Here is a 72,089-nt window from a genome sequence, read left to right on the forward strand (position 1 = left end):
GCCAATATGCTCATGAACATCTTACTGGAACATCGAATTAGTGACGTTTGACAATCATATAATTATTTTTATAATATATTAATACAAATTAAGGCTGAAGGAACAGATATTATATAAAAAAGACTTGGTTTGCCCAAGCCTTAAAAACAAAACGATAAGAGTTTTTCCAGTTGTCTGAAGCGCAGATATTATTTTTTTCTATTGAATTTTAAAGACAATCCGTATTTTACTACTCTTTAGAATTTAATTCAATCGCCTGATTTTACTGCAAATGGATTAGTTTCCTATAAATTAATTGAAATAAAAAATTACTTATCTCAGATTTTTCAACAACAACTCCATTTTCCTGAAACATTTTATCATGCATTTATTATGTTGAGGGATATTGTGTAAATTTAATCAAATTAACACTTTCTTTTTTAATTTCGGAGAATTTTCATTTCAAAAAGTTTTAAACACATCAAGTTTTCATGATGTTGTCAACTAAACAGCAACTCAACCAACACTTCTAAAATCTTCCCCACAAGTACTGATATACACAGTTCAATAATTGTGACTGTGCCTAAAGAAGAAACGAACCCCTTTGTCAAATATAAGAAAGGTGATAACAGCCCCCTTTGTATTCGAAAAGACCGCATATAATACATTATTAATGAGAGTATTTTTTGAAAATTAAAGTACGTTCTCCCTTGCAAAGAAAAAAAATCACGATAAAATGTTTCACGAAAATGGAATCGTTCTTGAAAAATCTGAGATAAGTAATTTTTTATTTCAATTAATTTATAGGAAACTAATCCATTTGCAGTAAAATCAGGCGATTGAATTAAATTCTAAAGAGTAGTAAAATACGGATTGTCTTTAAAATTCAATAGAAAAAAATAATATCTGCGCTTCAGACAACTGGAAAAACTCTTAGCGTTTTGTTTTAAGGCTTGGGCAAACCAAGTCTTTTTTATATAATATTTATTTTGGACTCTAATTACGCTCGAAATAAAGATAAAACATGCCATACGAGAATTAAGCAAAAATTCCGACTGACAGCTTAGATTCCCTGTAAATGTAAACATAACGATTTTAATTACTCTTATTTTACTTTTAATCTATTTTATCCTTTACATAAACACCTCACGGATTATTGAAGGCAAAAAAATATAATAAAAAAATAGGTAAATGTTACATTCCATTTCAGCGCTTGCCTAGCCTTAGCTACGGGACAAGCCTTCGTGAAACGTTTTTAATTTTTTTAACCATCAAGTTAATGTCTATCTAGGAAAACTTTAGCTAAACAATTTGGGTAAAAATATTTTGAGATAATTATATGTAAAGCATAATTGCAATATATCTGGCCCTTTGAAATTAATGTCTTGAATTCCAAACGAATTTCGTTGGAAGATAAACCCTAGATCTTCTCTGGAAAACCAACCCTAGAGCTTCATTGGACATTTATCTCAATAATGCTAACGAATTTATTTTGGAAATAAACCATGGACCTTCTTTGGAAATTGATCTCAAGAATTCTAAAGAATTTCGTTGGAAAATATTCCCTAGACATTCTTTGGAAATTTATCTCAAGCATTTCTAAAGAACTTCTTTGGAAAACAACCCCTAGACCTACTTTGGAAATTTATCCCTAGAATTCCTAAATAATTTCGTTAGAAAATAATACCAAGAAACTATTTGAAAATTTATCTCTAGACTTCCAAAAGAATTTCTTTAGAAAGTAATCCCAAGACATTCTTTGGAAATTTATCTCTAGAATTCCTAAAGAATTTCTTTCGAAAATAATCCCAAGACCCTCTTAGGAAATTTATCTCGAGAATTCCTAAAGAATTTCTTTAGAAAATAGTCCCTAGACCTTCTTAGGAAATTTATCTTTAGAATTCCTAACGAATTTCTTGAGAAAATAATCCCAAAACATTCTTTGGAAATTTATCTCTAGAATACCTAAAGAATTTCTTTAGAAAATAATCCCTAGAACTTCTTAGGAAATTTATCTTTAGAAAACCTAAAGAATTTCTTTAGAAAATAATCCCTAGAACTTCTTAGGAAATTTATCTTTAGAATTCCTAAAGAATTTCTTTAGAAAATAGTCCCTAGACCTTCTTAGGAAATTCATCTTTAGAATTCCTAAAGAATTTCTTTAGAAAATAATCCCTGGAACTTCTTAGGAAATTTATCTTTAGAATTCCTAAAGAATGTCTTTAGAAAATAATCCCAAGCCATTCTTTGGAAATTTATCTCAAGAATTCTTTAGGAAATTCCATGGAAGTCTTTGGAAATAGTTTCTTTGGAAAATGATCCCAAGGGCTCCGTAGGGTTCCAAAGAAATTCCTTTAGAACTCTTAAGAAGATTTTTGTAAGGGTTGTGATTTAAGATCAGAAACTATTTGAAAATTAACTTTAGTATTTCGATGTTCGTCTCTCGATTGTTGTACTTTGAATGAGATTGGGAGGCTTCCTTGACCCCGCCCAGAAGGAACGACCACCTGCAAATCGAAAAAGATTAAAATGGCTGCAATTATTATGATGCAAAACCATAATTCAAGAAAGAACTCTCGAATTTGATGAAGTTACCTCGAAAGACTTGGTTTCTTTATGGGAGATTCGAGGGGTGTTTCACTCCTCGGTTCCGTGGAGCGGACCAACGACTCTAAGCTGCTCTTCGACGCTCCCGAATGACGACTGCCACTCTCTCATCAACCAGCTTACAAATCCTGCAAATTTCCAATTTAACCACTTTAGTCAAAGAATCGGCACCAATGGTGGTGGTCCATTTTGAAGCAACACCGCCCCTATGGCGGTCGCTCAAATCTAGCGCTATTTTTGGAGGTGCAATGCTGCCAGACTTTTGGCCTAAGATTTTTTTGGATTTTCGTCGGCTACAATTCATTCTGTTTTTAGACACAGGACATCCATAAAGGTTAATTTTTATTTATGGGAACTTTAATTGAATTAATTTAAATTACTATTTAACTAAATTGGAGACCTCAATTTGTAAACGTAAATGAAAGTATTGGAAATATTTAAAGAATTTTAAAATTGTTTCTGAGTCTAATTCTCTAAATTATGAAGCGGTCGATAATCAGTTACCAGAACCACGGCACACCCTCTCATGAACGTGATCGAGTTAGCCATGTAAAGAAAATCCCTCACTCCATAAATGGCGGCCAATTTATATTTTTCCGCGGAGTTCATGAAATCTCTGCAGCACTCAAATGGACCAATATTATTCAATACTCGAATATAGTTGTTAAAACTCCATTTGAACAATAAATTTAAGCTTATTCTTTCAATTATTATAATTTTAATTATGTAAATTTTTGTTTAATTTTGAAAATTTGTATAATATCAGGGATAGATTTTTTTTAACACGGAATGGGTAACAGAGTTATTCGGGTGCGCGTCCAAGTCCACGACCCCCTTACCCGTGACATAATAATAATAATAATGTTTATTTTTCAGTAAAAAAATAAATTCCACTGAAGGCAACCAGATTAAGGACAAGTCCCATTATCGCACTGGTTGCCAAGACAAGACATACAAAAATTAAATTAGAATAAATTAAATTAAAACAAAAAGAACAATTTTTAAACATGGTATCGCTTTTGTTTGAGATAACAATCAAGGTCATTTTTAAAAGTATAAATTGTCATAGAACATCTAATGTTAAAAGGAAGCGCATTCCATTGTCTAATAACACGATTGAAAAATGAGTGTAAAAAAGCATCACATCTACATTTAGAAATATAAAAAGTTAAGCATTCATGCCTCTCGTTAATACTAATATAGTCTAAAAGGGGAAAATAATAGCATCCGTTAATGATTCTAAACAAAAAAATTAAACCAGCTTTTTGACTTAACAAATACATTGGCAAAAAATTCAATTGTTTCAAACGAGTACTATAATCCAATCTTACACGATTGCGATTCATGGGAAAATTTATATAAGGTTGACCAAGGTAAAAGGATGTAAAATAACGCAAAACCCTCTCGATAGAATCCATATCTTTCTTTAAATAAGGTGACCAGACCTCTACACCATATTGTAGCAATGGAATAACCAGAGCATTAAAAGATATAAGCGACGCTTTCGAACGTCCAAACGTTCTACGAATCAAACCAGCTATGCGACGGGCCTTAGCGGTTATATAAATAACATGGTTAGACCACTTAAGGTCACTTGAGAATATTATACCAAGCAATTTACACTTGAAAACACGAGGCAAAGAAAAATCAATAATCTTATAATCATAATTTAGTACATTGCGACGCCTCGTAAAAATTATGAAAGAACACTTTTTAATATTTAAATTAAGCAAATTAAGCAAACCCCATTCAAAGATTGCGTCAATGTCACTCTGAAGAGTTACGGAATCCTGCAGTGTCCTAATAGCACGAGATAAAAAGGAATCCTCTGCATAATGCCAGAGAGTGGTTTGTGCAGATATGCTCATCGGATGATCATGAGCGTATAAGTTGAAAAGTAGTGGTCCCAAAATAGAGCCCTGAGGTACCCCAGAAGTAACAGGAAGAAAACTCGAGGATTGACCCTGATAGACAACCCTCTGCATTCTATCCCTCAAAAAATCCGAGACCCAGAGCAAGGAATTACCACCGATACCTAGAGCCTGTAACTTAGAGACGAGACGATCATGGGGTACAGAGTCCAAGGCTTTCTTCCAATCAAAAATTACTACGTGAACGTCAGGAGGATTAATGGTGTCAAGGGTGAGAGCCCAAGAGTGGAAAGCTTGTACAAGCTGAGTTGTACAGCTAAATCCTTTACGGAAACCAAACTGACGCTCGGGAAGAACATTATTTTTTGAGCAAAACACGAGGAGATTCTCACAAATAATAGATTCCATTACTTTACAAAAGACGGAAGAAAGTGATATTGGTCGATAAGATTCCAGCTCTGAACGACTCAAAGAACCACCTTTATAGAGGGGTACTACATTGACCTTCTTCCAGGCATCAGGTAGTTTACCTAATCTATAAGAGTAGTTAAAAAATTCTGACAAGGGTTTAGATATGCTCGAAGCGCACAGTTTAATCATTTTAGTAGAAACCCCATCTGGCCCAGACGAAGAACTGGACTTTAAGCGTGCTATAGCAGCAGCAACGGAACCGGGAGTAAAAACGAGATCTAGGTCCCTAGTCGGATTAGGCAATGAAGCAACATTAAGAGGGATTGAGTCAGACTTATTGAAGCAAGATTGAAAAAAAGAGTTAAACATTGTCGCAATCGAAGAAGCGTCAGTGACAGGGGTATTATCAATATTCATAAAGTTCGGTATAGGTATTCTAGTTTTGCGAGCGACAAACTTCCAAAACTTATCCGGTGTGTCCTTAATCTTAGAGGATAAGTCGTTCACGTAATCATTAAATTTAGAGCGAGTTATCAAATTACAGGACCGTCTGTATTTAGCTCTGTTAGCCTCAGTTGGCTTAGACTTAAAAAGTGTGTATAAAGTTCTTTTGACATTAGCAAGGTGAACAATATCACCAGAAATCCATGGCTGCCGAAATCTCTTTGAGTATACCGTCCTTGAAGGGACACTGTCCTTAAAACAAGACCAAAACAATTGTAACCAAAAGTCCCATGTTTGATTAATGTCCTCGCTAAACGCTAAATGCCACGGAGCATACTCTATCACGCCATTCAAGCCCTTCACATCAGCGCGACTCAACTGTAGAACTTCCGTGGATGAGCTTCTTGGCGTTGCACGTTCACAAGCGATTAGACCAGTCACCGCATCATGATCGCAACAAGGAAGATTATCGATTGTTTTAACTTCCTTAATGAAGCGACGTTCATTAATGTAAACCAAGTCAAGAGTATTGCCAAGTCTAGTGCTATCAGAGACAACTTGGGTTAGACCGAGATTGGATACGCATTCATAAAAGTCCAATGAAGGTAGACTATCTGGGACAGGTCTATTAACACCAAGGCATGCCATGTTGAAGTCACCGAACAAGACAAAGATATCATGACTGTTAATAATATTTGTTATCTAACTGAGTAAAGAACATAAACTCAATATGTAGTCTTGGGTAACCGGAGGGGGGACATAAACGCAACCAAAGAGAATTGATCTTGAGTCGCATTTAGCGGACGAAAAAACGACTTCAAGACGTTTGCCAGAGGCAGTCTTATATAGTTCATTATCAATGACAGTCTCGACAGGCGAGAGATTTTGGCTAATAGCCAAAAGAACTCCACCACCCCTAGTTTCACGATCATTACGAAACACTACATAGTCTTCAGAAAAGAACTCAGTACTAGAAATATCCGCACTAAGCCATGTCTCAGTAAGTCCAATAACATCGGGTAAGTTCCGTTCCACAAAAACTGATAAGTCGAGAAATTTATTTTTTAAACTTCTTACATTCGCCACATGAAAAGAGATCAGCGATCTTGATCTCTATGTACTTCCCTTACAAAATGTTTCTTTGGAACTTCATAGAAATTCCTAAAGAGTTTTATGGAGGCCTTGGGGGAGTATTCTAAGGAAAATTTATCCAAGGATAATCTTAAGAACATCCTTTGGATAATATTCTTGAGACATAATTCCATAAGGATCTTAAGAAACTCATTAGAAATTATTGTATACAATTTTCTTAAGAAATAATTCCTTAAGGGTCTTGAGAAAATCACTAGAATATATTGTATGCAATTGTCTTAAGAAAAAAGACCTTAAGGTTCTTAAGAATATCATTAGAATTTAATGTATATAATTGACTTCGGAAATTCCCTTCAATTCCCTCGGATATTCCCTTCAATTCCTGCGGGTATTCCTTTTAGCTCCCTCGGATATTACCTTCAACTCCCTCGGATATTACCTTCAACTGCCTCGGATATTCCCTTCAACTCCCTCGGATATTCCCTTCAATTCCCTCGGATATTCCCTTCAATTCCCTCGGATATTCCCTTCAATTCCCTCGGATATTCCCTTCAATTCCCTCGGATATTCCCTTCAACTCCCTCGGATATTCCCTTCAACTCCCTCGGATATTCCCTTCAACTCCCTCGGATATTCCCTTCAACCCCCTCGGATATTCCCTTCAACCCCCTCGGATATTCCCTTCAACCCCCTCGGATATTCCCTTCAACTCCCTCGGATATTCCCTTCAACTCCCTCGGATATTCCCTTCAACTCCCTCGGATATTCCCTTCAACTCCTTCGGATATTCCATTCAACTTGCTCGGATATTCCATTCAACCCCCTCGGATATTCCCTTCAACCCCCTCGGATATTCCCTTCAACCCCCTCGGATATTCCCTTCAACCCCCTCGGATATTCCCTTCAACTCCCTCGGATATTTCCTTCAACTCCCTCGGATATTTCCTTCAACTCCCTCGGATATTCCGTTCAACCCCCTCGGATATTCCGTTCAACCCCCTCGGATATTCAAATAAACTACCTCGGATATTACCTTCAACTACCTCGGATATTACCTTCAACTACCTCGGATATTACCTTCAACTACCTCGGATATTCCCCCCAACTCCCTCGGATATTCCCTTCAACTCCCTCGGATATTCCCTTCAACTCCCTCGGATATTCCCTTCAACTACCTCGGATGTTACCTTCAACTACCTCGGATGTTACCTTCAACTACCTCGGATATTACCTTCAACTACCTCGGATATTACCTTCAACTAACTCGGATATTACCTTCAACTACCTCGGATATTACCCTCAACTACCTCGGATATTACCCTCAACTACCTCGGATATTACCCTCAACTACCTCGGATATTACCCTCAACTACCTCGGATATTACCCTCAACTACCTCGGATATTACCCCCAACTACCTCGGATATTCCAATCAACTAATTAACCCGCTCGGAATTTTCCTTTAACCCCAGTATTTTGAATACCATATTCATTTAAATAACCACTTCAACTTCCAAAACTCCCAACAGGAACAACGTACTACAGAATTAAGTACAATTCTATTCAGTAAACTATCTAAACGAATTAACGATAAATTAAACTAGTGGTATTATGAAGTAAATGCCTTCTCAATTTTTTATTAACTACTTTTCATTAGTTGCCCTCTAACACTGGTTTAACAACCAACAAAATGGCTTTTTCTTCAAAATAAATACATTTTCTCATTTTACAATTTAGTGGGATTAAGGAAATATTGGAGGTGTCTTTGACTACATAAAAATTTTCTAACTTCACATTTGAATTATTTCGCGAAAATTGAATTGCCGGCTTGATAATATTTATAATTTGAGCCGAAACGAATTTTTCGTCATTTTTTTTGTTTGCAATAATCAATCGAATTTTATAAAATTTGTCAATTTGCTTATCTTCTATACAAAAAAAGCTATCATCAGATTTCTTACTTCTTGTTTTGCAAGCGAAAGTGGCCCCGTTTATAGTAACCTTTCGGTGAAACGTCAGATCTGATATATTAATGTTTTTTCTATTAAATATTTCCAAGTCTTCTTTCAATGGAAAGATAGAGGAAGTTGCCATTCCAAGGCTTATTTGGTTTTTTGAAAGGTTGTTGGTGTTAGGATTTTCACTATCCCAAATCTTAATGACATAAACGACTAGTATAACAGATTAATACTTTAATGGTAATCAATTCTTAGAGTTACATTGGTTAATAGTTCAGCATGAACTGCTCGTTATCGAGGCGCGAGAGAGAGTAAAGCGTGCTTGCTTTAGGAGCAAGTATTAGGTTTTGCGTATGGTGGCGCCCTCACTTATTGACGGCGCGCTCTGGAACTAACAATGCAAACAATACTAACAATACCTTCCCCGTAAAAAAAAAGTGCGCTTGTGGGAGACAGTTTATAAGTTCAGTTTGATAACTTGTTTTGTTGCACGTGTGGATCTTCTGAGTGACGTAACGGGCGGTGGAGAAGTACGTGCTGGAATTGTCGGAACTACTGCCGGTTGAGGTTGCGGTGATGCGGTAGCAACCCTGGGTGCAAGGTGAAGGTTTTGAGCGAGTTGTTTTGGGCGTGACCGGCGATTTATGAAGATTGGCGTTTCTTCGGCGCTGCTGGCGAGTTTCTCGCGATTCTGTGGTCGTCGCTCGTCTGGATCGTTCCCTTTTAGCAGTCGGATTTGGTCCTTGTGGCGTATAAGGTGAAAACCGTCGTCTGTGATGATTTCGAACATTATGCTGCCGCGTAGTTTCATGATTGTTCCAATCTTCCATTTAACTCCGACACCGAAGTTAAGGGCGAGAACCCTCTTGCCCGGAACCAACTTTCTGGTTTCCTCGTACGATCCACTTGCGGGATATTTGCGGGTCTCGGCCTCCTTGGGATGGAAGAGATCCATTTTGGTCAGTATGGAACGACCTAGGAAAAGATCCGATGGGGACTTGCCGTCTCGAATGGGTGTGCGACGATAGTTTACAAGAAATCGAGCGAGGCGTGCGTCGAGCGTACCTTCTGTGTAAAGGTCGAGGCCAGCTGCGATGATGTCTACTTCCAGATTGGTATCGCCATTCAGTTTCTTGAGTGTCGTTTTCACAGTGCGAACTGTCCGCTCGGCTTGCCCATTGGACTGGGGATGGTATGGGGCGGTAGTCAGGTGCTCTATACCATTGTTGACCACGAATTCTCGGAATTCTTTGCTTGTGAAGCATGGTCCATTATCGGACACAAGTAGTGGGATGACGCCAAAGCGTGCCATGTGCTGTCTCAGGCACTGAATGACAGTGGTGGATGACGTGGACCTAGTCACGTCGACTTCTATCCACTTGGAAAAAGCGTCGACCGTCACGAGTAAGTAACGGTTATCCAGCGGGCCAGCAAAATCGGTGTGAACTCTTCTCCAGGGTGCGGACTCGGCAGGCCAAGGAGAGTAACTTGTGGATGGCTTTGGGGCGTTCTGGCGACAGACTTCACAAGATTGCGCCATACTTTCGATGCTTGCGTCGATACCCGGCCACCAAACTTTGGACCTAGCGAGCTCCTTCATTTGCCGTACACCTTGGTGTGAGCTATGGAGTTCGGCTAGTATCTTCGACTGAAGTTTCGCTGGGACGATTACTTTGTTGCCCAAGAGTAAGATGCCGTTGGCTATCGTTATCTCATTCGAGCGGCGGTGGTATATTTTGAAGTTTTCCTTCGTTACTTTGTTATTTGGCCATCCATTCCTTGTGAGCCTGATTATTTCTTTCAGCAGCGGGTCTTCCGCTGTAGCTTGTGCCATTTCTTGCGCATTAATGGGGCCACGCGGACCTCCATTAATCAGTAAGACAACTTCCGCCGGTAAAGGGGGTTCCCAATCAGGTGTAGGTAATGGCAATCGACTCAGGCCGTCCGCGTTGCCATGGAGTTCGCCCTTCTTGTGGATTATTCGATAATCATAGGCCGAAAGCATGAGTGCCCACCTCTGGATCCTGGCAGCAGCCATTGCCGGCACCGGCTTATCTTCAGCGAAGAGGAAAACCAAAGGCTTGTGGTCTGTGACCAGGGTAAACTTCTTTCCGAGCAAATAATCGCGGAATCGCGTGATCCCGAAGATCAACGATAAGGCCTCTCGTTCGATTTGCGGGTAATTCTGCTCTGCTTTTGATAAGGTGCGCGACGCGAACGCGATCGGTCGTTCTTGGTCTTCCACCATGTGAGAGATTACCGCTCCCACCCCGACTGGAGAAGCGTCGCAAGCTAATATCACGTCCTTCTTCGGGTCAAACAGTACCAGCAGGTCCGTTGATTGGATGGCGCGTTTAGCAGCTTCGAAGGTAGCTTGGTGAGTTTCGTTCCAAGCCCAGTCGTTGTCTTTGTGTAACAGGCTGTACAGCGGCGCGAGTAATGTCGATGCTGTAGGGATGAATCGTGAGTAATAATTGACTAACCCAAGGAACGATCGGAGTTCCGGAACGTTTTGCGGTGCTGGTGCGTCGTTAATCGCTTCCAATTTTTGCATTTGAGGGTGGAGGCCTTTTGCGTCGAGCCTGTAGCCCAAAAAGTCCATAGCCGGAAGCAAAAATTGACATTTAGCGCGGTTTAACTTCAAACCGTTGTCAAGGAAGGTTTGAAAAACTTGTTTCAAACTCCGGATGAGATCGTTAGTGGATTTGCCGCCCAGTCCAATGTCATCTTGGAAGGGTAGAGTACACGGGTGTCCGAAGAGTAATGTTTCCATATAACGCTGGAAAATTGCAGCCGACGATGACAATCCCACCGGCAGGCGGTTCATCGTGAATAGGCCCTTGATTGTATTTATTACAACATACTTCTTCGATTCTTCATCCAACTCAAGCTGGTTATATGCGTTTCGCATGTCCAATCTCGCAAAAATTACACACCCTGCCAGTTTTGCGAACACGTCCTCAACCTTCGGAAGAGGATATTGTTCAGTGTCTACTATTTTGTTTGTAGTCACCTTATAGTCCCCGCAGAGTCTAATCGAACCATCCTTCTTCATGACTGGTACAACCGGCGTGGCGAACGCTGCCACGGATACTGGCGAGATGATGCCTTCATCTTCCAGACGTCTAAGCTCATTTTCCACCCGTTCTCGTAAGTGGTATGGAACCGGCCTGGCCTTAAAAAATTTTGGTTGTGGAGCGTCAGGTTTAAATGGAAAAAGACTGTAGTATTTAGTTAGATTGTCGAAATAACGTTCGATGAGGTGATTATCCTTAAACGCGTTCCCATTCATGACTAATTGAGGAATATTTTGTAACAGAAGGTATTTTTGAGCAATTTGCAAATGAACGTTTTGAGTACCATTAAAGAGTTTAAGAAGTCGACCGTTGTTCGTCTCAAAGGGAAATGCTGAAAAATTCCACAAGGGACCCCAATTTCCAACACATTCGACTAAGTGAGAAACCTGGTGTATGTTGAAGGTCATATTTTGTTTTCCGTAAAGGTTTTCATACCCAAAAAGAAAATCTTTTACGTCGCTTTGTACTAAATACAACATATCAATAGCAATGTTTTCTGCTAGTAAGGCTTGAAAAACCTTTACTAACATGACCCAATTATGGTAATACTTTGCTGGTAAAAAGTCTTTTAAAATAACCGGCGAATAAAAAAGTGCCCAGCTCTGCCACTCGGAAGCTTTCCAATAAGCTCGCTTAGTAAGTGACCGAGGTTTCCTCGAAAACTCTTTAGGCACTTTAATTTTTACTAGTTGCTGATCAATAGCAATCAGTTTTGTGCCTAAGTAAAAATCCTGGTTGCTGTTTTTCGAATCAAACCAAAGATTTGTAGTGGCTCTACTCACACCCAAATCCAGGCAGTGCATGTAGTCCACTACTACATCTTCGTGAACATCAAAATAGTTTAGTTCAAATAACACGGTTGGACCCTTTATACCTCGTGAAATGTATCCTTCTTGCATGGAAATCTTAGCGTCTTCAAGAATACTTGCGTGGTTTCTTCTCTCAAACCCAGTATCATCTAACCGAGTATCATAAACTCGGCTGTGGCCACCACCTCTTCTAATAACTTCACCTGGGTGTAGACACCAAGGGCATCCGTGTTCACCGTTAAATTGTGTCATGTTTAGCAACATGCATCTTGCAACAGAATCAACGGTACATGGTCCAGGATAAACTCTAGTATTTATCAGTTCCATATTTTTATTTTCCCAATTTATACCCTCGTCGGACAATTCATTCATAATTTCGATAAATGGCTTTAAAAAGGTATTGATATTGGGTTTTTTTTCTCCAAACCATAGGCTCGCCATCATGGTGTTTCTACTTCTCATATTGCGCGGCAATTCATTGATTGTAAATTGAAGAGGCCAAATATTAAAGGTGGATGAGTTGAAAACTGGAACTCCATCTGTGTTCCACGAAATAGTGATGTCGTTTTTTGCTCTTTTCTTGTTTTGATAACAACGGGACTGCGTTATGTCGGAAACTTCCAATGAAATGTTAGTATATTCCAATTTTGGATCTAACATTTCTAACAAAGTTTTAATTTGTTCCTTAAAATCGAATACCAAAAAGTAGTTTCCACGTTTTGTCATTTCATCTATGGTCCATGTTGATTCGCAAGAAGCACACCTAAAGCTGCCTATTCCGTTTTTGGGAACTCCTAAATAGTTGCAGCAACCGTTATTTTGACAATAAAAATGTTGGGTGACTAAATGTTTTGTTTCAGAAAATTGTTTGAAAAACTTGTATTTTGATATTGGAAATGGCGTATTTTTTGGCAAATGCCAAAAAAGCAATTCTAATAGGCTTGCCGTAGCTTCATTCGATGAGTGAAACCTTAAAACATGGCTCATTACTAAAAGTAAACTTTCCTTGATGGTAAGATTAGATCCTTCGTACAAAGAATTTTCCTAAAATAGTGTAAAACAAATATCAGTATTTGAAAGAAAATTTAATATGACTCCGTCCTTAGCTTCGACACTGTCAGAGCACGCGAACCGGGGGATATGATACCGAGGTAAGAGGTAGAAAGGGGTGACGTTGCAATAAGTAAAAATTTTGCAGCACGGTTGACCATTGTTAATTATCAAACTAACAATGGCCGACCGTGCTGAGAAGTTCTTCAGTTTCACTAGAACCCTTTTCGCCGTTACTCAGCCTTTAAATCGGTATAAATCCAGGAAAGGGATAACTACTTCATACCATTTCGTCTGTTATTTGTTCCCGAGAATTTGCATTTAAATCGGACTCCATTGATTCGTTGGCTGAAGAAATCGAGGATTCAGACGACGAGGAACTGTCACTTAATTGACTAACATTGTCGCTAAGATTGTCGTCATTTTCTTCTAGCCTAATGGAGTTAGAAGCTGCACTGTAATGTTCATTAAATTTAAGTATAGAAAATTATTTTTACCCTTTTTCTTTATCCGAATAAATTAATTCGTGAATATCAGTCTGACCCATTTCCACCTCATTTTCCGATTCAGAAGTCGATGAATTGGCGGGGGCTGCTAGATGCAGTTGTGTTTTTTTAGTATCTCTTTGTTTTTTTCTGAACCTTGTTAATGTTCTTTTAGGGATTTTGGCACTTCTGGACCATAAGTAAGACTTATAATTCGACATAATTGTCTAAGGTTAGCTCAACTTTAAATATGTATTGAATCCGTTTGAAGTTTATTTTGTAAAAAATGTAAAGACCTTAAACTTGAACATATATATACAAAAGAGATTCTTTTACTAGTGAAGCAACTTTGTCTCCGTTGGTGGACAAACAGGGGGATTTTTTTTTTCTAAGAAAACGAACTCAAAACTGGCTTAAAGGGACTGTAAAGAGGTCGGCGTACCCTTGAATTTTTTTAAAATAAACTCCCCCGACCCATCCTCCCCTCTCTTGTGATTGGTTGAGTGCCGCCCTGCTTCGGCGTTTCCCAAGTTCTGACCCGCGAGAGTCGGAGACCCCCGCTGCGTTTGCTAGAAGGAAAGACTCGTTTTGCTCACCCCCGGGGATTGTGACGTCAATAACGAAGTTTTCAAAAAAAAAAATTCCAACGCTCCACCGACTTCTTTAGAGACCCTTTAAGGCCCTTCAAGGCGACCCCCCTTTTACAATGCATTCCATTCCATTCTTGAATCTCTAAAGCAGTAAAGGGAGGATGAAAAGGAAAATCAAATGATTTTTATCGATTTTCTACGATTTTAACGAGGAGTGAATCACTCTTTCGGAAAGTGTCCCCGGAATACGTAATACGCGATATTATACTTGGTAATACAATGCTATTTACTCGCAAAAATTTCCATATTACATCATAATACAGAGTAAAGTGTACACCGGAATACATGAGTGACTCGCCCCTCCGATTATAAAAATCATAATAGATTGAGATTTCACCGGCAAACTATCTTTATGAAATTTTCATGGAAATACTTAGAAGTATTTAAAGCCTAATTATGATTAGAGCCCAGCTCTATATTATCTCATAGCAAGATAGATCTAGAGAAGGTACTCCACACTGATTCGAGGGGCGAGTCACTCGTGTATTCCGGTGTACACTTTACGATGTAATATGGAATTTTTTGCGAGTAAATAGATTTGTATTACTAAGTGTTATATCGCGTATTACTTATTCCGGGGACACTTTCCGAAAGAGTGATTCACCCCTCGCACTGAATGGATGTAAATGTGTTCTGGCCATCGTTTAAAATATTTCTAAGTTATCAAATTGTTTTATTTTCATTCATTGTCACGATTAAAGAGTTATATGTTTAAATCCCGTGAAAAATATAATAGAAATTGCGTAATCGACTAATGACTCGACTCTCCATACACTTCAATTTACCTTGCAATGGACAAATCTTGAAAAACAAACTTAATTTTGGGTGCATGATTATAAACAAATGTGATAATTAAATAAAATGCTACCTTTTTTATAGAGTTATTATAATGCAGATTGAAGTGTACAAAAAATCAAGCAATAAGTGGTGTTACAATTACACAATTACAAAGGTAGATTTTCACTAAAGGGGCTTGAGAAAGTTTTTACCCTCCGTCTTAGCTTTAACTTCACTGCAGTGTTGTCAGATCTTTTGGAAGTCAAATCTCTCAAGAACTGAATTAAACTGGAACTGCTAGCCTTTCCCTCTTGATTACAGTTGGTTTCCAGTTGGTCTGGCAACAGTGAAAACAATGCATACGAAATTTATAATGTTGTTAACTATAATAAGAACTGCTACTTCATGGAGTAAATTTTATATGTTTATTTAAAATTGAAAATTTTGGGAGCTTTCGGACCGCGGTCCTTCCTCAGCCAATTTTTAAAATGAACTAAATTAATTTAATTTTACAAGTAACCAATTTTAATTTTTTTACATAGATTGAAGGTGACATTGCCCCCTTTTTTATATATCGTTATTTATATCATTTTTTATTTAAGTTATAACCTCCCCACCCGCCTATGTTTACTGAACCTTGATCTAAGTTTAAATTTCCTCTATCTTTAATATATACTGATTCCTTAAAACATAGTTTGTACCAATTAGTTTCCTGACATAAAACCCGAGTTAAATCCCAATCAATTTTATGGTCGTTGTTCTGTTTTATATGGGTCGCCAGTCCGTTGGTTTCGTCGTATTTTTTTACAGCGTTTTTTCATTTCCGTTTGTCTTTTTTTAGCTGTCGTTTTGTTTGTCCTATGTATTTTTCATCACATTTACATCTAATTTCATATATTATACCCGTTTTTTCATTTCATCTATTCTCGGTTTATTTTTAATTAATTCTGATTTTAATGTGTTCGTTATTTTGCTAAGGTAATAGTGTGTTTTTTTAATTGTCTGTTTGTGGTTTATCTGATAAACATTCTATTCGTTTTTTAAATGTTTTTACAATGCCTATTTTTATTTTTTCATTATGGGATGATCTAAAATTTAAACAAAATGACCTTGTAAAGGTTTACTTTTTTCTTATTAAAACTAAGGCAAGGTCGTTTTGTCCAGATCTCTTAAACCGAAACGTTGTCGACGTAGGCGTCAGGGAGGGCCGAAAAGACCCCATCTTTCTTAAAGGGAGGGTGAATTGGAAAATGAAGTGATTTTTATCGATTCTTCTACCAATTTTAAGACCAGTCCGCACAGTGAAACATTCAGGAAATACCTCCGAACGATTTTAAAATTCAAATTAGGTTCAGATTTTAAGGATAGTTTTAAACAAGGACTGGCGACCAATCGCGTAACACCCTGCCTTTTTGTTAACAAAATTATCGTGGCACGTTCCGTGTTGAATGAAATTTATCACGAGATTTGATAAAATTAGGCGCGCAACGTGACAATCGTGGCACGGGACATGGAGCGTGTCACGAGAATTTTGTTAACAAAAAGGCAGGGTGTTACGCGATTGGTCACCAGTCCTTGTTTAAAATTATACTTAAAATCTTAACCTAATTTGAACTTTAATATCATTCGGTAGTATTTCCTGAATGTTTCACTGTGCAGACTGGTCTTAAAATTGGTACAAGAATCGATAAAAAAATCACTTGATTTTCTACTTCACCCTCCCTTTAAGAGCATCGGGAGTTCTTCAATAAAAAAGAGAAAAAAAGGGGGTGTCAGAGTGAAACGTTTCGAAAGTATTTCAAGAGGTTATTGGTCTAAAAGAGTTAATCCCTGGGTTGAATTTATTCTCCCCGTTTTTGGTGAGTAAAGGTGTTTTTTTGTTAGAATTTTATGGAAAGTTTCAACAGCCCCCAAATTGTAAAAGATTCCCTACTACCCGCCTTCAACTATTTACGAAAGTGGACAGAGGAAGGAAGGACGCTCCCATTTTTTTTCTCGAAAGTAATAAAAACTTAGTAACTTTTGTGTTTTGGAAAATGGCGCCACCGAAATCAGCCAATTCTCCAATCGGTCTATTCGTTTTAATTAAATGGCCTAATATTGAAAATTGTTGGGATAATTATCCAATTAAGTGCTTAAAAGATGTGGGTTTAGCCTGCAAGATTGCATCTGCTACAGATTATACTCAGTTTATGAATGTGGAAGTTGATGTCAATTGGAAGGAAGGGGAAAAAGCCTCGCCTGGCTTAATAATGGGTGTTGGTGAGTGTACAATTTTCATTAAAATGTTTAACATATAACCAATAGGGAAATTTCAAAAAGTGAAGGAAGCAAACATCAGGCATATCCTTTATCGAGGGGCCAGTCACTTGGCGTAATAAGTGTACACGCTTGTACCTTTGACTGTACTAAATTGATTACGCGTAATCTTTAAAGGTCCTGCCTTTGACTGTACTAAATTGATTACGCGTAATCTTTAAAGGTCCTGCCTTTGACAGTGCTAAAATTATTACGCGTAATCCGAAATCCGTGTACAGGGAATTTGAGAGTGATTAGCCCCTCGTCCTTCCTTGAATCCTTGTGGTCCTGTTGTAGAAATACTGCAGACTCCTAGTAATTAAGGAGCTGCTGCTTTACGCAGAGCTAGAGATAGGAATGTCTAACTGAAATTTCCCCACTAAATGTCAGTGATGATGGAAATGTAGAGAAATGCATAGAAGCTTGATTCAAAAATGTAGTTTTCGCTAAAGGGGCTAGAAGCATTACCTCCCCTCTGCCTCAGCATTGACTTCTTTACAGTGTTGTCAGATATCCAGTGAGGCAGTTCTCGGAAATACTGAACTGGTCTGGAACTACTAGGTTTCTCTCTTGATTGAAAGTTCTAGTGTTGTTAATTTTCCGGAAAAATAAAACGCGGTAAATTTCCCGGAAACGTTTCCACTATACGGAAAATTTTCCGAAAATCGGAAAAATAAAAAAGCCAGAGTTAGCTATGAATCATTGAATTTTCAAAAAAAAAATTATTAATAGAAAATAAAAATGAAAGTCAAAGACTTCTGACTCAATTCACTAGACCTACAATCCTTCCCCTCGCTTTTATTATGATTTTAAATGGACCTTAACCTATAAGAAATATACTAGCTGATGGAGTCCACCAAATCTAAAATATTTTCAGAAAATAAAACAGGGGTAAACTGAAATAGGCCTATCGGTAGCGGAAAAATACGGAAACTTTCGCGAAAAAATACGTCGGTCATTTTCCGGAAAATTTTTCGACTTACAGCCCTAATTGAAGTGCCTCACTGCTGGGCTGGCAACACTGGGGGAACGTCAAAACCCCGTTATATTGAGCTTTTCAGGTGCAGTGGTAGGCGCATATATGAATTTATATAGAAAGTTTTGATCTAGAAGGCAGTTGATTTTAGAAATTTTAACAAAGTATTGATTTCAACTTTGGAGTAATTAATATTTACAGTGTCCAGGGGATTATGGTGGAGAATAACAAGAGGGTCATTGAGTTTTACTAACGTATAATACAATAATTGGTTCAATAAAAAATTAATTATCCTACATAGTCGACTAACATTAAGGTTTCAATGGCATGCAATAAGTTTGGCAAGACTCAATCCGTTTACTTATAAAGGGAAGGTGGAACTATAGAGTAGTGTCAGTGCTACGTATAGCAACGTCACTCCCTTCTATCTCTAAGCTCAGTGTCATCTCCCGTAACACGCGCGAATAATATTCCCTCTTACAAAAGCGCGCTTAGAGGGAGGGATACACTGTCGTCTCCCCTCTCTACTGACATAAGAGGTATGGTGAAAGGCGGAACGCTCGCGAAATATGTCCACTTCAACAATGAGACAAACCCACCTAGAAAGAAAATCTTCACAGTCAGGGTGAAAAACCAGAGCAGAGGTTTTATCCTGCTATTTAAAGGGACACTGAAGTTATATTTAAAGGGGCAATGAAGCTATCTATAAGTTTAATAGACCAATACGAATATTACATGCAGGGAAACAAACTTCCAGGGGTACGTCTCTATAGTGGATAATTTCAATCATGTGAGGAGACACCGCTAGAGGCATGACCGAGTTGGCTAGCCTCTCAGATGCAGTTAGCTTGGGCTGCCTCTAGTGTTGTCTTGTGGCGACAGGGAAGTTATCCAGTATGTGGGCGTGCCCCTGGAAGTTTGTTTCTCTTTAGGTAATATTCGTATTGGTCTATTGAATTTTTTAGGTTCACAATTTTAGGCTAAATTAGCGTCTTCAAAATCCTTGATTCTTAAAATGAATTTAGCCGCACGTTCTGTCAGGCTCTGTGATTGGTTCAACTAATAGCCCCAAAATGTAACCAATTAACACCGCACATGAGTGAAAGTGCCGACGTAGTAAATCAATTTAACAATCAAGAAGAGGCTTTTTAGACCTTACATTTCCAGCTTCAAAAATTCATTAAAAATTAGGCACGATGTATTGGCATGTTTTCTTAATGTGCTCCGACTGCTCTGAGCATACTCTATGGAATACAAATAACTAGTTTGATCACTTCATGCTCCTCTTAACTCGTCTCTATAAGTACTAAATCACTAAGCCTTTTCGAAAATTCACTAAGCCAAACACTTCATGTCACTTCAAAACCTAATAACTACTACTAGTTATTTATATATATATATATATATATATATATATATATATATATATATATATATATATATAATATAATATATATTCTCGATTACCTAATATTATAGGGACAGCGGCCGAAATGGAAAGGAAAAGAAAAAGAGAAAGCTCCAAGAATAACAATCGTCCGACAAATAAAACGGAAGCCCACAAGAAAGTAAAAAAAAAGCTGGTTTTCATCATTATTGCCTCAAATATTTACTGAATGTTTTTGGTTTTACTTTTAAAGCAACATCTCGAGATTTTAACAAATCTTGAAGAATACAAAAATTCCAGGGAAGATAAATTAATTCAGAAAAATGAAAAATTGAAGAAAGAAAATAAATTATTAAAGGAAGAGATAGAAAAACTTCAAAATTTGAGTGGTAGGTGGAAAACTTAATTTGAATTCAAAAATAGTTTGCTAAACAATTATGTCATATGTTAAAGGGAGAATGAAATAACCATTTTTAAATCGATATAGACTCATAAAAGAACATCAAAATCATTTATATATGTGTATTTAATATAACATTTAACGTTTCAGAAATGGCTAGCTGGTTAAGAAGGCTGAAAAAATGTACGAGCAAACTTGAAAATATTGTTTCAAATGGCAGTGCCAACGGTCCTTCAGCCACAAGTGAAGGAAAGGAGTTTGAAATGGTATAATTTTCTATAGTTTATTATAATACATAGTAAAACAATATTTGTACTTTTAGGTCGACTTGGGAAATGGTGTGCAGATACGTAAAGCTGAAGTTATTAACCTAGAGCACTCTTGCAACGGGAACGGAACGTTCTTTGCCCGATCACTGCTGACAGGACTTTTCACACACGCAGAAATATGTGAAGGATCCATCAGTGGAAAAAAATCCAATGCTTTTAAAGATCGCGAAGCAAAAAACCAATTGGATCCAGTAAAAATAAATGCCATCATAGGTAAATATTTTCTAAAAGTTTTGTTTTGGTGTTCGTTTGCGTAGATCTAATATAATTACTATTACCTCTAGACTTTACTATGAATAAATTTCAAGTCACGAAAAAAGAATTGAAGCAAAGTATTCAAAGTAAAATAAAAGAAGTGCGCAGGAAAAGCGAAATTAAAAATTTGTCTATTAACAAGGAATTGGAAATCAATAAAATTAATTCCTCTGCTGCTGAAGCAAGCGGAGTCAATAACGAAGATGGAGGAAATGAACACGCACATGCCACTGATATGGATGTCGAAGTTAATAATGAAGAACAGTAAATTTATTTTACTTGCAATTTAAAAATTAATAAAAAATATTTTCAACATAAAAATTGGTTTTCGATGTGTGCACACACAAGTTATACAAGAAGCGGGAGTTAAAAGGAAATATCCGAGGTAGTTTATTAGAATATCCGAGGTAGTTTATTAGAATATCCGAGGTAGTTTATTAGAATATCCGAGGTAGTTTATTAGAATATCCGAGGTAGTTTATTAGAATATCCGAGGTAGTTTATTGGAATGTCCGAGGTAGTTTATTGGAATGTCCGAGGTAGTTTATTGGAATATCCGAGGTGGTTTATTAGAATATCCGAGGTGGTTTATTAGAATATCCGAGGTGGTTTATTGGAATATCCGAGGTAGTTGAATGGAATATCCGAGCAAGTTGAATGGAATATCCGAAGGAGTTGAAGGGAATGTCCGAGGGAGTTGAAGGGAATATCCGAGCGAGTTGAAGGGAATATCCGAGCGAGTTGAAGGGAATATCCGAGGGAGTTGAAGGGAATATCCGAGGGAGTTGAAGGGAATATCCGAGGGAGTTGAAGGGAATATCCGAGGGAGTTGGGGGGAATATCCGAGGGAGTTGAAGGGAATATCCGAGGGAGTTGAAGGGAATATCCGAGGGAGTTGAAGGGAATATCCGAGGGGGTTGAAGGGAATATCCGAGGGGGTTGAAGGGAATAACCGAGGGAGTTGAAGGGAATATCCGAGGGAGTTGAAGGGAATATCCGAGGGAGTTGAAGGGAATATCCGAGGGAGTTGAAGGGAATATCCGAGGGAGTTGAAGGGAATATCCGAGGGAGTTGAAGGGAATATCCGAGGGAGTTGAAGGGAATATCCGAGGGAGTTGAAGGGAATATCCGAGGGAGTTGAAGGGAATATCCGAGGGAGTTGAAGGGAATATCCGAGGGAGTTGAAGGCGATTTCCGAGGGAGTTGAAGGCGATTTCCGAGGGAGTTGAAGGCGATTTCCGAGGGAGTTGAAGGCGATTTCCGAGGGAGTTGAAGGCGATTTCCGAGGGAGTTGAAGGCGATTTCCGAGGGAGTTGAATGGAATATCCGAGGGAGTTGAATGGAATGTCCGAGGGAGTTGAATGGAATATCCGAGGGAGTTGAATGGAATATCCGAGGGAGTTGAATGGAATATCCGAGGGAGTTGAATGGAATATCCGAGGGAGTTGAAGAGAATATACGAGCGAGTTGAATGGAATAACCGAGGTGGTTGAAGAGAATATTCGAGGGAGTAAAAGGGAATATCCGAGGGAGTAAAAGGGAATATCCGAGGGAGTAAAAGGGAATATCCGAGGGAGTAAAAGGGAATATCCGAGGGAGTAAAAGGGAATATCCGAGGGAGTAAAAGGGAATATCCGAGGGAGTAAAAGGGAATATCCGAGGGAGTAAAAGGGAATATCCGAGGGAGTAAAAGGGAATATCCGAGGGAGTAAAAGGGAATATCCGAGGGAGTAAAAGGGAATATCCGAGGGAGTTCATGGGAATATCTGAGGGGGTTCATGGGAATATCCGAGGGGGTTCATGGGAATATCCGAGGGAATCGATAAAAGAATTGTTTTAAGAATTATTAAGAAAACTTTCTTAAGAGAATGTAAGTAATATTTTCCTAAGAAACACGAAGAATACTTCTTTGTAAAAAGAGGCCAAATATACAAAGGATTCTAAAGGAATATTCCAAGGAATATCTTAAGAATTTTACAAATACATTTTCTCAAGAAATCCAAAGAAACATTTTGTAAGGGTTCTGTCAGCGTTAGTATTGAGAGACCTCTTATCTTTATCGCCAGAGGTAAATTCAGTGAAAAAAGAGTCATTCAAACTAGGTAAACCACAATTCAAACACGCGAAGCCAGAGTCCTCAAGATGAAGAGATTTTTTTAAAACATTCGAAGGAGGGGTATGAAAGAAAAGGCGGGTCTTATTTTCGTTATGGCGTTGTATGTATATCCGGGTCAAATAAACGTCGTCTGCCCCTTCGTCTGCCAAGTTGAAATGGGCTCGGATTGTAATTTTTGAAAGAACATTGTTTATAAATGGAAGTTACACAAGACATAGGGCTTGCAACTGAAAAAAAAAGGGAAGACCCAAGAAAATTAAAAGTGAGTTAGAATTGAGTAAAAATCTTCATAGATAATACAACACGAACAGGTTTTAACCAAACACTAAGCTCACAAAACTCCTGGCCATTAACTAAGCCTTGGTTAACTTCATCATATTCGTTTACAAAATCATGAGGATAGTAGACATGATTGGCTTAAGAAAGAATTAGCGAACACTTTTCACCCTTACAGATGTACTCCAAATCCAAAACACCGGCACCAAATTCACTAACTACCTTCTTAATTGCTATAAAAAACAATTCCCGAATAATTTCCGGACCCTCGCTTTTAGACGGCGCCATTTTGAACCCCTGTGAAGACGCTTATCTGTGCAACCATAGCCCACTCGATCCGCGCTCCCGGACGTAGTGCTGCTTGCGCAAGAAGGGTCCTAGTCATAGCGACAGAGGTAAACAGGAATTACGTATTTTTGGCCCTCCTTGTCCGCAACGTCACCAATACGTAGTTTTAGTGAGCCAATAAGATAATTAAATTTTTTGGTTACGTTTCGAAGGAAGGGGCTCCATACTCGGCTATGAGTCGGACTGATGTGAAGGCCAAACGTTGAACATTCCGTCTTAAAAAATAAATCTAAGAGAATATAGATGCCAGTATACAGACAAGATTGTCCATATACGGTGGTACTTAGTGTAGCTGGGTGGAGGGGTTCATTTCTCACCCCTCCCCTTTTCTACCTATCTCTTGCCTCTAGTTGGTACCGTGCCATAGGGGGGGAATATGGTTGGGGGATTGAGGACGTCACGTATCACGTGATGTTGTTGGCGCGAAATTTGAATTTATAGAGAATTTTTGGTGTATCGGTATGACGTCACGTAATTTATTGGTGTTGAAGGCTTTCATATTCCATAGTGGTATTATTTAGGTGTATTTTGAGGATATTGTGTACATTTAGGGGATGATTTATTGGTAATCAGTAGGCCCTTTCTACACCATCCTGTAATGTTATTCTGTGTATGATTTTAAGGTATCTCCATGTATGCTTATGTTATACTAAAGAACTGGTTTTAATTAGAATATGATTTACGTAGTTTATTAAAAATTAAGCTACAACGCGGTTCTAGATGTACTCATGTTTTGTATTGTTATTATTTTGGTGTATCTTTAGGATACTGTGTACATTTAGGGTATGATTTATTGGTAATTCTATATGTTCAGTAGACCCTTTCTACACACACCCTTTACGTAATGTTGTTCTTTGTATGATTTTAAGGTCTTTCTTAAGTTTCTCTTATATTAAAGAACCAGTTTTAATTGAGATAAGGTTTACGTAGTTTATAGAAAAGGGTACAAATTAAGCTACGATGCGGTTCTATAGTGGGGTGTACTCATGTTTTGTATTGGTTAGTAAACGAGTTACAGGGTTAGAACAATAGTACATTTTAGTATTATAAAGGGAAATTACGGCAGTTTTTACACAATTTTGTCGCATATCAATAAGCTTTAATTATTTAAGATGAACAAATGTTACTAAAAAAACTCAGAACATAAGGATTACACAAGTTTTCATACGATTTGGTGAATAAATACAATAATAATTGACTAAAGTACAAAGGCTTATGCTATTGTAGATCCTGAAAAATATAGGTTTATGCTATTATAGGCTTATTCTATGGTAGATCATGGTAGGTTTATGCTATATTTGATCTTGAAAGATAGGTTTATGATATTGTAAGCTTATTATGTTAGATCCTGAATGATTGGTCTATGCTAGGTTATTCTATGATAGATCCTGAAAGACCGGCTTATGCTAGGTTATTCTAGCTGTATAGGCGGAAGAATCAGAGTCCCGTAGATCTAGGGGTATTATTTTTGTATATCTTTAGGATATTGTATACAATTAGGATATGATTTCTTGGTATTTCTGTAGGTTCAGTAGACCCTTTCTACACCATCCTGTAATGCTATTCTCTGTATGATTTTGAGGTCTCCAAGTATGCTTATGTCATATTAAAGAACAAGTTTTAATTGAGATATGGTTTACATTGCCAATTATAGTTACAAATTAAGCTACGGCGCTGTTCTAGGTGTACTCATGTTTTGTATTGTTATTATTAGGTGTATCTTTAAGATATTGTGTACATTTAGGATATGATTTATTGGTAATTCTATAGGTTCAGTAAACCCTTTCTACACACACCCTTCCCGTAATGTTATTCTTTGTACGATTTTAAGGTCTCCATGTATGTTTACGTCATACTAAAGAACTAGATTAGGTTTACGTAGTTTATTGAAAATGAAGCTACGACGCGGTTCCAGGTGTTCTCCTTTTTTGAATTGGTTATCAAGTTACTGGGTTAGAACAATAGTACATTTTAATATCTTAAAAGGGGAATTACGGCATTTTTTACACTATTTTGTAGCATATCAATTCGTTAAAATGATCAAGAAAAATCAGAACATAAGGATTACACTAGTTTTGATACGATTTAGTGAATAAATAATTAACAATAATTAAATACAAAGGCTTATGCTATTGTAGATCGTGAAAAATATAGGTTTAGGCTAGGTTATTCTATGATAGATCCTGGTAGGTTTATACTATATTAGAGCTTGAAAAATAGGTTTATGCTAGGTTATTCTATGGTAAATCGTGGTAGGTTTATGCTATATTAGAGATTGAAGGATAGGTTTATGCTGTTGTAGGCTTATTCCATGGTATTTCCTGGTAGGTTTATACTATACTAGTTCTTGAAAAATAGATTAGTGCTAGGTTTATTCTTTGGTAAATGCTGAAAAATATAGTCTTATGCTAGGTTATTCTATATTAGATCCTGAAAAGGATAGGCTTATGCTGGGTTATTCTATTTGTATAGGCGGAAGAATCAGAGTTTGTATTAGGTTTAGAACATTTAATGAGCACGAAAATCTGATTTTTTTCAAAGAAATATTACTACAGTTTTTTCATTCGAATACTACTAAAATACCCATGAATATTGATTAAAATACGAACATTTATATAATACTACCTAAAAAAACACCAATTTTACCCTGAACAAGTGGCTTATTAGAAACTAATACTGAATTTCATACGAATAATTCTAAATTACAAGTGATCTATATAAAATATATGCAAAAGTTATAGCTGACTACTACTAAAATACACATATAAATGCTAGTATTTTAATCAATAGTCATAACACAAGCTAAAAAATAACTGGCATTTATATAACACAACCTAAAAAACCCCATTTTTACCCTCTACAAGTGGCTTATTAGAAACTAATACTGAATTTCATACGAATAATACTAGATTACACGTGATTTATATAAAATACATGCAAAGGTTATAGCTGACTACTACTAGAGTACACATGAATATCGAGTAAAATACAAACATTGTTATGATGCAAAGTGAAACATACCCTTTTTTATGAAGCAAAAGTTGATTTGTATTAACTATGATGCTTCCAAAATTCTATTTCATCTCAAAAGTCACTGCCGTACCTGATTTAAATCTCTGGTGAATCATCTGTCCATTTGTAACACGGGCACAAGTCCTTAATCCGGTATTTAAACTCACCGCACAGTGTACAAAAGTTTCGCTCGTCAAGAAGATGTCTTCGCTCTTTATGGGTCGACATACGGATAAGGTTTTTGGATTGAACTAAAACGCATCGTCTGAAGTGCGCACAGTCACGTGATGTGCAGAAATAATTTAATTGGGCGCAGTCAGGCACGTCTTTTAAAGTCCCAGCACAATGAGGGCAGTGTAGATGACCCGTACGTGGCATGGGGGCATACCCTAGTTTTTTGAGGTTTTCATGAACATTTCCGGCCATACCGAAAGAGATGTGGTCAGATGAATGAAATATACCGGTATATAACTTATTATGCTAAAAAACTTACCGATCTTAACATTTCCGAGTAAAGTATACACGAATATGGCTAGACTGTCTCTTATGTTTTCTATTTAGCACACATTTTAAGGGAAATTTTTACCAAAACAAGAATTACATATTACGTAAGGTGCATCGGAAGAAACACCTGATTTCTTACTAGTCTAGATTTGTCACCAACCTTTCTCTCCAGAGTTCGGAAGTGAAATGACTCTATAGTTTACAAAATCCCCTTTTGGCCACCCAGGAGTGTGTTATATGACATTAAGGGGGGAGGGGGGTCGAACATGGTTCATAACAAAAAAATTTATCCCAATCTGTTTTTTTTACTTATAGTTAAACACGTTCAGACGTGTCGTAATGGCTTTTGGGGGCGTGGTCGAACCAGTTGTATTGTTATCAATGGAATTTATTTTGTCCTTTCTTTAATTGGACCACCCACCAGGTTTTATGACATTACAAGGGGGCGAGGGTAAACCTTTATCCCCATCTTTTTTTTATTTATAAGTAAACACGTTCAGACGTATCTTAAGGGCTTTGGGGTGGTGGTCGTACCATTTGTATTGCTCTGAATGGAATTTGTATTTAGAGTGATTTATTACTTTGTTAATTGGTGGCCCATCCTACCACCAAACATTTAATTGATTTCAGGTGGTTGCCCCGAGGGCATTATCCGGGCAAGTCTCAACAAGTTATGTTTTTGTAGCGTTAGCAGAGATACAACATATCATTAGACCGAAGCATTAACCTAATACGTAATATATTTATCAAAATTATCAACCTCGTAATCAAAAATTTGTGGAAAACGTAAAACAGTATTGAAAGAAGCGTCATTCACAACGCATTTCGTGTTAGAAGTAAAAAACAATCGAAACGTTTTTGATCATTTGGGTTACAATGGACCGACACGAAAACGATAATTTGAAATTCCTAAAACCCCATAGGAATACATGGGAAAATGAATACACCACCGAAACGAAATCAGTCGTTTAGCATACTTTCTACCGACACGAAACAGGTCATTTGAAAAAAATTTCAAATGTTAAAAACGTTGAGTTAAATTTTAGCTAAATTTTTCAAAATTACCCTATGTTTCACCAAAAAAACTTTTAATTTAGCACCGATTAAGAATTTAGGATACATTCCTTAACGGTATATACTCCAGACAAGGGGGGTGGGAGGGGGAAGGAGATCAACAAAGATCTTAAGGGCATAATAAAATGATTGTAAAAATAACTCACTCTGACACGCTGAAGAGTCCGTTACCATTAGGTGCGGGAGGTTGCTACGTTCTCCCCATCCCCATTGTATGTTGCGAGTTGTTATGGAGTCAAGTACACAAAGGTTGACGAGATTACGCCAGATCTTGGAGATAAACCCTCAAAAACTACTTATTGTACTATTTATTTTATTGATCTTGGGAATGCTGGAATTCCTTAATCTCTGGTTTCAGAGTTTGGACGAGATTGTTTAAAGAATGACGTCATCTTACAAACATGTTGAAACGCGCCCGTAAAGAATAACTTAATCCTTTGTTAAGAAATACTCTTTGTTATCTCTTTTGTATTTTTAAAAAATAAATGTGTCACCTTTTAATACTGTTTTCTTTTATTTCATATACTAAGTAATGGGGGGTAAAAGAGAGGGGTAGGAACTGTTGGTGATAAATAAATCGAATATTTCTATCATCATATTCATTCATCATCATGAACTCGGAGCTGCAGAGATATCATACTTTTTTCTCCTATCCACAAGATGGAAACTATAAAAAAGCTTTAAGCAGAGCGGGGTTTTATTCGTTACATACCGATGATCTAGTACAGTGCTTCGAATGCAACGGCATTTTATTAGCCTGGAAACCCACTGATAATCCTTACGAAGAACATTTGAAACATTTCCCTAAGTGCAACTTTATCAGAGGTAGGCACACAAAAAACCCAGCTCTGCTTAAAGCTTTTTTATACTTTCCATCTTCTGGCCAGGATTAAAAAGTATGATATCTCTGCAGCTCCGAGTTCATGACGATGAATGAATATGATGATAGAAATATTCGATTTATTTATCACCAATAGTTACTATCCCTCTCTTTTACCCCCCCCCCATTTCTTAATATATGAAATAAAAGAAAACAGTATTAAAAGGTGACACATTATTATATATATTATAAATTTAACTACTTAAATAAAATCTTAATAAAAAAATTAGACCTAATAAAAATTAAAGAATATGAACAAATAAGGTATTATAATATATCCGTTGAAAAATACCTCCTCATAAGCATAAACATTTCCCCACTCCTGATCCCCCAAAAATTTCTCCCCAACCTAAATCTCCTTTTACAAAAGAAACTCTGTTTACCTTAAAAAAATTACTTATAAAAAATGAGGCCAGACTTAATAAAAACCTCATAGAAATAAAATAATAAAAAATAATACTACTATAAAGATTTATAAACATTTCTATAATAGGTAATCAAAACCAAAAAAATAAAAAAACACCAATCAAAGTAAATATTTTTTCACCGGGAGACAAAACAACTAAAGCACTATAATTAAATAATAATCAACTCATCATACCACCAAAAATTACCCCTAGTTGAAAGAAAAAAAATAGAAAAATTTATCTCTTTTCTTTCAGAATAATTAAAAAAATGTACCCCTATATATCCATTTAATAACAAATTATAAATTAAACGTGAATTGTAAACAACAGTGGAAAAAACTCCTAAAAAAAATAAAAATATATAATAACCCACACCCCTCTGTTAAAAATAACTCAATAATTAAATCCTTTGAATAAAACCCACAACTAAAAGGGATACCCCCTAATCTTAAAAAACTTAATAATATCCCATAACCTAGCATAGGAGAAAAATTTAACAAACCCCTAATATCCGAATATCTTGTAATCCATTACCTCTATGAATCATCGAACCAGCGCATAAAAATAATAAAGCCTTAAAAATTGCATGAGTCAATATATGAAAATAAGCTCACTCCCAAAGACCCAAAGATAAACTGAACATTATTAAAGCTAACTGACTTAAAGTTGATAAAGCAATGACCCTTTTAAAATCTATTTCTATACATGCCCCCACCCCTGATAATAATAAAGTTAATAATGAAGTATATATTATAACTCTCCCATAAACTCTGAATAAAAAAAGATCATGAAAACGAATTAATAAAAATACTCCAGCTGTAACTAAAGTAGAAGAATGAACTTAAGAAGAGACAGGGGTGAGGGCAGCTATAGCTGCTGGAAGTCAAGAAGAATAAGGAATTTGCGCTCTTTTAGTTATGGCCGCTAATAAAAATACAACTAAATAACCAAACGGATAAAAGGTCCAAATTTAAACTATTAAAAAAAAATAAAATCCCAGCCCCCCCCCCCCCCCCAAATTTACTATCGCGAGAATACCCAAAAGAATCCCTACATCACCTTCCCGATTTCTCAAAACTGTTAATATACCTACATTAAAAGAACGAATATTTTGATAATAAATTACCAAGGCATAAGAAATTAAACCTAAACCATCCCAACCTAACAGTAAACTTATTAAATTGGGACTCAAGACTAATAAAGCTACTGAAAGAATGAATAATAAAACTAAAGAAAAAAACCGTACCTCTCTGCCATCACCCATCATATAAGAGTGGCTATAAACAAATACAAAAAAAGAAATTAAAAGAACAACGGATAAAAACACAACCCCCACTCAATCAAATTATAAAATAAAACCCCCACTCCCAGAAGCACTAAACAGTTCACACTCATACAAAAATACTTGCCCAGACCAGCTCAAATAAAAAAAATTGACATTTACTTAAAAGGAGCCCTATCTTTAATCCCACAAATTAAATTTTTTTATTAAACTACTAAAGTTAAATAATAAGACCGAAATTTAAAACTAATAATAACAAGGGATAAATATGCCCCCATAAAACCAAATTTTCCCTTAAACTTCTTGGGTAGAATCTTCTAAAAGTTCAAAATCGACCATGTTGGCTCAAAGAAAATAAATATAAAGAATAACATCCAGCCAAAAAAAAAAATATACACCCTAAAGGAAATATTAATCAACATCTAACTTGAACTACCCCAAATGAAAGAAACAATTCCCCCACTAAATTTAGAAAAGGAGGAGCAGCCATATTTCTCACACTTAAAATAAATCACAAAAATGAAAAACTAGGTAAAACTAAGATTAACCCACGAAGAAGGAGAAGTCTTCATGTATGTAAGCGCTCATAAATCATATTTACAATAGCAAACAACCCAGAAGAAGTAAATCCATGGGAAAGTATTATAATAACTGAGCCAAGATAACCATAAACTGATAGTCTAAAAACACCCCCAAGAAACATACTTATATGCCCTACCGAAGAATAAGCATCTAACCCCTTTATATCTCTTTGGGACAAACATAAAAATCTTATAATTACCCCTCCCCCTATAAAAAAGATAAAAGAATATCACCATACTCAACTAAAAACCCTAAATATAACGGGATTAACCGTAGCATACCATACCCCCCTATTTTTAGCATTACGCCAGCCAAAATCATTGAACCAAAAACAGGTGCTTCTACATGAGCCTTTGGTAGTCATAAATGCACTATATACCCATGTAACTTAATTAAGAAAGCTAAATAAATAAAAAAAATAGGAAGAACTTCTTAGACTACTCAGGCTATAGTAAAAAACATTTATAGTACCTAAATCCCACCCTATCCTAATAAGAGAGGTAAAGAACCAAATATAGTATAAAATAATATATAAACCCCAGCTTTTCTGGTTGAAAACCATACCCAACAATTAATAAAAGAGGTACTAAAGACGCTTCAAAAGAAAAATAAAAATATAATAAATCTATAGCTAGAAAAGTGAGCACTAAAGTTAATAATATAAATACACATAAAACTTTGTATCATAAAAAATTAAAATTTTCCCTTTTAATTCCGCCTCTGGCTAATAAACCTAAATATAAAATTCAAAGGGTTAGAAAAACTAAAGAATAGCTTAACAAATCACACGCAAAAACTATAGAAATTTGAGAAACCCCCTCTATAGGGTAAACTATTACTCAACCTAAACAAGATAGGCCTAATAAAGTTAACAAAACATAATAAGGTAATTTTATTCTAAGAACTATTAAAGAAAATCAAAAAAATAAAAGCTAACATTGAAGAAAATTTAAGAGCTACAAAGTTCTCCACCATATCCCTTTACTAATCTCACTAAAATTCCCAGACCAAAACTTCCTTCACATACTACCACAAAAAGATATAGCATTATTATAATACAATTATTTATCCCACCGGATAATGAAAATACCAACAACAAAAAAACAGCTAATATTAAAAATTCTAATCTCAAAACTACTACTAACAAATGATAACGTCTTAACACTACACATATTAATCCCCCAAAAAATAAACAAAAAACATGAAAATTTAATATAACCATTAAAGCTTTAATAGTTTATAATAAAACCTTGGTTTTGTAAACCAAAATAGAACTAATACTTAAAGCTTTAAGAGAACTACATAGTAATTTTAATTCCCAAAATTAATATTATAACTTATAACTATCTCTTAAAAATTTTACTTTTCATCTTAACCTTATTGATATTACTTAGTATATACACAATTCACCAACTAGTTATTATCTTAAGATTGATTAGATCCGTTATTATTATTTCAGTAATAACCTTTATAGCCACAAAAATTTCACTATTTGGGTATATAATTATTTTAATACTTTTGGGGGGATTAATTATTCTATTTATTTATATAGCTTCAATTGCCCCAAATGAGCCTATCTACACTAAGCATCTTAAACTACTAACTCTAGCTTCAATTTTAATCACAATAATAATAAAAAATTTTGAAGAATTTTACCCCTTGAGTTCTAACAAGCCAAATGAAATTATTATACTAATGAGAAACCCTACTCTAATTACATTAAGCGCCACATATTTATTTATTACCTTAATTGCCGTGGTACAAATCACAAAAATTAAAACAGGGCCTTTACGATCACAATTTTAATTAAATGACAATACCAATTCGAAAAACACACCCACTAATTAAAGTAATTAATTCTGCCCTAATTGATCTCCCAGCACCTTCTAATATTTCTTATTGATGAAATTTTGGGTCCCTTCTAATTTTATGCTTGATCCTCCAAATCATAACAGGAATTTTCTTAGCTATACACTATACCGCTGATGTAAACTTAGCTTTTAATTCATTATCCCATATTATACGGGATGGAAATATAGGTTGGATATTTCGGTTTGCACATGCAAATGGAGCTAGCTTATTCTTTATCTGCATCTATTTACACATTGGGCGAGGATTATATTATGGGTCTTATAAGTCTTCTACTGTTTGAATAACAGGAATTATCATCTTATTCATTTTAATGGCTACAGCATTCCTAGGTTATGTGTTACCTTGGGGACAAATATCTTTTTGGGGGGCCACCGTCATTACTAACCTATTCTCTGCCATTCCTTATATTGGAAGAAGCTTAGTTACATGATTATGAGGGGGTTTCTCAGTTGATAACCCCACTCTGACACGATTCTTTACTCAACATTTTATACTTCCTTTTATCCTAGCAGCAATAATCTTTATTCATATTGTTTTTCTTCACCAGAAAGGTTCTAATAATCCCTAAGGTTTAAAAAGAAATATTGACAAAATCCCTTTCCACCCTTACTTTACTATTAAAGATGTTTTAGGGTATTCAATCGTACTAACTTTATTCATTTCCCTAGTTTTAACTTCTCCTAACCTTCTAGGAGATCCTGAAAATTTCAACCCTGCAAATAGCTTAGTAACCCCTTTACATATCCAACCTGAATGATACTTCTTATTCGCCTACGCAATCTTGCGATCTATTCCTAATAAACTTGGGGGTGTCTTAGCCTTAGTATTATCTATTGCTATCCTAATGGTTATACCTTTAATAAAAAGAAATTTTCAAACACTACAGTTTTACCCTCTAAACCAAGTTCTATTTTGGTCATGAGCTAACATCCTAATTTTATTAACCTGAATTGGAGCTTCCCCTGTTGAAGATCCATACCTAATAATAGGGCAAGTTCTTACTGTATTATATTTTTCTTATTTTATTTCTAACCCTTTGCTTACTTTAATGCAAGATAACCTAATCAAAAAAATTTAATCGTTTAGCTAATTTTAAGCATTTGTTTTGAAAGCATCTTATAGGTTTACACCTAACGATTTTCAAAATTTGAAACTAGACTAATACTACCCCAAATACAAATAAGAAAAAACCTAAAACTAAAGGTAAAAATCTCTTTCATGCTAGCATCATCAACTTATCATAACGGAAACGAGGAAAAGAGCCACGCACTCATAAAAAAACAAATATTAAAACTAAGACTAATAAAGAAAAACTTAAATTTAAAACAAAAAATAAATAAAGAGTAAAAATACACATAAAAATAATATTAGAATACTCTGCAATAAAAATTAGAGCAAAACCCCCTGCACCATATTCAATATTAAAACCAGATACAAGCTCTGATTCCCCTTCAGCAAAATCAAAGGGACTACGGTTAGTCTCAGCTAAACAAGAAATTACTCAGATGAATAATAATAAAAAATATAATACAAACTTAGTGGTCCCAAAAGAATCAAAAGTAAAAAGATTATAATCCCCAGGTAAAATTACTAAAGACAATAAAATTAAAGCTAGTCTAACTTCATAGGAAACCGTCTGGGCTACAGCACGATAACAACCTAGCATCGCATAGGCTGAATTTCTTCTCCAACCACAACCTAATAAGGGATAAACCCCTAGACTAGAAATAACTAAAAATAGGACCACCCCTCAAACTAGATTAAAACCTTCCCAAATAAATAAAAATAAACTATAATAAATAAAAGCCAAAAATAAACCTAAAATAGGTCTTAAGTAGAATAAAACCTTTATTTCTTAAATAAGGTCATACCTGCTCCTTAACTATTAACTTTAAACCATCAGCAAAAGGCTGTAATAACCCTATAAACCCTACTTTATTTGGACCTTTTCGAATTTGAATATACCCTAAAACTTTTCGCTCTAGTAAAGTATAAAAAGCTACTCCAATTAACATACAAACTAATAAAAATATATAACTCAATAATACTATTATTAAAGAGAAAAATCTTCTATTAATGAAGCTTAAATTCATCGCACTTAATCTGCCACATTAATTAAGTATTCATTATTCAATTTCTACTAAGTCTAATAAATAAATTTATTTCTTTTACTTTCAAAAAATAATGTGCTAAACACCAAAACTTAGGGCCAGGCCCTAACAGCCCCTATATCTCTTAAATTTTATTTTAATAACTTTGATATCTATTATATATTACTCCTTATTTTTTACAATAATAATTTTTACAAATTAATAAACACACGTTATTAATACACTTTAATATAAAAGATAAATAGATAGTTTAAAAATAAAAGAAGTTTTTACACCCTTAATTTTTTTTAAAAAACCCTTAAAAATTAAGGGTGTAAAAGACATAAATAATATTTTAATGTCATAACGTAAACTTTTAAATTAGTATTAAATATGACAATGTATTTATTTATAATAAGGAGAGCCTCAGGACAATTTTTAGAAATGTCAGAATGTCTGCTTTTAATTTTTGGGTTAATTTGTATTTTATCTAAGGAACTTATTTAATTGTCATGTGAACATGGTATAATTAAAAAACATTAAAGTTTATTTTAAATAAGATTTATTTACAATAAAATGTATACTATCAAAGATAACATTTTTCAATGATCCCATTTGGGCTTTATATAAATTTCACCCCTAATTAAATTGTAAATTTAACTCAATCAATCTGACAAAATGGAGACTAAAAAAGAGTAAAACTTTGTTAGCTTTATTATAGCCACCCTTTATTTATAAGGTACTTTTTTATTATAAAATTTTTTTAAAATAATTTTGATTAAAAAATCCTTTCGTACTAATTTAATCCATAAATAATTAACTAAAGATAGAAACCAACCTGGCTTACACCGGTTTGAACTCAAATCATGTAAAATATTACTAGTCGAACACACTATCTTTTAAAGCTTCTGCACCCTAAAGAAATTTTAATTCAACATCGAGGTCATAATCCCATTCTTCGATTTGAACTCCCTAAACGGATTATGCTGTTATCCCTAAAGTAACTTAATCTTCTTATCAATAAAATTGGATCAAAAATTTTAAAATATATTAGTTTTGACTTTAACATACCACCCCAGTAAAATTTTTAGTAAAAAATAATATGTCTAAAACTAAATTTTACTTAAAATAAAGCTTTATAGGGTCTTATCGTCCCTTAAATAAATTTTTGCATTATTCCAAAAAATTAAAATTCAAAGTATTTTTTTAAGACAGCTAATTTTCGTTAACCCCTTCATACAAGATCCCAATTAAGGACCAAATGATTATGCTACCTTTGCACAGTCAGTATACTGCGGCTATTTAATAAATAATAATATCATAGAGCAGGGCTTATTTTAATTTAATACCTTAAAAAATGTTTTTGATAAACAGTCGAAAAATATTTTGCCAAGTTCCTTAAAAAAATATAATTTTATTTAAAAGGTACCTTTAAACTTATTAAAAATCCCTTAAATATTTTTCTACTAATAATCTCATTATAAAAAAATTTTAAATTTTTTAACCTTTTTTTTATTTAATTAATATAAATTTACTAAACATATGCTATTAAACAAATAGCCACTTTAAAGCCTACATACCCATAATTAATATTGTTATATAATTATTAAAATACTAAGCTTAGCCCTAATAAATTAAATATTTAAAAATAACAAAGTCTAAACACCTATCTAAAATAATTTTTAAAGAAACCAGATAACAAAAAAAGCGAATAACATCTCACTACTATATAAAAATTTAATTAACTTTTGTCACAGTTAACTCTTTAATTAAATTTATATAACTCTTATTTTATCGGGAAAAAAATATTTTAAATATTAAAATTCCCTGATACAAAAGGTACTAACATTTAATTTATTCTATAACCATTAAATTATTTTCCCTCACGGAACAAGCAAATAAAATTTTTCTTTAATAATAATAAGTATTTAAAATAAACATTTTTAATAATAAAATTACAAAACTTAATTAATAAAATAACCTAATCAAAATGCCTCTTAATAAGAAGATCACCTTAGTGTAAATAAATTGCTATAAAAGCTTCATTTTGCTAATCTAGATTCAAGTTCCCTTAAACTTACTTTGTTACGACTTATCTAGCTTTAAGAACCAGAGTGACTGGCGATATGTACATGTTTTATAGCCTATTTCAAATAAGCATATTATTCTTAGTCGTTTGCCGATGAGGAAGTGAGAAGGAGTTAAGGGGGAGGGCTCCCCTAAATCAGTGTAAGTGTAAGTCATCGGTCTGGAATTCAAAACTGCTTCTATCTCCGCCAGGCTGCTTGTTAGCTCTTCATAGGGTCTTCTTGAGGCATCTCTTCACTGACTGTACTATCCTCTCCCAAAAGCCTCCCCACCAAGCCGCTCTCTCAACGATATATTTCCAATCTATGCATTGTTGTCCCAGGAAGTTCCGGAAATCGTCTTCGTTTATCCTTCCGTAAAGAGTTTTTAACTCTTTCTCAGCTCTCTTGAATGTTTTCGCATTGTCCGAGTATACCGTAGTGACGAGTCCTCTTCGGGCAATGAAACGTCGAAAGGATAATATAAATTTCTCCGTGCTCAGATCCGTTACTGCCTCCAAATGCACTGCTCTGGTGACTGCGCATGTATAGAGCGCGATGTACGCCTTCTCGTGTTTTTCTCCGCTCCCTATGAATAGAGGGCCGGCAAAGTCAACTCCTGTGGTAGCAAATGGAGGTGTTTCTACTATTCGATCGACTGGTAAAGGTGCTGTTATCTGAGCTGCAGGCTTTGTCCGGAATCTTCTACATCTACCACATCGGTTTACGACTCTTTTGACTAACTGGCGTCCTTGCGGTATCCAAAATTCTCCTCGTAATTGCGCCAAGGTGCTTTCAAGTCCACAATGTTTCACCCTTTGATGAGCCTCGATCGCTATTATCTGTGTTAGCCAATTATTTGCGGGAATGATGAGTGGGTGTTTAAGTTCATCACTGATATTGGCGAATTGAAGTCGTCCTCCCAAACGTATGACATCGTTGTCGAGGAATGGACGAAACTGAAGGAGTTTCGATGTCTTCGCTAATGGTTCGCCTGCTTGTAGGCAATGGTAGTCATCCGGATAGCTCTCTTTTTGAATTTCTCGTACCCAGAAGAGTTTGGAATCTTGAAGTTCGGCAGCCGACAGAGGTCCCTTGCGTCTTTCATCGTTTGCGATTCTTATATTGTGGATGAAGCGACGTACCCATGCCGTCACTCTGTACACACGGCTGATTCGGCTGTATCTCTTTATGTCCAAAAGCGGTTCTGTTGTGACGCGGCAAAACCAACGTGATAATGTTCCTCTTCTCCTTGGTAACTGACTCGTCTAGAGTACAGACCGTTGACCTGGATTGACATGGCCATTGATCTCTCTTTTCCGAAAGCCAGCTTGGACTTTTCCACCATAGAGCTGTCTTGTTCAAGGTGTCTACCGAGCAGCCTCTTGACGCTAGATCCGCAGGATTCTCCTTTCCAGCTACATGTGACCAGCAATTCGGATTGGTACTTGACTGGATCTCCATCACCCTGTTGGCGACAAAGGGTTTCCACTCCCTCGACACACCACGGATCCAGTGTAGCGTTATCTCTGAGTCGGTCCAGCATCGGTAAGCAGTAATTGCTCCTTCAAAACTTTCCATCGTCGTCTTCAGTAGGCGAGATCCAATGAAAGCTGCCATAAGCTCAAGCCTTGGTATGGTGAGTGACTTTATCGGGGCGACTCTGGTTTTCGACGATAATAATGAGACTCCAATTTCTCCCTTGTCCGTCTCGTAACGAATATACGCCACTGCTCCATAGGCCGACTCGCTCGCGTCACAGAAAAGGTGAATCTCTCTATCGACAACCTTTCCATGGATTCCAGAATAGTACCATCGTGGAATCGACATTTTCCCGAACTCCTTCAGCTCTTTGACCCAGTCGTTCCATAACGTTAGAATGTCAGAAGGTAACTTGTCGTCCCAACCAACGCCTTTTATCCACAGTTTCTGAAAAAGGCACTTGACTCTGATGAGATATGGTGATAACAGTCCGATCGGGTCAAATAGTCTAGCCGCCGCCTTGAGTACCCCTCTCTTTGTATCTTGGGTCTCCCTCAGGAACGCCAGTAGAGTAGATATATCGAAAGTTAGGATGTCTTTCTTCGGGTTCCAAGCTATCCCAAGTACTTTCAGCAAGTTGGAGTTTGATTCTTGGTTCAATAGCGTCACTGGTGCTTGATCTTCGGACCATTGAATTGCGAGCTCATCACAGTTCGTAACCCACTTGCGTAGGTTCATCCCAGCTTCGGAAAATATCTGTCTCGATCCATGGTAGATTTCCTTTGTCTGAATTGAAGCAGGATTATTAGCAAATCTGGGACTAAACTTGGTCCAACGTGTAGGCAAGAGTTTAACGCTGGCGATCCTTTCTCATGGGCGGAAGCATCATGGACTACTCTGAGCTTTGTAGTGGCCTTATCTTCTCGGAGGACTGGGAAATGCGGAAGGTAATGCACTCCGTTTCTCATGGCGATATTCTCTTCAGGTACTCGTTCAGCAAAGCCCTGAGCCAGCATCTCGTCTATGGCGTCTTCGTATCTCTGGAACAGAACGGGATCATGTCGTAGCTTCTTGATAAGAGAACCCAATCGCTTGGTAGACAAGGCGATGTTATCCCCAATTTTGTCTTTGTTGTCCTTCCATGGAAGACTGGTTTTGTATCTTCCATCCTCAAATTCCAGAGTGTCTTCATGACTGGCAAGTACACTTTCCTCGACCATGGTTTGTGTATTCTCTTCCTTTATCCCCAAGGATTCAATCTCCCAGAAGGCTTTGAGAGATTTCGCAAGTTCTTCATTCTGGATTCCGACCCTCATGACTTGAATTGAGTTGACCGCCACAGATTGATTTTGAACTCCGTGCACCGACCATCCGAATACGCTCTTTAACAGCTACCAGGGAATTATCGAGCCTCCTCGTCTCTCCAGTATTTAGAGACCAGAAATAGTCGACGCCAATTAAAATGGGTACATCCTGCGAAACGGAGACTCCTTCGATTTGGTCCATATCGCCCAGCGTTATTTCTTTCTCGTCCAATTGCTGTCGAATGCATTCCCCAGGAACCGTAACGATAGCTCCACTGATGGTTGGTACCTCTAAGGCTTCTATTTGGGCAGTGATGTTGGAATCCATTACGCTTCGAAGTGTTAATTTTACAGTTCTTCTGGTGACTCTTTCCGGCTCTGATTTCCCAAAGGCAAATACGTTGACGAGTTCCTCCTTTACGACAGGTAATTTTAAGCTTCGTACCAAATCTTCTCGTACGAAGGTTCCTTCGCTAGCCCCATCAAATAAACATCTCACGGGAGCCCTGGTATTTCTTCCTTCTGCGTAGACAACGACAGTTTGAAGAAATAACTTGCGTCGAATTTCTTTCTCTGGCGGCCGTGGGATAAAAGTTGTCATGGTGAGGGACCTTTTCTCGGGTTCTTGATGTTTCTCACTTTCGTCCGGTTTTCCGTTCCAGATTTTGGAGTCTCATTGAATCTCTGCCGACAGATGGATGCATGATGCTTTCTCCCACAGTGTTGACATTTTGCTTTTGAAGTGCAACGGCGTACCGGGTGACCTTGACTCAAGCAAAGGAAACATCTATTCTGGTTCCTTATCTGCTCACCTTTCTGCTCTAATGATAAGGTTTCGCATTCTTCCGTTCGATGCTCCGTACTTCCACAGAAAAGGCTGGTTTTCGAGACGGCAGTCTTGAGGACCGCTGTTGTTGGGACACGGCTCTTTGGATTCTGCAGACACTTGAAATAACTAGGCTCATGTTTCGATTTGTGTGAACTCCAACGTCCCACGCCTGCAGCTCTACCCTCTTCTTCGGCTCTATTAGGTACGCATAGGACCATGGTCTTTTCTCGGCTCTCCACCTCTCGCTTGAGATGATTCAACAGATGTCTCGCGTCTTGTTCCTCGTCTGCATAGTTTTTGTTAAAGTCCAATAGGATCTCTTGTGGCAGGAGTCGCGTAAGAATGGGGTATAAGAAGGTTCCATATGTCTCCATGGTCGTTCCCAATGCTTCAAGACTCTTTACTTGTATTTCACAAGTATCATATAGCTGTCTTAGCAATATTACCTCCGTGGCTGTCCTTACAGGTTGTAGATGCAATAGCGTTACCATATGGCTGTTGACGGCTTGAGACTTCTTGCCGAAACGTTCATTAAGCTTCTCTACCACCGCTCTGTAGTTCTCGTCCGACAGCGAGTAACCTCCAATAGCCCTCGAGGAATGACTTTAAGTATACAAACTTGTCTACAGTCGCCAATGCTGGATTATGGTGTATGGATGCTTCGAACTGTCCCCAGAAGTTCTGCCAGCACGAGAAGTCCCCACTGAACTTGGGAATGGTCAAATGAGGTAGCTTTACGGTTGCTCTGATCCCGCGGTTTCTCTCTCTATTAGGTTGATCTTGAGCTTCCAAACTTGACCGGAATGACTAGTCTCCTCTTTGAACCTCTAGGGATTTAATTGCTCTGTTCAATTTCGTTCTCCATTTGATTATCTTCACTTTGTAGTCTTCAGATACCGCGATCTCCATTTCGATCTCGTCTTCGTCCATTGGCTCTTGGATCTGAATATTCAGCTCATTAAGACTGGTGTTCTTGCTTTCCAGCTGTTCCAGAATCTCTTCTAACTCGTCCTTGACCAAATTGTCTTCTTCTAAGGCTTTCTCGAGCTGGTTTAGCAACTTAGTGGTTCTTTGACGAAGTACACCTCTAGCTTTCTTTGCGGCTTCCATACCGTGGATCAGTCAATATAGCACCTCTACAAGTCCCTCTCAATGACTTCCCTTGAACTGTCTCGTAATTCTTCTCTATTCGAATGCCACGATATTTACTTCTCGTTCTCTGCTCCCGGGTTTCGGCACCAAAATGTCGCGACTATTCTTCCCTTGTTCAAGGTTGTGATAAATTGACTAATTCTTGATACGGATATTAACTTAATAATTCAGTTTATTAGTTTAAAAACATTACAGCAAAATTACTTTAACTGCGCGTCAATTGTTTTGACTTAAAATTAAGTTACTCCGCCGAGATCTCTAAGATAACTGACCCTTTTTACAAAATGGAATGGGTTTTTATACAAACATAAAAGTCATTTTTTACCAGAATAATCTATTAGATATCGAAGTTCAAACACGGCTTGTTTTCTAAGTTAACAGTTAAGGTTTTTATGTTCAGTTCAATTTAGTTCAGTTTAGTTTAGCTTGGAGGTGATCGATCAGAAGTGGCGACACACCTAGTTTCATTGGTAAGGTTACGCGCATCACGTGACCACGCAAATGAAATTCAAAATATAGTGGGTTTTTCATACTAGCTTAGGCCTTTGAAGCAACGCCGCCTATATTACGTGTTCACTGCACATGTAGAGATAATTTTTAATTTTAACGGGAGTTAATTCGACCCTTCCTCAGGCTTTACTCCATCTTAAACACTTATCTAGTAGCGTTTTTGGTGTAGTGAAAGAGTAAAAAACCGTTACCTTTACTTCAGTTTTATCTAAAAACCATAATTTACTATTAATAAAAAATAAAATAATGATAAATGTTCCGTTAAAGCAGAAGCCGATTAGGCTTTACACATGAAGTACGTAACATGTGCCTGGGGGAGCTACACGATATTCTCTAAGCTCCTAGGAAAGAACCTCCCCTTACGCGGAGGGAAATAGTTCAGTAACGCAACTATTTCGGATCCATCCGATCCTTCCGCCAAAAGAACCGATTTACCACGTACTTTAATTCGAGAACTACTATAAAGACTGAGTAGGGTGTCTAAAATACTCTTAAGATAAAACTATTCACAATACCAAAGATTATTTGGGTGTAAGGCACGAAAAATCTTATAAATCTGGGTAGCTTTTCCTTGGACTATTTAAGACGCCGTGCATCTGTTTTTAACGAGGTATTTTTCTGTTCTAGCCGTTACGGCAAACCCCGGCCGCCGGCTGATCGAGATGCGCCGCTCGGCCTTAGCCGCTGATATTTAGCCAAGGCTTAGTGTAGTTTTCGTGTCAAATTTTTTTCACTGAGCTACATTTATGTTGAAATTTAAAGAAAATCTTATAATATTTAATTCGAAACTTGAGCTTTAAAACGTTAAATATTTTATAACGACTACCGAATGCCATAGGCGTAGAGTTCTATAGGCCCGTGGGGCCCGAGCCCCCCCAAAAATTTTAGAAATGGCCACGGGCCCCTCCAAAAATTTGTCATCCATAATATCGAAATCATGAAGATAGTGACCTCATAAAAATAATTTTTGCTTTTAACTGACTGCAAAAACCCATTAAAACCACCACAGAGCAGTGTTTTCCGAACAGAATAGTTTTATTTTTTATCTGTAAAATGTAAACAAGACGACCCAAGGGCTGGGCCACATGCCCTCATCGTTATCTTCTAAATTTTTCTTACATCAATAAATTTACTTATGTTATAATTGTAATAGCCCGGTTCCGAGAAGCTTTTGCTTTAAAAATTCCCCACGATTTCTTTGAATGTTGAAATAGAGGAGTGGGATTGAAAGCGTGAAATACTTGTCGACGGGTAATAGGAATTTTAAAGGGAGTATTAAACCTTCCATTTTAAGGCTATATCATAATCCTCTCTCTCTCTCTCTCTCTCGCTTGAAACATAGTGCAAATGTGAAACAAACTATGCTTAACCTTACTAGTACAATTTAATGCAATGCTTAATCCTCTCATATTCACTCTTACTTCAATGACGAACGAAAAATATCACCTCACCATAATCCTCTCCCATCAGCTCCCATTGACTTTCCCTTCAATGAGGAACGAAAAAATTTATACTGCCAAAGGCAGTTCAATGAAGGCAGTACAGAGATATTCCTTCAATGCCACCGCCAACAGGGCAGGTCATACTAATGTCCACATCGTAGATGTACATCATACGATGTGGCTAAAAGTGTGGTTTCTAAGAGATTTTTTTTCCATTTCGTTGATAAAGTGAGTTGAACGGTCAAGGCAGAAGCGGCTGGCATCCCATCCTAACCAAATTGGCTGGTTTTCATGGTTTTCACGTCAATTAAATTTAGATACTACAACAATTTCGTTGACCGTTGACACATATAATGGAAGGAATGAGGGATGGGATTGAAAAGTACAACTGGTCTTCTGAAAAAAAACCCGTTTCTAGCATGCTCTAGTCTAGTATAGTCTGAAGCCGATTAGGCTTTACACATGAAGTACGTAACATGTGCCATTGTGCCTGGAGGAGCTACACGATATTCTCTAAGCTCCTAGGAAAAAAAACCACCATATGCGGAGGAACATTATTCGGTAAGGCGGCTCCTTCGGATCCTTGCGATCCTTCCGCTTTAAGAACCGATTTACCAGGTACATAAATTAGGGAACTACTATAAAGACTGAATATTCTTTAGTTAAAACTATACACAATACCAAAGATTACTTGGGAGTAAGGCACGACCATCTTATCAATCTGGGTAGCTTTAGCTTAGACTATTTATTTACTATTTATTACGAGGATTTTTTTCTCTTCTCGCGGCTACGGTGAACCCAGCCCCTGGCGGCTCGGGAATCGGGAAACCGCTGATACCTAGCCGAGGCTTAGAGTAGTTTTCTAGTCTAATTCGCAGAGCTATTTTTCTGTTGAAATTAAAAAAATTCTTATAATATTTAGTTGAATACTTATTAAATGACTCGAAAATTTCAAAACTTGAGCTTTAAAACGTTTAATATAATATAATATAACGACTAACGAACGATACCGCAAATTTGCCTTTCAAGCTTCCCGGTTATGTCGCCGGCGAGGTCGAGTCGAGGTCCCATGCAAGAAAATAGTAATAGCCGCCGCCGATTGGTCTGGCTTTAAAGAAGCTATCTATGGTTAGAGGGCTTTTGATTGGTTAAAAGCTTTTTTGTTCGTCTGTTTAGTTTTTACTTCGGTTATGTCATGAAATCTATGGCCAAAGCTATGGAAAAGTGGGACTTACGTACTTTATGTGTGAAGCATAATCCGCTTTTGGAATAGTGCGACGAATGTAAGGCCAGGGATAATAGATGCTTTAAGAGGGATTCGAAGGGAGACGGAAATTACGACGGAGTCATCGGCTTGTCATGCGCAGTACAGTCTACCGGACTTCTAGATTTTAGTGCAATTCAAAGCCAAATCAAGGATGATGGCGGGAGGATGCGAAATCTGAGAGAAAAAGGCGCGCTGTGGAACGGCTTAGGTCCGGTGGAACGCAAAAAATGGGGCAAGACGGCGCGCGTTATTGATCCCCGTTGAAAAACCCTCTGCCGCAGTCTCGTCTGAACGTACGTGAAAATACTCGAGCTGATCATCCCTCTTTAAAAATTTAGTATCCCTGGAAAGGCGTAGCGCTGGCCAACTCCATAGAGTAGATAAACAATTTTCAAAATTTTTTCCGAGGCACAAGTGTAAATTAGTCTTATGGGTTAAGTCGCTCTCATGGTTTCCTAAGTTGATGATTTTCCCGAGAGTTAAAGTGGTCTCGGAATTTTTGTAAGGATTTTTACATTCGCATTTTAATGCGCAAATACGGATAAATTTGTTTTAAAACGGCCTAGATTATCTTTAGAGGAAAACATAGTACATGGATATACTTAATGAATATACTATATAATGTAGTATATATAAATTTATTGCTTAATATTCGTTAGGAATTTATATACATCATATGCATGCATCATGTATTGGTCCAGGCCGGTTGGAACGGGCCCCACCAAACATTTACGAAACTCTACGCCTATGTCCAAGCTCCTGGGAAAAAACCTCCCTTATGCGGAGGAATATAATTCGGTAGGGCGGCTCCTTCGGATCCTTGCGATCCTTCCGCTTTAAGAACCGATTTACCAGGTACATAAATTAGGAAACTACTATAAAGACTGAATATTCTTTAGTTAAAACTATACACAATACCAAAGATTATTTGGGAGTAAGGCCTTAAAATGTTATCAATCTGGGTAGCTTTTGCTTAGACAATTTAAGACGCCGTGTATCTGGTTTTTACGAGGATTTTTTTCTGTTCTCGCGGCTACGTCGAGCCCAGCCGTTGGAGGCTCGGGAATCGGGATACCGCCGATACCTAGCCGAGGCTTAGTTAGTTTTCGAGTCTACTATTATTCGCAGAGCTATTTTTCAGTTGAAATTAAAAAAATTATAATATTTAGTTGACTTATTAAATGACTGGAAAATTTTCGAAACTTGAGCTTTAAAACGTTGAATATAATATAACGACTAACGAATGATACCGCAAATTTGCCTTTCAAGCTTCCCGGTTATGTCGCCGGCGAGGTCCAGTCGAGGTCCCATGCAAGAAAATAGTAATAGCCGTCGCCGATTGGTCTGGCATTAAAGAGGCTATCTACGGTTAGGGGACTTATGATTGGTTAAAAGCTTTTTTGTTCGTCTGGTTAGTTTTTACTTCGGGAATGTCATGAAATATATGGCCAAAGCTATGGAAAATTGGGACTTACGTACTTTATGTGTGAAGCATAATCCGCTTTTGGAATAATGCGACGAATGTAAGGCCAGGGATACTAGTTGCTTTAAGAGGAATTCGAAGGGAGACGGAAATTACAACAGAGTTATCAGCGTGTCATGCGCAGTACAATCTACCGGACTTCTAGATTTTAGTGCAAATCAAAGCCGAATCAAGGATGATGGCGGGAGGATGCGAAATCTGAGAGAAATAGGCGCGCTGTGGAACGGCTTAGGTCCGGTGAAGCGCAATAAATGGGGGAAATACTCGGAATAGGAATTCAATTTGTCCTTGATAGGGAAAAACAAGACGGCGCGCATTATTTATCCCTATTAAAAAACCCTCTGCCGCAGTCTCGTCTGAACGTACGTGAAAGGCTCGGGTTGATAATCCCTCTTTAAACATCTAGTATCCCTGGTAAGGCGCGGCGCTGGTAAAACTCCATAGAGTTGATAAACAATTTTCAAAATGTTTTTCGAGGCACAAGTATAAATTAGTCTTATGGGTTAAGTCGCTCTCATGGTTTTCTAAGTTAGTGATTTTCCCGAGTTTTGAAAGTGGTCTCGAAATTTTTGTAAGGATTTTTACATTCGCATTGTAATGCGCAAATACGAATAAATTTATTTTAAAACGGCCTAGATTATCTTTAGAGGAAAACATAGCACATGGATATACTTAATAAATATACTATATAATGTAGTATATATAAATTTAGAACTTAATTTTCGTTAGGAATTTATTTACATCAGATGTATGCATCATGCATGATGCTATCTATGTATTGGTCCAGGCCGGTTGGGCCGGGCCCCACCAAACATTTTCGAAACTCTACGCCTATGCCGAATGCTACCGCAAATTGGCCTTCCCGGCTATGTCGACGGCGAGGTCGAGTCGAGATCCCAAGCAAGAAAATAGTAATAGCCGTCGCCGATTGATATGGCATTAAAGAGGTTATCTATGGTTAGGAGGCTCATGATTGGTTAAAAGCTTTTTTGTTCGTCTGCTTAGTTTTTACTTCGGGAATATCATGAAATCCATGGCCAAAGCTATGGAAAAGTGGGACTTCCGTACTTTATGTGTGGAGTATAATCCGCTTTTGGTTAAAGGACTAAAAAAATGTAGCGCGACGCGTTAAGCCTTTAACAAAAATTAAAACCAACGAACAGTCGACGCGCGATGACGATGTGCGCAGAACTAGGTGCGCGGCTAACAATCTCCCAGAACGAGTGAAATGGGGGAAACCACGGCCGATTATCTGTAAGCGCGTTACAATGGGAAAATGGGCAGTCGAAGACTCCCTCACCCCTATATCCTCCTAGGTATTATATCGCATTATTGTCTGCTTTGCTTTTTTACCACTTCCACAATTTATAAACAAATTATTTAACTAAAAAAATAGAGATAAGAATGACATTTTTGACCAATAGAAGTAGCTATATATAAAGTTTGTGGGTGGAGTCAAAATATAAGTAGACGAAGTTTCTCTATGCAATATGCAAAGATGGGATTAGAGGCTAAAACTAATCCGTTTTTGCAACTGCTCTGTATTACACTCTGAAAATAACACTTACCGAGTATTTATGAGTGCCTGAATGTCTCGAAGAAAACCCTTCCTCATACCTAATGTCAGTGGTAACCAAAATAACGGTGCCGATATTCTATATTTTCTGTTTGGAAAACAAGCCTTGTTGATTGCGTAACATATAGGTATTATTTATAAGATCACGGTTTTTCCATCGTTAATTTCTTGCATGTTTTTATCGGCTAACATATCAGGTATTAGCATAGCTCCTTCCGTTCTTTCAAATTGTTCCCAAATGCGAATGTGAGCCATAATTTCCGAATACTTGATAACAGAACAACAAAATTTCAATCATTATTCTCCGAGATGTCAGTTAATTCTTTATTTTTAGAACTAAGATACCCGACTATAGTCTTTGCATGATGTGGCTTTTTAAGAAACTAACGGTTTATAAAACTTTTAATTTAAATAAATGATTGGTGTTTAATTCTAATGCTACAGTGGCAAGGATCTGGAAAAGAATGTTCTTAACAATAATTTAATTTCTCTTTATTGACGAGGATGTCATGGAGAGGTATAACACTGGATGTCTGTGTGTGTCTGTCTGTCTTTCTGTCCCCGCGTTCGCAGATGATTAATCGGAGCAAACGTATTCGAAATATCCGCTTTCGCAGTTCACAGAGAGCAATATTAACCTCTACTCCATTATCAACGTTAGGGTTAAGACGTACGCGGCGATCGAATAGGGTTACGAGAAAGGTCTAGCCTCCCAATGGCTGGGCTTCCACTAAAGGTTCACACGATTGAGCTATTTCTTATCCCTTATATTGAACCGCTCAACTTATATACCCCAAATTTCCAAAAATTGTTAAAGGGGCCATACGAATTCAAACGTCAACAATACCTATGTTTAAAATTACTTAGTAATAACGTTTCTTCAAACGACTGAACTAGAATTAAGGTAAATGACTGATGATTAAAGTAATTAATATCAATTATATTTATTTAATTAAAACCTCTTAATTGGAGAGATGGCTCTCGTCTCGACTCGGAGATGTATATTTTGGTTTCCCAACTTGTCATATTTTCTTCAAGGCTTGTTTATAAATACAATAGTTTTACTTGAAAATGCTGCTGAAACATTGAAGCTCTCGCTACACTTATTTTCAGGTTGGGCAATTCCAGAATATCTTGAAGATTTTCGATAAATGTCTCCATGGTCATAGCAAATAATGCAACTAAAATACAAGCGAATGCTTTTGGAGCTACCATAACAAGGGTTAACCATAGAGTGACAATCCTTCTTGATAATGTGTTCAGTTCCTTCTGGTTTATAGCTAAAGTGGATGATATAATAATTTAGATTACTTTAAATTTAGGAGCAACAAGTTGGGAAAACCAAAATATTACCTCTCCGTGTCAAGAGGTCTACTACTACAAACGTATTTACCTAGATATGGAATTATTTCACTTTTTTGAAGTAAAAATTTACGAAATATTGAAGCAGTATTCCAAACATAGCGAATGTACAGTAAAGCAGACAACATTTTACATCCAATAAGGATAAATCTTGGACACATGGAAATCAGTCAATGGGGAAAAGAACAGGAAATGAAGTCTACGCTTCAGCTGTTTACCCTATATTCTGAAAGCTACATTCACAACTGGTTTTCAGTGTAAACACTATCGTCTCGTCTCACCTCAACAATATTCTTAGTTTGCCAACATGAATGTTAACGTTAAATAACACCAAAGCTAAATTGTAGCTAGACGCACTAATAGTCAATGCGCACCATAAAGAGAAGAATAAGTCTGTAGTTACTACCCGTTTACCATTAGCCCTTTTACTAACCTTATAATTATTATTTAAGAGTGTATTTAACTTTCGGCTCACTTTGAACCGTTGATGTCTGTTCATTTCAGACACGAAAATCAAAGCCAAGAGTTTACTTCACCTCAGGCCTCAATTATTTACTCTTTGTTTCACTCAGCCTATTGCGGATAATACTTGTTATACGCGCCGGAGTCTAGGTCTTAGTTTTCTTCATGAAATCACTAAACCAAGGATTATTCTATATACAGATGTAGTATAGCTTAAGCAATATATAAACAGCCATTTCAAATAACAATATTAAAAAAAATCTTTGGAATATCAAAATGAAACAGAGCTTTAAAGCTACAAAAGTACTAAATGCATCATAATTACGAAAAATACTTCCACATATTCACTTTATATTATGGAAAAAGGGAATATTAAGGTTCTGTATGATTTCTTAACACATCAACACAAGGCTAACTGCTAACGCGACGCACTAGTGTAACAATGGACGGACACACACAGACAACAAGAGTAACAAGGAGTATAAACCCATTAGTGGAAGCAGTATTTTTTTTCCGAAACAATCTCGCTTATGTTTATCCTCTCTAGACTTCGCTAAAAACGTATTACTACTACGTAAAATATTAATAGACAGGCAAGGATTGATACCATTAAAGAAGGAGCGCAATATTATCCATATTTTCATTTCATATACAGAGAAAAGAAATTATTATGTTTCTGAGAGGAGCTTCCCATTTTGGTTGTTGTTTTGAAAAATATATCGCAATGCACGGGCCTTGATACATAGGAGGCAATGAATGAAATATATCGCATGCACGGGCCTTGGCAGATATAGGAGGCGATGATAATCTCTCTCTTTGCACGAGAGGTTTATCTTTAATATTTAAATAAAAATAATTATTTTTAATTATTTTAATCTTCAATAATTAACATTAATAATAGTTAAATCGTTTAAAATAAAGTTATACCTATTATCATCTCAAACTTTGCTAATATTGACGTTTAAAGTGAAGGGTACCCCTCTTGCCCACTTTCTTCAAATTTTGGGGTATATATACGATTCGTTTCAATTATAATAGTAAGGAAAAAGCGCAATTGCGAAAACCTTTGGTGGCGATCCCACCTTAGGGAGGCTAGACGTTTCTCGTAACCCTAGCTGATCGCCGCGTATATCCTAAAACCAAACGATGATAATGGAGTAGAAGCCAATGATACAGATTGGTGTCTATGTGGAATAGACGGAAGACCAGTGGATGGTGGTGTTAGAAGCCAATGATACAGATTGGTGTCTATGTGGAGTAGACGGAAGACCAGTGGATGGTGGTGTTTAGGAGCCAGTATGCACAGACTGGTGTCCTAGTGGGATGGACAAAGACCAGAAGATGGTGGTGATTAGAAGCCAGTATGTACAGACTGGTGTCCAAGTGGAATGGACGAAGACCAGAAGATGGTGGTGATTAGAAGCCAATATGTACAGACTTGTGTCCAAGTGGAATGGACGAAGACCAGAAGATGGTGGTGATTAGAAGCCAGTATGTACAGACTGGTGTCCATGTGGGATGGACGAAGACCAGAAGATGGTGGTGCTTAGAAGCCAGTATGTACAGACTGGTGTACATATGGGATGGACGAAGACCAAACATGGTGGTGTGAGAACTCAAGTATAGAGTAGCCAACGGAGAGAAATACAATTTTCTAAATTTCTGTGACCTGTCAATGCGGTCCGGAAATTGGGAACATGTTTGCTCCGATACGCAAACTGCGAACGCGGTCACGTGGGTGTAACAACGGACAGACACACAGACACACACACACACAGACACACACACAGACACGGCCGTTACAGAACCTCTCCTGGACTACGTCACACGGAGAGGTAACAAAGGAGCTTAATTGCGTTCTGGCAGAAGTTAGTGTAAAACGAAGTAAAATATTCTAATGCTCCTCGGTGCTTCCTCTTGTGTTGAAAATTTCCCTGATTTCACTGAAAGCAATATTCGCTTCTACTCCACTATCATCGTTAGGGTTAAGATGTAGGTGGCGATCGACTCGGCCAATCAAGAATTAATTTACCATAAGAATGTCTAAGTCACTAGATTTTACGCTTCTACTCTTACGCCGGTGTTAGTGGACAAGTAAGCTACACCCTTTTCATGTCCGTCATTGCTCTGCGCTTTCCTATTGGATCCCGTGGGGATAGGTCATACAGACGCGATTGACGTCTTCCGAATAGAGAGAAAAAACCTCGAGCAAAGTAAACTGAAAATGAAGGCTGCCAGCGGTGCTGAAACGGTTAGGGAATGGTTTTTAATTGCCATCAACAAGTTAGTTAAAGGTTTTGAACCTAACTTAATGGATTTTGAATATGTGTCTCTACGAGAAACACGTTCGTTCTATGATTATTTCTAAATTGAACCAAGTGTACTATACTTATGATTTCGTGAGTTCCAAAAACCAAACCAAGGCTTAACGAAAAGGTAAAAGAGATAGCGGTTGGAAAACATAGAGTAAGATAAAATTTGAAGTTCCGCCCTGGTATCCAGCCTCCCCCCTCCCATGAGGGGAGATTGTCGACTATCACGCGCGCACCGGACGCCTTTTTAGGCCTTCTTATAGTTAATTCCTTCTTGATTGAAATTAAATAAGTTGATCGAAAAACCCGAATCCTCGCAAATATTTTGTTAATTATTAGAATTTTACTTGATAGAAGTTACTTTTTCACTTTGTTAGGCTGGCGTGCCACAATTTGAGAGTCAATAATAATGATGTAACAATGGCAAAAGGCAAATGTCGACACCAGACTGGAAATGTAATCGATTATAAGTTTTTGAAGTTACACGTACGTGGATCTTGTTCAGATTTACCATCAAATCCATTGACAAGAATGAGATCGAAGATGACAGTGACAATTTTGGTGCCCCTGACAATATGATCGTCTCGGTAAAGTCTAAAAGCCACTGGAAATAAGTCCTTTCACCTTGCTTAAAGTGGAAATATCCACTGGACCCAGAATAATGTCCAAACCCCAGAAAACTGAATACTAACTTATAACCTCAATGTGGTTTATCATTGATCTAGATAATGCCTAACCCTTTACAATCTACCGGGATGTTGAAACTCTGTAACTTACGGTTGGTAATTCTCCACCCTTGGTTACGTCTATGACATCCAAGGTTCCGATATTTTCGTAAACAAGACTATTGAGCGAAATATTATCTTACAAACGTCAACTATTTTTTTAAATCATTTTATCCATTTACGTATAATTATGAATCATGGTTCCATATCCGATGGCATCGTAAATTTTTTTCTTTTCCATCGCAATTGCATCCAACTCCTAGGAAAGATAATTTTATAAAAACAGAACAGTAAACGCCATTTGAATATTAAAAAAATTTTTAATTTATACCTCAAGAAATCCGTAAGTCTGATGTAAGAGAAAATATTGTTAAAAGGAACTGCTTTTCTCGGTTTCGTCCAGTAAATACTTACTTGTACTTGAAGTATCTATCGGGAAAAGGTTTTTCATATTTACCAGTGGCGGCCGACATCTGTGAACTCCTTTACGCAATCAATGAATCGCTCGCCAATAAACTCTCGCGAAACTTAACGCAAAGAGTCAAATAAAACATCCTAATTGTTTATATTGATCTGTTCTGTTTAAATGTATGCTTTAGAAAAACGAATTATTTATTTATTTATCAAATATAGTCTAAATCTGTTGCCAAAGCGACGAAGCGTTGTTTCGTTTCCTTCCGAGCCGCGCGCCACGTGAATACCTTTGTTTTCCGAAATTCGGTTGCTGATTTACATCAATATTGCCAATCACCCTAAACCATAGATACGGCAAGAATGTTTTGTAGAAAACGTTTTTCATTATGTGTATTGCCATACTTCGCGTTTCACTTACTTTTGCTCTAGACCTGACTTGTTTACATGCAAAACAAAACACTAGAGGAAAACTTTGTATGATTTCCCTTGAGGTATCTCAGAAGCTAATTAAAAGGGAATACGAATTTACAATTTCATATCATATTTTACCACGAAAGTGGTATTATGTTACACTTTCGAGTCTCTACTTTCAAAATATCAAGTTTTTGATAAAATTGAAATAAATTTTTATTTTTAAAACGCATTGAAAAATCACTAAAACTCAGTTTCGATATATCAATAATTTTGTCTTGTCGAGCTTGTTCGCCCGTTTGATGACATCACTATGAAGAGAGGAAAAAAGCGCGGGAATCCTACACGCGTCTTGAGCTTCTCGTCAGTCTAAACTCTGGGTCTGATAGCGGAGAGTGGCACCATCTCACGTGAAAAATATAACTGTGACGTCAGCCTACGGGAAACGTTTAGCCTTTCATAAAAAGTGGATTTCAAATCATTTCATATGAAGCATTCTCAAATGCATTTTGCCAAATAACCAGAAATCGGAGATTTAAGAGCTTGATATTTCTGAATTCACAAAAATTAATTCTATATTTTTTGTATATAAATCAGAGGTTTTTCAAAGGAAGCTTCTCATTCCCATTAAGCTCATTGTCTTTCTTGAATAAAAGGAATTGTGTTTGTTTGTCGAAAATCGTTAAACGCACCATTTAGTTACAAGGTTTATGACTTTATTAAATGATAATTCGAAAGTTATCTGGCGGAAAAATAATGATGAAATTAATTTCATTTAGCGTGCGAAGGAAAGAAACTAATCATGACGCTCGACACGAAAACCAAAGGAGATTAAACCTAGCTACGAAACGCCATGGAATTGATTGAGTACATTGGGATAGAAATACATTTCTACGTAGGTAGAATTCGGGTAAACGATATGGACCCTTAAAACAACCACCGGGCAAAGACAAGTGTCTTAATCATCTCTACGGATTCAGGTAATTACCGTATTGCTCCAACTCCTTCATTTTTCGAAAGATAATTTAGACGTCAATAACCACATCATCGTAGTTAAGGTGACGTTTTATTGATGAGATAAAAGTTTCGAGATGTTTAAACCGTGTTTAATGTAATGTGTTTGTTTACAAAGAATTACCAAAGCAACACCAACAAAAACATTATGGTTAAATAGTATCGGTGTATTTTCTGTCTTTACTCGAGTCTTCACGATTAATTTTATTCTAGATTTGTGCTTGACATACATCATGTCGTCTGATGACGAACATTTGAATTTAGCAAAACGAAATGGAGTCAATTGTTTTCAATGTCCGGTTGAAAGTTGTGAGATTTTATGTCGTTTGTAAATATTTGTCATTGTTTCGAAATCAATAAGGTATAGAATAAATGAATAAAAATGTAACAACAGCTGGAGAGGGACCTCGGTCCGAAAGCTCCCGTGATAACACTTTAAATTAAAGTTTTTTTAAAAAATCCTCCATGAAGTAGCAGATCTCATTTTAATTTTAATTTATAAATAAAATAAGGTGTACTTTTTTGTAAAACTAGAGATGGCCGATACCAGGCTTAACCCGATACCGATCGATACCGGTGCAAACATGAACCTATGATCCAAAACCCGATACTTCAACCGATACCGATATATTTAGTATGACAGTGCCATTTACGTATGTTTTAAAAATACAAGGAAATAATAATTTCCTGAATTATACTACCAATTACTATGTTTAGAGGTACTTCCAAAATAATATCACGGCTTATTGACATTCATAGAAATGTATTAACACCATCAATACATTACTGAAAGACCTAAAAATGTCATGTAGCGCCATATAACGCATTTTAATCGAGTATCCGTTTAGTATCATATTTAACCAACCGATCCTATACTATCGGTGACGATACCCATATGGGTATCGGCACCGGTTTATCCCTATGTAAAACGTTTCGATTGGTTGATTTTCTCTTTAATCAATTCTGTATTTCTTCCAGCCGAGGATTATTTCAACGAACAAGATGGCGACGCAAACGGATAAAGTCGATAAAGTGAGGTAAAAGACGCTACAAACGGCGAATAACGACAGGTCAGACGCGTTCTTCATTGGACGTTCCCATTTAACGAAATCCATGGCGTAATCCCCTGGGAAATCATAGTAACGCAAAGCTTTCGTCTCGAAAAAAAGGAGCATTCTAAATAATAATCAAAACCAAGTTAGTTTGCAGTGAACAACTTATGAATGGATATCGATTACTCTTTTTCGAAATTTTCACGAAAGATCGGGTTGATGAAAAAGGATGAATTGGCAGGCAAGACGACGTAATCGCTTTGAAGCGATTTCGAAAAGTAGAATGCATCCAATTTGGTTTTCCATTCGCTGATGATGCCATTGTCTTGCTTAAGAACGTAACTCAACGCAGCAGACAAAAAATTTTGGTTCAAAATCAAAGCTTTATGGCCGTGTACAACTTCCTGGTACACTTCTGACGAAACCAGGTCGAAAGGATCGCAAAAATTCTCTTCATTCAAGTGATTCTTCATCCAATTATCGAGCTTCTCCTCTTTCTTGGCCTAATAAATTGCCCAAATTATTTTTGAGAGGACCGAACTGGAATTATAACAAGCAAACGCTTACTCTATTGCTTAGAATGTTGTGAACCAATCCGTCTTTCATTATAAGTGGTTGAACATTGGCGTGACTCTGCATGTGTTGAAGATCTTCGATCGTTTCGATGAATAAATATTTCTCACTGAAGAACTCGGACTTGAGGAAACAACTCACGAGGAACCCAATAAAGGTGACGCCGATTACCCAAAACGCGTAGGCAAGACGCTCGGAAATATGATCCAATTGAGCAGGGTACGCTGCGTAACACGACAGATAAAATGTCTTTCCCAAATTACTGCGATTTTTGAGAGGTGAAATTACTTACGTTCAAAGAAAAATACGGAAAAGACGTCCCTTAAAACTATCAGATATCGCTTGATTACTTGATTGAAGTTACTTCTTGGCTTTGTTAGGATGGCAAGCAACATTTTGTGAGTCAATAACAATGATGTAACAATGGCGAAAAAGCAAATGCCGACACCAGACTGGAAATGTAATCGATTAAAAGTTTATGGAGTTACATGTACGCAAATCTTGACATGAAGTACCATCAAATCCATGGACAAAAACGAGAGCGAAGATGACAGTGACAATTTTGGTGCCCCTGACAATATGATCGTCTCGGTGAAGTCGTAAAAACCACTGGAAACAAGTCCTTTCACCATGCTTAAAGTGGAAATATCCACTGGTGCAAGTATAAGGTCCAACCTCTGAAAATACCTCAGAAAACTGAAAACTAACCAATGACCACAATGTTTTTCGGCATTGATCTAGATAATGATTGCCTTCCAAAGGAAATGATCAACCTCCTACGATCTAAGGGGATGTTGAAACTGTAACTTACAGTTGCTAAGTCTCCACCCTTGGGAATGTCTATGACGTCCAAGCCTGTGATAGGTTCGTAAATAGGGCTATTGAACGAAATATTATCTTGAAAACATCAGCTATTTTTCAAACCATTTTAAACATTTACGTGAAATTATGAATGATGGCCCCATATCTGACGCCATCGTAACATTTTTTCTTTTGTAGCGGAAGTGAATCCAACTCCTAGGAAAGATAGTTTTATAAAACCAGAATTATTAAAACGTCATTTGTATCTTGAATTTATTTTTATGTTTACCTCAAGAATTCCAAACTTGATATAAACTTGTTCCGTAAATCTGTTGTAAGAGAAAATATTGTTAAAAGGAACTGATATTCTCGGTTACGTTCAATAAGTACTCACTTGTACTTGTATCTATCGGGAAACAGTTTTTCATATTTAGCACTGGCGACCGACATCTTTGAATTCCTTCTACGCTCTACGCAACAAATTATTCGCTCGCCTATAAACTCACGCAAAGAGACCAGTGTATTGTCCTAATTATTTTTATTGATCTGTTTGAGGAGATGAAAACTGCACTCTTTGAAAAGTGAATTATCGCTGTAGTTTTCAAATTTTGCCAGAATTCATTGCCAAAGCGACATGACTTTGTTTCGGTCTTCTTTAGAACCACGCGCCACTTGAATACATTAATTTTCCGTTACTCAGTCACTAAGGTTTACAGCAATAATGCCAATTACCATAAATCATAATTTCGGCAAGAAATGTTTTGTAGAAAACGCGGTTCATTATGTGTATTACCACACTTCGAGTTTCGCTTACTTTTGTGCTATAGACATTTCTAGTTTGGTAGCCTAAACAAAACGATAGAGGACAACGTCGTACAATTGGCATTAAAATAATATACCTCAAAAGCGTATGTAATGGTACTCGGTGCCTTTCATGAAAAAAAGTAATTGAGTGTTGTTTGTTTCTCGAAAATCGTTAAACGCGCCATTTATTCTGAGAGAGCGGTAGCTCTCTTAGATAAGACTTCATACTGCTCTTTAATTTATAAGGAGGGTTATTTGTTTGGATGCAGTTTTTGGTATTGTATTAACTGTTTTGAAATAATTCCACAGAACTACAATTCGGGTCCTTAATATGTGGTTAAAATTTCAAAGAGATCCATAAATTAGTTTATTTTATAAAAAAATAAAGATGCTAAGGGTGGTTTTTACCTCTCCGAGTGACGTATGTCACGGAGAGGTTCTGTAACGATCGTGTGTGTCTGTGTGTCTGTCTGTGTGTGTGGGGGTGCGTCTGCATACGATTGACAAGTGGGGATTCTGACAATCTTTTCACCCACATAGTGGGGACCCGACTTACATGTGGGGACATTTTAAAGTCCTCACATGTAAGTAATTAGATAAATGATATAATTAGACTAATTAGAGCCCAAATTAATTTTTTAAAAAAAGTCCCCACTTGTAAGGTACTTGGTCTTTTCACATTACAAGTGGGGACCATGGAAATTAACACATATCCGAGAGATGTCGCCAGAGGTTTTCACACACCCGGGTACCCAGTTGTACGAAATGAGGACCATATGGTCTCTTCGGCGTACATGTGGGGGCACAAAAATGGGTTTTCATTACAATAAGCACAGATAGATGTCGCTACTTTAGAAATACAAAATATACATTATTCAGCGATAACAATATAAAATCTTGTATCTCACAGACCGAACGGTGATTTTTTCATAATTTAATTACACTTGACGTACGAAAACAACTTTTCCTAATTCTTTAGGCGTCATTAAATTAACTTCGTTTAAAACATTAACTCGATTTAAAAAACTGTATGTCCCCAGATGTACATTAAAAAGATGGCCAAGTTCCCCACATTTTAAAATGGGACTAACGTTACATATAATGTAAATTTCATCATAATTATCAATATTTTCATTAAAAAAAGTGAATTAAAATGAATTTTGAAAACATGTATTTTAACGACCCCACTTGTCCGTTGAAATGACAGCGAAGGTCCCCACTTGTAAAATTTTCGAGTTTAAAAAATATCTTCAAATATTTGAAGGAACCGTAAAGATCCTATTTCTAAAATTTCATCATAATAATCTATATTTTAATTACAAAAGTGTAATATACATGTAATTAGAAAATGTGTGTTTAAAAGACCCCACTTGTCAGTTGAAATGACAGTGAAGGTCCCCACTTGTAAATTTATCGAGTGTGAAAAATGAAATTGAAATACTTGATGGAACCATATAGGCTTTGACACTAATTCAAAATCTAAACATTTATACACAAATGTCCCCAGATATAAGGTAGGAAGACGGTTTAGGTCCCCACTTGTAAACCTGAAATTAGCTCAAAACTTAAGTGTTAAGCTAGAAATAGGACTGATTACTTAAATTTCATTCTGATAATCAATATTTTAGCTATAAAATTATAATATACATGAAATTTGAAAATGTGTGTTTAAAAGACCCCACTTGTCAGTTGAAATGACAGTGAAGGTCCCCACTTGTAAATTTATCGAGTGGGAAAAATGAAATTGAAATACTTGATGGAACCATATAGGCTTTGACACTAATTCAAAATCTAATAGTTTATACACAAATGTCCCCAGATATAAGGTAGGAAGACGGTTTAGGTCCCCACTTGTAAACCTGAAATTAGCTCAAAAAGTGTTAAGCTAGAAATAGGACTGATTACTTAAATTCCATTCTGATAATCAATATTTTAACTATAAAATTATAATATACATGAAATTTGAAAATGTGTGTTTAAAAGACCCCACTTGTCAGTTGAAATGACAGCCAAGGTCCCCACTTGTAAATTTATCGAGTGTGAAAACTGAAATTGAAATACTTGATGTAACCATATAGGCTTTGACACTAATTCAAAATCTAAAAATTTATACACAAATGTCCCCAGATATAAGGTAGGAAGACGGTTTAGGTCCCCACTTGTAAACCTGAAATTAGCTCAAAACTCAAGTGTTAAGCTAGAAATAGGACTGATTACATAAATTTCATTCTGATAATCAATATTTTAACTATAAAATTATAATATACATGAAATTTGAAAATGTGTGTTTAAAAGACCCCACTTGTCAGTTGAAATGACTGTGAAGGTCCCCACTTGTAAATTTATCGAGTGGGAAAAATGAAATTGAAATACTTGATGGAACCATATAGGCTTTGACACTAATTCAAAATCTAATAGTTTATACACAAATGTCCCCAGATATAAGGTAGGAAGACGGTTTAGGTCCCCACTTGTAAACCTGAAATTAGCTCAAAAAGTGTTAAGCTAGAAATAGGACTGATTACTTAAATTTCATTCTGATAATCAATATTTTAACTATAAAATTATAATATTATAATATACATGAAATTTGAAAATGTGTGTTTAAAAGACCCCACTTGTCAGTTGAAATGACTGTGAAGGTCCCCACTTGTAAATTTATCGAGTGGGAAAAATGAAATTGAAATACTTGATGGAACCATATAGGCTTTGACACTAATTCAAAATCTAATAGTTTATACACAAATGTCCCCAGATATAAGGTAGGAAGACGGTTTAGGTCCCCACTTGTAAACCTGAAATTAGCTCAAAAAGTGTTAAGCTAGAAATAGGACTGATTACTTAAATTTCATTCTGATAATCAATATTTTAACTATAAAATTATAATATACTTGAAATTTGAAAATGTGTGTTTGAAAGACCCCACTTGTCAGTTGAAATGACTGTGAAGGTCCCCACTTGTAAATTTATCGAGTGTGAAAAATGAAATTGAAATACTTGATGGAACCATATAGGCTTTGACACTAATTCAAAATCTAATAATTTATACACAAATGTCCCCAGATATAAGGTAGGAAGACGGTTTAGGTCCCCACTTGTAAACCTGAAATTAGCTCAAAACTTAAGTGTTAAGCTAGAAATAGGACTGATTACTTAAATTTCATTCTGATAATCAATATTTTAACTATGAAATTATAATATACATGAAATTAGATAAATTGTGTTTAATAGACCCCACTTGTCTGTTGAAATACCTAAAACAATCGTATAGGGTTTGACACAAATTCAAAATCTAAGCGTTTGTTAAGAATTCTCCCCAAATATATTGGGAGGAACTCATAGATTTCATCTGCTTGGAATCTTAAACAGCCGTGTTCTGGGTCTTTCTGCGTCAATTAATGGGGGCAGGTGTAGAAGTCGACACTCGTGACGTCATGCATAATGAATATTGACATTAACCTGATATTGACATAGCTACAATCCTGCTCTGAGATTCCCGCGACCTATTGGCACCGAACCCTAATGTAAACAAATTCACTTTGCGTGTGCTGAACGAGTAAACCTTGGGTTTGATATAATTTTTAAGCTTTAATTTATGGAGTTTAAGTTGAGGTTCGTCTTAAGTCAATGCCTAACTTTTTCTTTAAGCTCCATTTTCACCATTCTTAATATTTTTATTTTTTTGTTTTAATGGCTAAACATTTGTTGATAGCAGAATAAGTTTTTTGTGTAAGAGTATGAGTTATTTAGTCTTTGCGAGAGGAGGATTTATTTTGTTGTTTGATAGATTAGATTCATTTTTCCTGTGGTTGTAGTGATTTGAATGGCGAGGAAGGTTTTTTGTAATTAAAGTTTTAAACCGTTCGATGGCAACTTATTATGATTATTCGATATATACTCTGATCCAGCATTGGTTTTCAGCACTAGCCAAACTAGGTCTCTATGTAACGACGAACAAATATTTTTTTCAGTATAAATAGTTTTCACACATGGAGAATTCATACCATTTACACTAGCAGACCGGGCTATCTGGCGGACAAAAACCCGTCTGCTTTTGTCTTCCAGATAGCCCGTCTTCCTTGTGTAAATGGTATGAATCCTCCATGTGTGAAAACTATCTATACAGAATATGGCGTTTTAAAATCCTAAATATCAGTATTGCTTTCTTCTGTTGGCAGTACGCAAAAACCTACCTCACATAGAGACCTAGCATTGCACGTACTGACAACCGAAGCTAGAACAGTGTATATATCATATATCGCATCAGCTGCCGTCGGAGATAAGGAGTAGAGCGAGGGGTCGGACGTTTTGGATAAAATGTACGGGATTTTGAAATACAATTTGATTACTTCGGGTGTCGTTTGATTTAGTCGGATTTTGATTCATTTCAAGATTCGATAAAATCCCACGGATTTTGCTAGATTTTCCCCGTGATTTCCACGGATTTTGAGATATTTCCTGTGATTTCCATGGATTCTGAGACTTTTTCTTGGATTTCGTGAATTTTGTAATGGACTTCGCGAATTCTTTACTGATTTTGTGATTTATTTACTAATTTTTTCATTCTGTTATTTCGTTACCGATTTTGTTATTTCGTTATTTCGATACTGATTTTGTGATTTCGTTATTTCGTTACTGATTTCGGTTTTCTTGTGAGATTTCGAAATCAGCGAAATAAGTTTGAATTGTTGCCGGATTTGTGATTTTGTTATTGTTTTCGGATTTCTTAAGTTGGATTTCGTGAATGACCGACCCCTCGGAGTCGACTATCCTATAGCGGGAAAACAATTTTTCTCACGCGTTTATGATTTCCCAACAAAACGAGAGGAGAGAGTCTTGTCTGGTTGTCATCCATTATGACAGTGCAGAGAATGTAGGGGAGAATTATGGACTTTCATTTTTGTTCTGCCAACTACTGTAGGTTCTTTACATGTACATGAAGGAAACAGATGGAAATTGGGTTTGGGGTAGGAGGGGTGTTCAAAGACTGGTAAAAAAGGAGACAGAAGTAGATTACCGTGGCGCGAAAACTTTATTTTTGAATTTCGGCTCTAATTTCCAGAAGTCTTATGGTTGAAATGTTTTTATTGTTATCTGGGAGAGTGTCTAATTGTGTTTGATAAGAATAAATATGTTTAAAATTATATTAACGGCTTGTTGAAAATAAAATTTAACATAGAGTCGTAGCTTTAAGTTCATTTACTTCTGACGAGAAAATCTACGTGATGAATTGTAGGCGGATTTATACATAATGATAATTCATGAAAGGGATAAAATAGTTCCGATAACAGAGACAGATAGCATCACTTGACGTGGGGCCTTTGGGACTTGGGCTTAATTTATTTTTAAAAGTGGACAAGCAAATTTCCTCTTCGGTTCTCTTTGGTACGTTTTGGGTTTCTCAACCGAAGGTTTACGAATAATTAAACACGTGGACGTGGTCACGTGGTACACTGCAGGCTTGTGTTATATGATTTTAGAGTCGCGTACAAGCAAAGTGTCTCTCTGTTGAAAAGAAGAATTAATTGTTGCAACTAATTGGAAGAATTATGGGTTTAATATATCTTTTGGAAGGCTTCTAGTCTGTTCGCACGTATTTTGGAATTCCCTCGCAATATGTTAATTTTGGACTAATTACACAAATTTGACATAATCCTGATTAAATAAAGGGTCGTTTAAATGAAAACTGGTTCCAAGCTTAATTTGAATTACCGCAGACATTTGAGAGATATCAAGGTTAGATTTATTACTTTATGATCGCGAATCATTCTCAAATGAGAAAACCATAAGGATGCCAGCTAATCCACCTTATTCCCTATCGTCGGAAGTTGGAGCTATGTCGGGATTCGTAGAGAGGATTAAAGGGAAGAAAATCAAGAAATTCGTCTGTCGTATGCTACAGTAGCAGCCGTCAGATGAATTTCTTCCCGTTCCTCTCCTCCACGAATCCCGAGATAAGACTATGTTCTGGCGAAAGGGAATAAGGTGGATCATAAGTTAAGAAGATATGTTCCATAAGTATGAAACTTATGCTAGAGACTTACTTAGAGCTATCGCGAACGACGGGAGAATTGAGTGCACTCGGTTTTTCAGTCCATCTTCCTATTTAGTCTTTGTTAAGCCTTTTACAGAATCTATGACGTTTTGCCAGCGTCACTTCAAGACAAACTCTCAGTTACCGGTGACAAACTTATGGAACATACCTTATGAGCTCATGGTGGATTGAAAATACTAGTAAGTAATAATTCGTATTCATAATAAATTAGGCAAATTCAATCGTTTAAATAGTTTTAAAAGCCATAATTAATTACTCGAGACTCAATCGCCACTCAGTGCCTAGAGATGGAAAGTTCAAACAGAGAGCTTCGAACGGTATGAGTCGAAGGATTTAAAAGGATTGTAATAAATGCTGGCGCGATTTATCTATTATGAATAATTGAGGATCCTACCTTTGTTTTCTATTATATTTTAACTCTGGAAAGTCTAGAAGTACAGTTCTAAATGAATAGACAAAAAGGTTAGAAACACATTGTTTCAATCGCATTAGAGAGTGTAATTTAAATATTGTTCAAATTACAAGGGAGGTTCATTAAAGGAAGTTGGTCAATTTTAAAGCAAAATATTAAGTGGTTAAAATTATTTTCTTTTCAAGCCATTTTTTATTTTGAAATATCGATAAATTTAGGAATGAAAACAACGTTATAAAGAAACGAGGGGCTGCTATCTCTCTCTAGAAGATGTACACCTGATTTCAGATTCATGAATTCCTTCATTTTCAACCCTGTGAATTCATGATTCTCTACTGAATACAGAATTCTTAGAAAGAATTCAAAGAATTCAAGAAATTTTTCAATGTTTTAGATGACATCACGCAAGTAAAAATGAATTCTCATCCGAATTTATAGATTTTTTAGTGAATTCACGGAATTCGAGTATGAATTCGAAAATGTTTAAGTGAATTCAGGGAATTTACTGAATTCATCAATGCTTTAGATGAATTCACTAAATTAAAAAGAGATCTCACTGAATTCATCTTCGATTTCGTAAATTATGAAGCGAATTCACGGAATTCATCAGTGAATTTGTTGATTTTGAAGCGAATTCACGGAATTCATCAGTGAATTCAAATGTTTTAAGAGAATTTTCTGTAAATAATTTAGCGATGGACTAGTCACGTTACGAGTCCCTGTATACCAATTACGGGTAAAAGCTTTAGAAATGAAATGTGTGTACACGGCTGTACCTTTGACTGTACTAAAAGGATTACACGTAAAAGTGAAATCCCTGCCCTTTGCAGTTGCATGAGTTTATAATATGTTAGCTTCCTAAATTATGTTAGGCAGCTAACATATTATTAACTCGTGGCAGTGGTTAATTAAATGATAAGACTTTACTAGTCATCGGTGTACGTGGACTAGTCCCTTGATAAGTTATTTAAGAATACTTTTACTGTAAGGTTTAATATCAAACACATATTTTTATGAGGAAGGGCTCCTGATAGAACTTGTTTGTGAGCTTTCTACATTGCGACCGTTTGAAAAATTTTAATCTGGAGTGGTAACAGAAAGGATTATTTTTTTTGTTTTTGCTACCTGTTTTATTTATATGCTTACCAATAAATGCTATATTTTTTAAGACCCTTGAACAATATATGTTATATTTATTAAGACCCTGGAACAAGGTCCTTTTCTAATATATTGATTTTATTACAGGTCAGGTTAGGTTAGCTTAGCTTCTGTTCGGTTCGGTTACAATAGAGACTTGCTAGTAAACTTGTAATTTGACCATCGCAGTGTCAATATTTATATTGTAAAGTGTATTGATAGACTTAAGCATTAGAATAAGGGTGTTTAAAAAAACCAAAAGACAAAATCTTTAAAACGGCATTAAAAATATATCGTTAAATAGCATAAAAATTTTAAGATCATAAAAACACCACATTTTGGCTATATTCTGTTCAACAGGATTCGGTTGTATGGGACATACGGTCCAATGGGATTCGGCCCAATGGGCCAGGAGCGGTGTTTCCACCAAGTAAACTTTATTGTGTTAAGGCAATTTTAGTTCAAATTGTATTTATCACATATTTCAAAAAAAAAACCGTAGAAAAATCATGATTAAGAAACAAACTGAAAAAAGTTGGATGAAAGTGTCATATGACCAATAAGACACACAGCAAGAAGGTATAGGCATAATACTAAATTGAAAGAAAGTGCTTTTAAAATTAGTTCTATCCCTTAATACTAACCTGTTTGGTAAATGAAGACCGAGAAAAATTAAAAGTCGCGCCCAACAAGTAAGAACAACATTTAACAAGACGACCTAAGGGCTCGTAATAGTAGCCACATCGTACCGTACTTAACAGGCGTACAGAAAATTTGAGTAAATAGCCCCTCGATGCCCTAACAAAAAATCATAACCCTTAATCTCTACTTCAATAAATTTGCTCATGTTACACTTGTAATATCTGGGGTCCCAAGCTAGTACCTTCTTTTAAAACTCTTCTCGATTTATAGAAAATACACGTAACTTCTAATAATAAACACCACCTTAAAACCGTTCTAAATATAACGTCGGTATATACTTCCTTTTGATTTTTAAATATTCCCCTCGATTTCTTAGAATTTTGAAATAGAGAAGCGGGATAAAAAGCGTGAAACCCTTATTGTCGACGGGTGACAGGAATTTTAAAGGGAGTATTAAACCTCCAATTTAAATTAAGGCAATACCATAATGCTCTCTCTCGCTTTAAATATATCGAGCAAACGTAAAACACAATTCTCAATGTTTAACTTTACTAGTACAAATAAATCTAATTCTTAAACTAGCTGTTATAATTCCCTACCTTTTAAAATACACTAACGAAAAATATCACCTCACCACAATTTTCTAACATTCACTCTCCCTTCAATGACGAACGAAAAATTTTATACTATCAAAGGCATTTACCGTGGGACACTACAACGCCTCCTACAATGCCGCCAGGGCAGGCCAAACTAAGAGCCTCATCGTAGATGTACATCATACGATGTGGCTAAGAAATCGCGAATGGCTGGGCATCACCCCAAGGGTTTTCGAGACATCTGCACGTTTACAAATATTAGAAAATTAGGTCTTCCAAAAGCAGGTTCGAGTATTTATCGAGCCTTGATCTGATACTCGAAACTTCTTCGAGTCTCAGAAAATACCTTATGGAGTACTCGAGTCTAATCGAGTACTCGCACAGCACTAAATAAAACACGCGGAAACACGCGTCTCGTTAAAATATCAGGTCATTTGGATCAATAGGACCAAGGATCTGACCAAAAATCTACCTCCTTTCTAGAAATTTGCTTTAATTTTCGGTTCCTTTGATTTTTTTCAAAAGTCGCGCTTATACTTGTAAATCGAATCTTTCAACGGGCTTCTATAGCGTGAGCAGCTTGCGTCGTCGAGTGCGTGGTCGAGTGAGCTATTGTCTAATCAAAAACACGGAACAATACTTTTAATGATTTGAACTGGGCCCAGTGGTATTTAAACTCTATCGTTCAAAAAAAAATATCTCATCGAAAAGATGAATACACGAAAAAAAATAATGAATACCAAAGAATTCATTGCGGAATCGAGTGAATTCGTGAGCATTATTAAAGAATTCGAGCTCATTTTTCTGAATTCAAATGAATTCATGCTAATTGTCGCGAATACAATTGAATTCCTTGACACTGTTGGGAATACGCTGGAATTCATAAGAATTCACAGAATTATTTCGGAGAATTCAGTAAATTTGCCAAAGATTTTTTTGAATTCATAAAGTTTGATCAGGAATTTCGCTTGAATTCATGAAATTTTTTGGGAATTCACTTGAATTCAAAGAGGAATTCTTGATTCGTTGGAATTCACTTGAATACATGGAATATTTCGTGGAATTCAGAAGTTTGTTTTTGGAATTCACATGGAATTCAGCCAGTGATGTACACCGAATTCACGAGTTAGAAGCCCCTCGGACAAATTTCAGCGCAATCGCTCTTGTGAAAACTGTTTGCATCTTTCAAAATCACAAAAAAATCCGAATACTTCTAATATGTTAATTTCTTGCCTAGCTATGCTATTAAGCTGGCAACTAAATAATTACAATTAGCAGTTAGAAAAATGTTTTAAACTAATTAATTAGCCAATTAGTAATTTGACATATAAACTAATTCAATTCAATAAGAAATTAGTCATTTATTTTTAAATTAATTAATTTCAATTACAAATTTCTAATTAATTACCTGTATAATTAAGGTCAAAAAATTAACCGTAAGTAAAAAATAACACCATGAAAGTGCCCATGGACTTCCTACTCCGCCTTTGGTTATGCATTTATTGTTTTCGATAAAGGGGTATGAAAGCCTAACATGTATTATTCTCGAGAAATGAGAAAAGCCTCGAAACTTCCATCATGCTAAATTTAGTTTCATTTCATCATTTTTCTTGCCACTGTTCCTAAAACGGACTCCGGAGTTTTAAATCCATGCGCACTGCTATTAATTCAAGAGGGAAAAATCATGATCGAAATACGGGAGTTACGATTTACGAAAGAGTCAGTTTTCACTGTGAAACGGAGAGAGAGGAAACAGTGGGTGGGTTAACAATTTTGTTCCCCCCTCACTACTGGTAGTGGGACGCATTCTCTTCCGTTTAGATGAAACTCGATTTTTTACTACAAATCGGCGAAAGAGATTAATTGAAAATCCAATTGGCTAATAAGCCAAAACTAAATCTAATTAATTTTAAAATAGATAAATGCCTTTCCGATGCACACTTAGTTATTATAATTATTTCCCAATTAGCTGTAAATTAATTAAAATTCAATTACCATTTTCAATTAGTGAAAAATGCCAATTAATTAGATTTTTATATAGCTAACTAACTAATTAGCACGGCTCGGATTTCTTGTATCTCTTTCCCCCGAGTAAAATCTTTGTTTAGCAACTATACTCAGAGCTTGAGCGTAATCTCAAGAATTCTCGGTTTGGAAATCATCAATATATTTTTGAAATTAACGTAACCAACGATTCATCATTTTCTGATTTAGGGTAAAAACTGACATACATTTCTCACGTAATTACCTTGATATTTCGGGTTCACGGGTAGTTGACCGGTTTTCAAAAGAGCGTTTTGGAATAAAGCAATGCCCAAAACAGCGGTTTGCAAAACCGCGTTGAAGCAAAACCGCAGTTTCTGTTTCCGCGTTTCTCAATACAGTGCTATTTCCCAAAACAGCGGCTGCTATTTCCGCGTTTCTCAATATAGCGCTATTTTCCCAACCAGCGGTTTAGCGCTACAGCGTTTCATAACCGTTTGTGATCCTCAGGTTATGGACTGGTTCGCGAAATATATTCTGGAAAAGGTGGCAGCAAATTAATATGAGTATATTTTCGAAAAGGTGGCAGCTAATTAATAGGAAAATATTTTGGAAAAGGTGGCAGCTAACTATTAGGAGGATATTTTGGAAAAGGTGGCAGCTAACTATTAGGAGGATATTTTGGAAAAGGTGGCAGCTAATAGGAGAATATTTTGGAAAAGGTGGCAGCTAATTAATAGGAGTTCAAATAATCCATCCCAACCAAACATTAAAACGCATTAACAAACTAGACCACGAAATTGTTTGTTTGACAACCATTAAAATTCAAACCTAAAGCTGAAATCAATACTAATTAGAGCTCGGCATTATCCATCCGTTATCCGTAAATTAGTGAATAATCGATTATTTATAGGTAAATGTTGTAGACATAATTCGATTTAATATACAACTTCTGTTGATAATTATGGATTATGGATAAAATAACGTGGATGATGGATAGATAATGCCGAGCTCTAATACTTATACCTTCAACAATACGAAACAACGCTCAAGATGTAAACGCTGTAATCAAAATGCGCTGAAACGAGAAATGGCTATAATGGCAAACGCGTTTATGAAAAAGCCGTTTTGGACAATGCTGTTTTGATAACACGCCCAATCGATAACATACCGATATTTCGGTGCTTCAGGAAAGTTGTGAGAGTCAACTAATAGAATAAATGGAAAATTTTCTTAAGTATTTTTAACACTCAAAAAACTTACAAGTGGGGCCTTCACTGTCATTTCAACAGATACGTGGGGTCTTTTAAACAAAATTTTCAAATTTCATGTATATTTTAATTTTATAGTTTAAATATTGATTATTATAATCAAATTTAGGTAATCGGACCTTTTAAAGGCTTAACACTTAAGTTTTGAGCTGATTTCTGGTTTACAAGTGGGGACCTAAACAGTCTTCCAACCTTATATCTGGACACATTTGTGTATAAATTATTAGATTTTGAATTAGTGTCGAAGCCTATATGGTTCCATCAGGTATTTCAATTTCATTTTTCACACTCGATAAATTTACAAGTGGGGACCTTCACTGTCATTTCAACTGACAAGTGCGGTCTTTCAAACACACATTTTCAAATTTCATGTATATTTTAATTTTATAGTTTAAATATTGATTATTATAATCAAATTTAGGTAATCGGACCTTTTAAAGGCTTAACACTTAAGTTTTGAGCTGATTTCAGATTTACAAGTGGGGACCTAAACCGTCTTCCAACCTTATATCTGGGGACATTTGTGTATAAATTATTAGATTTTGAATTAGTGTCAAAGCCTATATGGTTCCATCAAGTATTTCAATTTCATTTTTCACACTCGATAAATTTACAAGTGGGGACCTTCACCGTCATTTCAACAGACAAGTGGGGTCTTTTAAACACACATTTTCTAATTTCATGTATATTTTAATTTTATAGTTTAAATATTGATTATTATAATGAATTTTAGGTAATCGGACCTTTTAAAAGCTTAACACTTAAGTTTTGAGCTGATTTCTGGTTTACAAGTGGGGACCTAAACAGTCTTCCAACCTTATATCTGGGGACATTTGTGTATAAATTATTAGATTTTGAATTAGTGTCAAAGCCTATATGGTTCCATCAAGTATTTCAATTTCATTTTTCACACTCGATAAATTTACAATTGGGGACCTTCACCGTCATTTCAACAGACAAGTGGGGTCTTTTAAACACACATTTTCTAATTTCATGTATATTTTAATTTTATAGTTTAAATATTGATAATTATAATCAAATTTAGGTACTCGGACCTTTTAAAGGCTTAACACTTAAGTTTTGAGCTGATTTCTGGTTTACAAGTGGGGACCTAAACAGTCTTCCAACCTTATATCTGGAGACATTTGTGTATAAATTATTAGATTTTGTATTAGTGTCGAAGCCTATATGGTTCCATCAGGTATTTCAATTTCATTTTTCACACTCGATAAATTTACAAGTGGGGACCTTCACAGTCATTTCAACAGACAAGTGGGGTCTTTTAAACACACATTTTCTCTTTTCATGTATATTTTATATTTATAGTTTAAATATTGATTATTATAATGAAATTTGGGTAATCGGACCTTTTAAAGGCTTAACACTTAAGTTTTGAGCTAATTTCAGGTTTACAAGTGGGGACCTAAACAGTCTCCCAACCTTATATCTGGGGACATTTGTGAATAAATTATTAGATTTTAAATTAGTGTCAAAGCCTATATGGTTCAATCAAGTATTTCAATTTCATTTTTCACACTCGATAAATTTACAAGTGGGGACCTTCACAGTCATTTCAACAGACAAGTGGGGTCTTTTAAACACACATTTTCTCTTTTCATGTATATTTTATATTTATAGTTTAAATATTGATAATT

General features: G+C 36.3%; 2 protein-coding genes and 2 long non-coding RNA genes across 6 annotated transcripts; 1 reads left to right on the top strand and 3 right to left on the bottom strand.

The window, feature by feature from the left end:
- The first annotated feature begins 17,013 nt into the window (after positions 1–17,013).
- LOC149632413 (uncharacterized) lies at positions 17,014–21,175 on the top strand. Of its 3 annotated transcripts, none has more exons than XM_089851108.1 (7): positions 17,016–17,471; positions 19,963–20,051; positions 20,124–20,259; positions 20,421–20,536; positions 20,593–20,812; positions 20,884–20,940; positions 20,997–21,175. In XM_089851108.1, the coding sequence occupies exons 1-7, from the start codon at positions 17,246–17,248 to the stop codon at positions 21,011–21,013; spliced, it is 861 nt and encodes a 286-aa protein (XP_089707234.1). In that variant the 5' UTR covers positions 17,016–17,245; the 3' UTR covers positions 21,014–21,175. The 3 variants fall into 3 exon arrangements, with proteins under 3 accessions (XP_089707233.1, XP_089707234.1, XP_089707235.1); XM_089851109.1 differs by having other exon boundaries at positions 17,017–17,471; positions 20,884–20,931; XM_089851107.1 differs by having other exon boundaries at positions 17,014–17,471; positions 20,884–21,175.
- A 16,418-nt stretch (positions 21,176–37,593) lies between these two features.
- On the bottom strand, positions 37,594–40,750 carry LOC149632414 (uncharacterized). Its single transcript, XM_089851092.1, has 4 exons — positions 40,214–40,750; positions 39,682–40,143; positions 38,532–39,631; positions 37,594–38,464 (listed from the first exon to the last, which is right to left on the bottom strand). The coding sequence occupies exons 1-4, from the start codon at positions 40,748–40,750 to the stop codon at positions 37,594–37,596; spliced, it is 2,970 nt and encodes a 989-aa protein (XP_089707218.1).
- Positions 40,751–57,057: 16,307 nt separating this feature from the next.
- On the bottom strand, positions 57,058–57,661 carry LOC149632415 (uncharacterized). The gene is made up of 3 exons (XR_016373864.1): positions 57,545–57,661; positions 57,249–57,410; positions 57,058–57,185 (listed from the first exon to the last, which is right to left on the bottom strand). It is a non-coding gene; the product is annotated as an uncharacterized LOC149632415 (long non-coding RNA).
- Positions 57,662–68,522: 10,861 nt separating this feature from the next.
- LOC149632416 (uncharacterized) lies at positions 68,523–69,684 on the bottom strand. The gene is made up of 2 exons (XR_016373851.1): positions 69,429–69,684; positions 68,523–68,840 (listed from the first exon to the last, which is right to left on the bottom strand). It is a non-coding gene; the product is annotated as an uncharacterized LOC149632416 (long non-coding RNA).
- Between the last annotated feature and the right edge of the window lie 2,405 nt (positions 69,685–72,089).

This window comes from Phalangium opilio, unplaced genomic scaffold (genome assembly GCF_054372755.1).
Source record: "Phalangium opilio isolate 3A_F unplaced genomic scaffold, DU_Popi_V2 ptg000100l_1, whole genome shotgun sequence".
NCBI classification, from domain to species: Eukaryota; Metazoa; Arthropoda; class Arachnida; order Opiliones; family Phalangiidae; genus Phalangium; species Phalangium opilio.

Coding starts and splice junctions, on each gene's coding strand:
- LOC149632414 (XM_089851092.1), bottom strand. CDS start 40,750: ATGACAACTTTTATCCCACGGCCGCCAGAGAAAGAAATTCGACGCAAG. Junction 39,632..39,681: donor CGTTAAACTCTTGCCTACAC/GTTGGACCAAGT, acceptor GCTTCAATTCAG/ACAAAGGAAATCTACCATGG. Junction 38,465..38,531: donor GAGATACAGCCGAATCAGCC/GTGTGTACAGAG, acceptor AAACGATGAAAG/ACGCAAGGGACCTCTGTCGG.
- LOC149632413 (XM_089851107.1), top strand. CDS start 17,246: ATGGCGCCACCGAAATCAGCCAATTCTCCAATCGGTCTATTCGTTTTA. Junction 20,052..20,123: donor AAACGGAAGCCCACAAGAAA/GTAAAAAAAAAG, acceptor TTACTTTTAAAG/CAACATCTCGAGATTTTAAC. Junction 20,813..20,883: donor AAAAATAAATGCCATCATAG/GTAAATATTTTC, acceptor TATTACCTCTAG/ACTTTACTATGAATAAATTT.